Source organism: Syzygium oleosum, unplaced genomic scaffold, assembly GCF_021117445.2.
Source record: "Syzygium oleosum isolate NSW1041296 unplaced genomic scaffold, Sole_v2.1 Sole_v2.01, whole genome shotgun sequence".
Lineage (NCBI taxonomy): Eukaryota > Viridiplantae > Streptophyta > Magnoliopsida > Myrtales > Myrtaceae > Syzygium > Syzygium oleosum.
Window position 1 is genome coordinate 13,380,491 of NW_026607485.1, and position 68,370 is coordinate 13,448,860.

At 40.5% G+C, this 68,370-nt stretch overlaps 3 protein-coding genes across 3 annotated transcripts; all 3 read left to right on the forward strand.

The window, feature by feature from the left end:
* Positions 1–4,971: 4,971 nt before the first annotated feature.
* LOC115693418 (uncharacterized) lies at positions 4,972–6,913 on the forward strand. The gene is made up of 3 exons (XM_030620409.1): positions 4,972–5,539; positions 5,778–6,016; positions 6,137–6,913. The coding sequence occupies exons 1-3, from the start codon at positions 4,972–4,974 to the stop codon at positions 6,911–6,913; spliced, it is 1,584 nt and encodes a 527-aa protein (XP_030476269.1).
* A 26,356-nt stretch (positions 6,914–33,269) lies between these two features.
* LOC115693416 (probable acyl-activating enzyme 16, chloroplastic) lies at positions 33,270–47,206 on the forward strand. The gene is made up of 19 exons (XM_056319757.1): positions 33,270–33,434; positions 34,616–34,807; positions 35,707–35,821; positions 37,356–37,443; positions 38,405–38,620; positions 38,816–38,839; positions 39,374–39,464; positions 40,762–40,911; positions 41,150–41,217; positions 42,221–42,326; positions 43,944–44,102; positions 44,352–44,405; positions 44,486–44,566; positions 44,997–45,134; positions 45,541–45,700; positions 46,050–46,129; positions 46,256–46,401; positions 46,820–46,877; positions 46,965–47,206. Exons 1-19 carry the CDS (start codon positions 33,270–33,272, stop codon positions 47,055–47,057), a joined length of 2,184 nt encoding a protein of 727 aa, XP_056175732.1. The 3' UTR covers positions 47,058–47,206.
* A 2,754-nt stretch (positions 47,207–49,960) lies between these two features.
* Positions 49,961–54,031, forward strand: LOC130134681 (omega-amidase, chloroplastic-like). Its single transcript, XM_056319801.1, has 4 exons — positions 49,961–50,263; positions 53,093–53,209; positions 53,629–53,847; positions 53,964–54,031. The coding sequence occupies exons 1-4, from the start codon at positions 49,961–49,963 to the stop codon at positions 53,982–53,984; spliced, it is 660 nt and encodes a 219-aa protein (XP_056175776.1). The 3' UTR covers positions 53,985–54,031.
* Positions 54,032–68,370: the final 14,339 nt, after the last annotated feature.

A 68,370-nucleotide genomic window follows, 5' to 3' on the forward strand; every position in this document is an offset into this window, starting at 1 on the left:
GATTGGTTGCTTTGCCGGGTGGCGCCGTGCCTCGCCGCGGCATAGCCATGCGCCGCCGATTCTGCCGGCCGCCGCCGCCGCCGCCGCCGCCCCGCGCCCCGGACGCCCGGCCGCCGGACGCCGCCGCCGCCGCCGCCGCCGCCGGATGCCGCCGCCGACCGCCGCCGCCGCCGTCGCCGGCGAAAAATATTTTCCGAAACTTTTTCATATTGGTCGCCGAACACCGGAAAATTCTATTCCGGGAAAACATTTTCCAGGAAAATGACTTCTGGGAAAATATTTTCCAAAAGGAGAATATTTTCCGCCAAACGAACGGAGCCTTAATGGACGTTTTGATCAGTATGGAGAAAGAGAAAGGAGGGGGGGTATATGCTGTTTGATCTCGACGGAACAAAATCCTTAACTGCGCAAATGATTGGTAAGGCGAGGAGAGGAGCGAGCGAAGGAATTACATCCTGAAGCTGCATCCAAAATAGACATTTTGCGCAACAAATGATGCCGTGATGGTATCCTATTCATACTGGGGAAAATTGTCCAAAAAATTTTAAACCTATTGCATTTTTGCCAATTTAGTCATGAACCTTTGAATTTTGCCAATTCAGTCATAAATATTTTTACTTTTTGCCAATTCAGTCAATCCGATCAATTTTAGCCGGCCTATGCTGACATGGCCGCCGGCTGTCCGACCAACACTGACGTGACAATTTTTAAATAATTTTTTTCTTTTTTTCTTTTCTTTCTTTTTTTTTTCTGCCCCTTCTTCCCTCTAGCCGGTCCGGCGACTGACCAGAGGCGCGGCCTCACCGGCCTCTAGCAAAGCTTGCCCCCAACGGTCACTGGCGAGGGTGAGCCTCACCTGCCACTACTTGGGTGAGACCAAGGCCAACCTCGCCATCGTTGGGTTTCACCTTGGCTAGCGACGGCGGGCCGGCCTTGCCTAGCCAAGGTTAGGCCGGGCGAGCTTTGCCCTAGGCCAATGGGGGCGAGTTTCGCTAGAGGCCGGCAAAGTCGACCTTGCCAGCCCGTGACCGACTAGAGGGAAGAAGGGAAAAAAAAAGAAAAGAGAGAAAAGATATAAAAAAGAAAACAATATTAAAAAATTGCAACGTCAGCGTTGGCCGGGCAGTCGGCGCCGGCCTGCGGCCACGTCGGCACTGACCGGTCAAAATTGGCTAGATGGACTGAATTGACAAGAAGTGAAAAGGTTTATGACTGAATTGATAAAATTGTAATAGATTTAGGACTTTTTGGATAATTTTCCTGTTCATACTGTGTAGCGATTCTTGGTAGCTCTGTCGAACTTCTTGGCACCCTCCTGCAATAGTATCCAAGATATCCAGTCGCGCATATATCATGATATGACTGGAAAAGGAAACACCTAAAATTTAAAAAGCGACACAAGTTGCTCCATGGTCGTCGAAACTCACATGAAATACGAACCCCGCTTTTCTTGCTGTAGCCGAGGAACTCCTTCCCCTGCTTCCAAATGCTCATCTGCAGAAGGCCAGGCTAATGCGAGTAATGTCCGAGTGGCGGGGCGAAGCGATTCGCACGCTAATTTGCTGCTTGTCACTAAATGACTGGAACTAGAACTGGCTCGAAGAAGAGTTTAACTGAGCAGCATCGTCCGAGGCATTTCAGTACATAGACTTACATGGTTACTCTCTATGTTTAAATGTGTAATTAACGCTCTATATAAGTATTATCATCTCACAGTCGTCCTAATTAAGTTATTTTGATTATTCTCTATCGTGGTGATTTTACGAGGGAGAAAAGAAGTTCAATGGCGACAATGATTGCAAGAAAGCTTCACTTGATCATCCGATTCGAAGTTGGCTCCAAGAGGATGATTTGCCAAATATGTGGGCTAAGAGGAGACGCGTTACTTCGTTCGTTTGGAATATTTGAAATGCCATAAGTTACAAGAATCGCTTCAAGACCACAGTGTCACCGAGCAAAACTGCGTCAAGCTACTCTGCCTGCGAGAGGATTTCAGCGAGGCTATGGATCAGGCCGAGGCGAAGGGCATGTCACGGAGGAAAAAGTAATGTGGTTACGTGTTTCTGAATTGGCGGATGAATAGCTTTGGATGTTAATCAATCTTTGTTTTGTGTTGTTCATACTCAACTATTGTTTTCGAGCCTCAATTAATGTATATCTTTGAAATCTGGCTTTTCTATGTGAGGAGTAGTTTGATTGAAAGAAACAATCCTTAGTATATATTTTGTCCTAAAGGTTTTTGCATTGACGATAAGGTAAGTTTTGAGGTTCGTCAACGTCCGACGGAAGAAGATTATGATGAAACTTAATATGCTATTTGTGTCGTTAAGTAAATATAGATATAGCAGCAGAAAATCACTAAATTTAACTATGAGATGCATAGATTAATCTCTAAGTGGTTTCTTACTCGCTGCACTTACTTGGGATTGGTCATAACAAAGTAATTTCTGACGAATCCTCTAGTTTCGTCATGAATAGCTTGTCTTTAATTAGATTGGAGAGGTGGACTCAATTCGACTTTTGAAAACTAATTTGTGATATCACCTAATCGCTATTTCAAAAAAGAAAGGACAAAAATATGGTTTATACCACGAAAAATCCCAAACTGGTACACCTGTGATAAATTTACCTCAAACTAATTTTTTGACCACCAAAAACCCCAAACCGGTACACTTGTGACAAGTTTACCCTTAGTTTGTTTCCGTTAAATTTTACTGTCAAATTGCTTTATTAAATGGCACGCGGCAGTTGACTTATGTACCAGTTTTTTGTTTTACCCCCCATTTGTCACATGTGTATCGGTTTATGATTTTTTGTGATATTAATCCAATTTAACGGAAACTAACGGAGGGTAAATTTTTCATAAATTACCAGTTTAGGATTTTTAGTGGTCAAAAAATTAGTTTGGGATAAATTTATCAGAGGTCTACCAGTTTGAGATTTTTTATGGTCAAAAAATTAGTTTGTGGTAAAATTGTCACAGATGTACCAGTTTGGGATTTTTCGTGGTATTATCCCACAAAAATAAAAGGTAAACGCGCTGAGTTCACTCTAAATGAGCCTAAGATGGAGTAAAGCTTTTTGCCAGAGATTAAGTTTTGACGAGGCTATTGTGGCCGCGTATTCGAATTAGTAAGAGATGGGCAACCGTATGCCATGGAATGAGATCCTTTGGGTTAATATAAAAGACATCAAATTCAAATTGCAATATTTAAGCAAGAAAAGTCATAAGTAATTGAACCGCCACTTATTATATATGGTTGATATTCCGGCAAAACAAAATAATCACAATATTTAATTTTTCAAGAAATGAGTAGATCCCCTCAAACAGGCTTAGATCCGACACTTTGTTAGATCCCATAATATTTCTTGTCTTGGAATTCTTGAGACAAAGGTTAGGCTTGCTCTTTTTGATGAAATATCTTCTGGATTATTACCGGGATGGATATGGGCGAATAATTACAGTCATTCCCCTCATGGACGTATATGGATTGGGTGGAACCCCCAGGTTATTGATATTTTAATTCTATCCAAATCGGCTCAAGTCATCCACGGACGTGTCGGCATCCGGGCGCTGAATAAGAGTTGTATCGTTTCGGTTATTTATGCTGAACACACTTTTGCTTCCCGTCGTTCTTTATGGGCAGATCTCATCAGTTCCAGTTCTCTTTTTGAGTTGGATGCTTGGATCGTCGCTGGTGACTTCAATGCTATTCGGGATAATTCAGATAGATTGGGAAGTGCAAATGTGTGGATCCCCGCTTTTGATGAGCTTGATTCATGCTTAAATAGTGCAGGTCTTGACGACCTCCGTTATGTTGGACATAGATTCACCTAGACGACTTCCTCGGGTCCTTCTCGTAAACAAAGAAAGATAGACCGTGTGTTGATAAATGATCAATGGACCAACTCTTTCTCCTTCTTGGAAGCTACCTTCCTGGCCCCCGGCGTTTCTGACCATACACCTATGTTCATCAGAATCGTTCCCGTGAGCTCGGCTAGGAAACCTTTCAAATTTTTCAATTGTTGGATGTCACACCCTGCCTTTCCTTCCATTATCTCACAGGTTTGGGGCTCTTCTAGTGGTGGCACCCCCATGTTCAGAATTTACCAGAAACTGAAGTGCCTCAAAGGCCGGCTCAAACAGCTTAACCGAGCTTCTTTTTCGAATATCTCGAATTGTACAGCTCAGGCCAGGTCTGATCTTTTCTCTACACAGGATGCTCTCTCTTTAGACCCTCTTAATGCTGAATTGGCAAACTTGGAAAAAGAGCAGCTCCAGCGCTTCACGACCCTCCGTCTTCAAGAAGAATCATTTTTCAAGCAAAAGTCCAGAATCAGGTGGCTCAATGACGGTGATAGGAACACTAAGTATTTCCATCACTTTGTCAAAAACAACACCTCCAAAACCGTATCCTTTCGATTACGGATGATGCCGGTACCGTCCTCTCTGACCTAGTCGCGGTTCACAACCACATTGTCTCCTATTATGAGACCTTATACTCGGTTAGCTCTGATACTTTAAGCCCTACCGTGGCTGACATTCGTTCCATGACGGAGCGGGTCCTTAATGAGGAACATATCCTCCTTTTATCTCGGGAGGTCACAGATAGTGAAATCCGCAATTCCATGTTCTCCCTTGCCAAGGGTAAGGCCCCAGGTCCGGATGGGTTCAATGTCGATTTCTTCACAGCTTCTTGGGATGTTGTTAGTCCCTCGATCCTCCTGGCCATCAAGGATATCTTCCATTCTGGCTCGCTACTGAAGGAGACCAATAACACCATCCTCACTCTTATCCCGAAGATACCTAATGCTTCGACTATGAGTGATTTCTGACCTATTGCCTGTTGTAACACAATTTACAAATGCATCACCAAGATTCTGGCAAATAGGATTGCATCTGTTCTGCCCTCCATCATTGGCCCGTCCCAGAATGCCTTTGTTAGGGGACGAAGGATTGGACATAATATCATGCTCGCTCAAGAGCTCTTTGCCGGGTTTCACCATAACCCATATTTACCCAAGTGTGCTATCAAAGTAGACTTCCAGAAAGCTTATGACACGGTGGACTGGATGTTTTTGGAAAAGGTGTTGCAGTCCTTTTCCTTTCCCCAGATGTTCATTAAGATTGTTATGGAGTGTGTTACTTCCCCTAAGTTTTCTATAGCCATCAATGGAGAACTTCATGGTTACTTTACAAGTGGAAGGGGCATCCGACAAGGTGACCCTCTATCCCTCTATCTCTTCACATTGGTGATGGAAGTATTTTCCGGGATCCTTAACTCCAAGGCTAGGCTCCCGGCCTTCAAGTTCTACTGGCGTTGTAAGCCTTCCCGTCTTACTCACTTATTCTTTGCCGATGATGTGCTCGTTTTTGTAGAGGCAAATCTTGCGTCGGCAACCCTCTTGAAAGAAGGCCTTCAATTATTTTTGTCCTGGTCACGGCTTAACCCAAATGCCAACAAAAGTGAATTGTTTTTCTCTGGCGGTTCTGAAGAAGTACGAACCCAAATCCGGCTCTTGTTTGGCTTCAACGAAGGTATCCTTCCCTTTAGATACCTTGGCGTCCCTATCATTGCGTCTAGATTGAGTAAGACAGACTGCATTTCCCTCGTAAATTCTATTACTGCTCGTACTCGTTCTTGGTTGCATCGGTTCCTCTCTTTTGCGGGTCGGCTCCAGCTTATTAAATCAGTTCTTCATGCTACCCATGTCTATGGGGCTTCTGTCTTCCCCTTGCCTCGATCTGTGCTTTCCAGCATTGAATTGATACTTAGGCAATTCCTATGGAAAGGCCCGGATTTGGGTGTTGGCGGGGGCAAAAGTGCCTTGGAATGAAGTTTGCCTTCCTAAGGATGAGGGTGGGTTGGGAATTCGCAGACTCCTTGACTGCAATCGGGCGGCTTTACTCAAGCACATATGGATTCTCTTCACAAATAAAGAATCACTTTGGTGCAAATGGATTCACTCCATTTTCTTGAAGAATAAGAACTTCTGGATTGTGCCCAAGCCAACGGTGTGTTCTTGGGCTTGGAAAAAAATCTTAAATCACCGCCATGAATTCCACCTTCAATTCTTTTGGCGCATTGGCAACGGAGTAAACACCTCATTTTGGTTTGACCATTGGCATGCTAAGGGTCCTCTTTACAATTTTTTTGCGGATAGGGATATCTACCGCTCTGGAATTCCGAGGAATTCCTCGGTGAGTGAGTTCTTCTCCTCCGAATGGCCCCAATCCTCAGTCCTAGACACATTTTGCTCCTGGCTGCTTACTGTTTCTCTTGAATCGGGAGCTAGCGATTGCCTCACTTGGCACGGTCACCCCTCGGGCGAGTTCTCTTCATCCAAGGCATGGGAATTCATAAGGATCAAGGGCCAGAAAGTTAACTGGAGCTCATTCATCTGGGATCCTTCCATTGCCCCCAGGTACGGGTTTCTGTTATGGCTCACCACTCTCAATAGGCTTCCTACGCAGGTGTTTCTGTTGAGGCACAATAGGATTGCGGAAGGGGCTTGTGCCTTCTGCCGCCGTAGATCGGATTCCATCGATCATCTTTTCTTCGGCTGTAACATCACTGGCACCCTTGCCAATTTTTGGGCTTCCAAGTGTAATCTTTCCTGGCGTAATGGATCGTGGCATGACAACCTCCGATGGGCCATTCAGGTCATTGGAGGCCATAGTTTCCATCAGCGCATTGCTCGTTTCTCCCTCAGCGCATTATGCCATATCATTTGGACGGAACGAAATGACATCCTTTTTAGGAGCAAGACATTCTTTTTGCCGGCCATCCGCAACCATCTTAATAAGGCGACGAAAGATAGAGGTTTATCCTTTAAACCCGTCGAAGATAGTCCCCGCAACCGGAGAATCCAAGCCAACTGGGCCATCTCTGCCTCAATCTTTGATTCCTAGTTTCGCTTAGCTGTTGTATAGCTTTCTTTTGGCCGGAGTGGTTGGCCCGTTAATTTCGCTCTTGCGGCTTTCTAGCCTTGTTTAGTCGTACACCTTGTACCCGTTGGAACACCTTCTTTGTTCCCTCGGGTACGAGGTTTTTGAGTACGACTTCCCTTCATTGTAATTGGTGCGTTAAAAGTATATATACATCTTACCTTACCAAAAAAAAACAAAAAAAAAATTCCATATGTTGTAAACAGTAAGCTCCGTGGGAAAATCTTTTTATTGGTTTAGAAATTGAAATACAAGTAAGCTCCGTGGGAGCAAGAAACTTCAGCTTCCCTTAATTTTGATCGCAACAAAATAATTAATGCTCGACATGATTTTAGATGGAATTAGATAATATATATTTTATTAGTATAAAAAAGCACTTAATTTGTAGCCGAGAACCGGCCGGAACTCTCTCAGTGGGTGTAAATTATTCTTTTTCTTTCAAAAATTATATTTTTTTTTTTATACAGAATTATGCATTGGCAATTTATGTACAAAGATCAACACACTATCCGCCTGCACGAAGTCCAATTGATGAAAACCTAAAAAATGACAGGAATTGACATATATGGAGAACACATTAAAATTTTGTGCAATGACGCATTAGCCCGAATAACTCGAATTTGATACATAGGCATCAATTATTGACCCTGATTTTCGTTTAGGATTTAATTACCAGATGAAATTACTTTGTTCAGTTTTATTACTTCTTAACTAAATAAAAAATCCTGCAGGAGAAATTTTCCCATGAAAATGTTTTCCGTAGATCGATTAATTTTCCGTCGTCCAAACATCGGAACAGTCAGGAATCAATTTCCCAAAAACAGTTTTCTTTCAAACTAACGGGCCTAAGTTATGTTAGCATTTGTCTTGGGGATAACACTTCAGTCATATACCATATAAATTAATTTAAGTGTTGGATATTAGAATATATAATTTAACTGAATCAATATTTATTTGAGGATACTCTTTAATTACATTGGTTTCGGATACCACGAAAGACTACATGGGTTTATATATGTACCGTAGATGTACTCTTATAATTTTACTCTTTATATATGTACGTTTTAATCCAATTATAGTTCCTTGCATTGTGATCGCATTAAAGTTCCCAGCAATTCCTGAGAAGAAAAGAAAGTAAAAAGAAGTGTTCAATGGCGAGAATTACAAGAAAGCTTCACTTGATCATCGAAAGGATGAAGCACAGATCGCCAAGATTGGCTCCAAGAGGATGCTTTGCCATGGCATATATGCGGGCGAAGTGGAGGTACGTTACGAGGTTCCTTTGGAGTTCTTGGAATACCAAAGTTTCCAAGATTTGCTTCGAGACGAAATCGTTTCAAGAGTGTGATCGTGTCAAGCTACTTTGCGCACAAGAGGATTTCGATGAGGTTCTCCATCAGGCGAAGGTGGAGCGCGAAGAGGCCAAGCATATGTTGCGGAGGAAAGAGCAATGGATTACGTGCTTCTTAATTAGATGAATTGTTTTAATGCAGATTCAGACTCCAAAAAATAGATTTGATCGATGTTGATTACTTTTTTATTTTTGGTGTTAGTTCCAACTACCTATATTAGTTTTGTAACTAGAGCTATGCGCATCCCTGAAATTAGACTAATGGCAGAGTAGTTTGATTGAAAGAAACAATCGTGACCTGTTTGTTTTTTTATTTTCCAAAGATTTTCGCATCGGTCTCATGCTATTTTTCAAGATTCGACAGTGTTCAAGCAATGACAATTGTTCAAATGAAAATCACTAGTTTAAACCACCAAAAGATTCAAATACCAAAAAGAGAAAATGAAAAAGACGTCCATCTAGTTATGCAATATGGCTTAGATAGGCATCAAAATCTTCCCGAATGTTGACAACCCTCTTTTTGCATGAGATTAAAACACACGCTAACCTAACCATTGGTGAATTGGTAAATGGATCGGATGATAATTTACCGCAATGCTGATTTACTGCGTAATTGTGATATCAAGTTCAGTTTAGCGCAATTATTCGATGTCAGATCAGGAAAAAGTAATTTCTTGAGAATCCCTTTATCCAGAATGTGAATGATCTACCTGAAGTGATGCTTTGCCACAATGGTAAAAAAACTCAATGCGCACGCGAACACATAGTCTAAATACAAATATTATATTTTCGAGAAATTCTTGCACTGATATTTTATTGACTACGTCGCGATCATCGTACTTATATTCAAAGAAAATGAAAAACGATCATCATGTGCCTCGCGATTTATCTGAGATATCTAACCAATCATAGGTTGGATCGAATCAAGAATCAACATCATACATGCGCTGCCATCTTTATTTGGCAAGCATTGTAATTGTATGATAAATGTCGTCCCGTTTTTTGAAGTATTTAAGGGAAGATAAATGGAAGATTTTTATTTAAGGGAAGATAAAAGGAAGATTGCATACATGCATATCGTGGACAGTTATTTAATTAAAATTCTAAATAGAGTACACATAGCAACTATATCTTTTTGTTTAGGCCCGACAGTTATCAACTGAAAAACAACTTCTTCTTTACTAGTTCTTTTAGGAATAGTAGATGTAACATCCCGAATTTCGACTCGTATCCGGGATCAATAATATTGATATTATTCCTCATTTAATTTTAGTAAGTCTCGCCCGAAATTGAGCTCTCTCGGGATATTAACCGATAGGAAATGGCTAATTAGGAAACGGTACGTGGACCAGGGACCCGATCACGATTCGGACACTGATTCCGAGAAATAACGAGGATATATTTTGGGCCAATGTGGGCCGATCCTAGGAGGGTGAAGGATTTAGTTTGGCCAATGACGTATGATTGGATCGCGGGTGATTCCGCACGATCGAGAGTACACGTGGCCAACCAGTCCCGAACTTAACCCGAACGATCGTGACCTCTGGAACTAGTGATGATTCCTCTCTCTCTACGATCGGAACCGTCATGACTCGGATAACCCTAGGTCGATACGCGTAACCCCTAAATAGCCGCCCGTTAGTGAGAGACCCTGAAATTTGAAATCGAGCGAGTTTTGATCACGAAATTGGGCCCGGATTTTGATGTTGATTTTCGATGGTTTAAGAGACTATTTTTGGGAATCTGACGTCAGATTAGGCTGGCCACGCATATTTTGAGTTAGTACGGTTGAAAATTGGAATTTCGGTCCGAGGGTGAAAAATTACGATTTTGCCCCTCGGGACACCGACTTGGATTTTGAGGCCGTATGAGGTTATTTTTCGAAGCCGATGTCATTTTGGGGTGGCCACGCACATTTAGAGTTGTTTCGGTCAAAAATTGGAATTTTGGCTCGGAAGTGAAAAATAATATTATTTTATTTCCAGAACTCGGCAGTCGATTTTCGAGAGCTTAAGAGGCTATTTTCGCGATTCCGACGCCATATTATGTTGGCCACACACATTTGGGGTTGGTACGGTCAAAAAATGGAATTTCGACCCGGGACCGGAAAATGACCATTTTGCCCCTAGGCCTAATTTTGGGATTCCGAATTTTTGAAAAATTATTTTGGGGATATTTTATGGATAATATCAGCCCAATAATGCAGCCTAGTGAATTACCAAAATACCCCTCATTTATTGGATAAGGATTAATGTGGGCCAAGTGTTCAAGGGCGTTTTGGGCATTTTGGAAATGTTGGTCCAATTAGTCAACTTTCTCTCTCTCTCTCTCCTCATTTCCAACCCTCACCGCCGGTTCCCCCACCATTTCCCACGATCAGCCCCTTTCCTCTCTCTCCCTCCCTTGCTCGGCCGTGGACGATCGCCGGAAGCCACCGTGCGCCGCCGCTCGCCGGAAGCCACCGAGCGCCGCCGCGCCACCGACCAACCTCACCACCACCCGACAGCCACTTTCTCTCCTCCCACAGCCGACCATCACCATCACCGTCGCCCTAGCCGTGACCGCCTTGAGCCGCCGTTCGCCGGACCGCCGCCGCCGACCGCCGCTCGCCGGCGATTGGCCGCCCATTCTCCCCGCCGAATCAGCTTAGGATTAAGTGAGTATTAGTCCCTAATCCTTAATTAGGATAATTAAGCATTTCTAGATAGGATTAGTGGGTAATTAGTGGTTAATTAGACTTATTTAGGCTTGATTAGGCTAGATTAATGGCCTATGGTTTATGGATTAGTAATATGACGATTTGAGGAGCCTAATGAAGTCATTTGACGCCATTGAAGGGTCGGAATAGTGGCTGCCATTACTAGAACCGAATTTGGTTCAAGTTGGTTTAATTGGCAATTAATGGTATTATGGTGATTAATGCTTCCCATTGTGCAATTTGTGGTGGAATTGTGTTGATTTGGGTTGGAATTTTGTGATGCCAAGTCGTGTGCTAATTATGGCCTATTGTGATGTGCTCATTTATAGGCCGAGGCCAAATTGAATTTAATAGGGCATTTAAGCATGTTAATATGTTGATTGGGCATATTGTGATTGGTTGTGAACATATCTTGACATGTTTGGAATATGTGCCTATGTGATATTGAATGCTCAATGTACATCATGTGAATGCCCGAGTGCCGAAATTGCATGACCACGCATTTCGTGTGCATAGAATGGGCATGAGAAGAAAAGTGTGCAAGTTTGCGTGCCTGACATGAGCATGTGTGATCACCCTAAATGCTCATATGCGTTTACGCGGGGCTCAGATAAAATTTAGGCAGTGTGCCGTGTGATCACTTATTTGGCCTTCGGGTCGTGCCGTCCTCATGCACTTTGAAGCAGGACGATGCCCGGTTTGTCCGGAAGACGGCATTGGTCCGTAAGGAGATCGGTGTTGCGCCTCATAGACTTTGGAGCAGGCTAGAGACACCGGGCCAGATGCGCTTTGGCGCGGGCCGCGGAGTGTTGTGAGCCTTCAAGCCGTGGCCTTCGGGTCGGTTTATAAATTGCTAAAATGAGACGTGTGCCAGAGTGCATGATTTGAGGAGATTCATAAGCATGACAAATGTATGCCAGAGTATGTGACTAATGTGCGAGCCGGTGATTCGTATGTAAGTCAGGCACTTGAGGTATGAGCATGCGTATGGCGTACGTGTGACTAGTGTGTCGCGTATGTGCCGTGGCTTATATAAAATGCCTAACCTGCAGGGTCAGTTGTATATTCGATCTGGGCCCGAGGGCCTAGGTCAATTGATTGAAATTGTTATGCAGTGTGTGCTTGGTTTTTCCTGTCAGGAGGTGCGTGTTAGCCTAGTTTTGGTTTAGGAGTTTTTACTCGCTGAGCTTGTCTCATTGTTGGATAAACCTACTCTTTTCAGACCCCCGGCCCTGAGGATGGCAGGTGAGCCGACACATATTGGGAGGAGCTCTGGATAGATATGGTGTTTGACCGCAGAACCATGTACCCTCTTTTGATGTTGGTGGTTATTGACCCGTTTTGGCTTTTATAAGTGTTTTTGGTGTAAAACGGATATTGTAAATATTTTACAAAAAAATGTATTGTGTACGTTTCCAGTCTCATTGGTTTTGACTATTATGATATCCTTGGTTGTCTGATTTTTGTACGGGTGTATATATATATTTATATACGTCGCTTTCGCATGTGCTTTGATCTGTGTGCTTTGGACGTTGGGTCGGCGACGCGTCCTAAGACGTCGCAACAAATTCGACCTCTTTGTGGGATGTTCGCGCTTCGCGGGGTACGGGGCGTGACAGTAGACCTATTCAATTTCACTAGTACATACACTTACATCGTTACTCTTGATGTTTATATATATAATTCACACACCAAAAGCAATATCATCTCCCGATCATCCTAATTAAGTTCTTTCCATTAGTCTCTGGCGTGGTGATTTCACGAGGAGAAAAGAAGAGGTTCAATGGCGACAATTATCGCGAGAAAGCTTCACTCGATCATCGAAAAGTTGAAACCCGAAGAGTCAAAGATGGCTCCAAAAGGATGTTTTGCCATATATGTGGGTGAAGAGGAGACGCTTTACGTCGTTAATTTGGAATATTTGAAATGCCAAGAGTCACAAGAATTGGTTCAAGACCACATTGTCTCGGAGCATAACCGCATCAAGTTACTCTGCCCGCAAGAGGATTTCAACGAGGCTATGGATTAGGCCAAGGCTGAACTTGAAGAGGCTAGGCGCATGTCACGTGGGAAAAAGCAATGGGATTACGTTCTTCTTAATTCGGCGGATGAATAGCTTTAAATGTTGGTCAATTTTTTATTTTGTCTTGTTCTAATTCAACTATTAGTTCTGGGACTCGATTTAATGGGTAGTTTGATTGAAATCAACAATCTTTAGTATATATATTGTCCTAAAGATTTATGTGATGATGATAAGGTAATTCAAGGTTCGACAACATCCGACAGAATAAGAAAATTATGAAACTCAATATGCAATTTGCGTGCGTGTGTATATATATATTACAATATATAGCAGTGGAAATCACCAATTTAAACCATGATATGCATACATTAATCTTCAATCGAGTATTCTCACATAATCCTATGGTGTATTTTATGATGTTTAATCTAAGTTTCGATGAGAACGATCATTAACTATTCACTTATTTATTGGGTATCTTAACGACCCGACTATGTATTTTTACAAAAATAATAATAATAATAATAATGATCACTTGCACGGGCGCCTTGATTAAGGTTAAGGCATGGTGTTCAATTTATTAGAAAAGAAATACAAAACAAAACTCAAACCCGAGTAGCTTGGTTTATAGTGAATTTATTTGTGCGATGCGAATTAATGATTAATTCGCCTCATATATGACCAAGACAAGAAAAAAATGTCACGCCCCGCACCCTCCGGCGCGCAACATCCCTCGCAAAGGTATATTCTAAGTGCGACGTCCCAGGACGCGTCGCCAACCCAACGCCCAACACAGAGATTCAGACACATGCGGAAGTATTAAAACACCCGTACAATAAAATAATACATGACCAAGAATAGCCGCACAACAACCAACTTGAACAAATATACACTTGCATTGATATTGGGAAACATATACACTATCCATTTACAGCCCATGCTCAAAAATCAAAAGCGGGTCAATGGCCACTACTAACAAAAAGGGGGTAAGTGGCCCAGGCGGTCAGGGTTACTAAGACTAGAAGGGCTCCGGTCAAAAAGGTACTGGCCCTCTCTATCTAGGGTTAAGCCTAAACCTACGGAACCCAGTCCGAGTCGGATCCCGATGACTCGGAAGAGCTGTCAGACATCTCAACCTCCAAATCCAGGGAATCCTACTCGGACTCGGCCCCATCTGACTCCTCCTCGATCGGCTCGGCCTCGTCCTCCAGCTCCATATCCTGCTCCATGGGCTCCGGCTCCTCGTCCTCTGAATCCATCGGCTCCGGACCTGAACCCCCATCCTCCGGTATACGATCAGGGCTCAGCAACTCCCCATATGGGCACTGAGGGTCAACATCCCCCGAATCGGTAAGCGGAACCTCAAAAGATCGGAGAGGCCCGTAGGTCCCCTCATGGTCCCTGATGCACCACGCTATATATCTATGGACCTGGTCAACCTCCTCGCCCGCGTCAACCCAAACCGTGGAAAGGTATCTAACCCAAAAATCCCCGTTCCCCGCAGGGTACACCGACTCCTCCCGGTCTATCCGGTAAGGAATCCCAAAACGAACAGGCACGGTCGACATCTCAAGGCTGGGGGTCTGAAAAATTGATTTTCAACAACAGTGAGAATAAATCTCAGCGAGTAGGTTCCCTAAACCTAAGCTAAGCTAACATGCACCTCCTGACGAGCACTACGCAACAAGCAGATCAAACATAATTGACTCAGGCCCTCAGGCCCAAATCCAGTACTTACTTGACCCTGCAGGTTAGGCACATTATAAACAATCGCAATATTGCCACAGAATTCAATTACGGCACATATACGCATATCACTTTTAGCCACGACGCATGTCATGCATATGATCATGCTCACACTCATGCTCATGCCTCATCTATGCATTGTCGCACACTTGCATTCTTGCACACTTGCCATTTATCAATTTCTCTTCCGACCTGCGTTAAACGCATCAGGTCCATCACTTCTAGATCGATCTCCAGCCCGCGTAAAACGCATCAGGCTCATGACACCTAACCTGCGTAAAACGCCTCAGGTTGGTCATCTTCCGGTAATCCGAGCATCGTCCCGCGTAACACGCCTCAGGACGGGTTCAATACCCCGCGTTAAACGCATCAGGGTTTTATGTGATCACACATTCACAAACACCAATTGTTATCTGAACCCCGCGTAAAACGCATCAGGGCATTTTAGGTGATCACATGCTCATGCCGTTCGTGCACTCACGCATAATGCACATGATATGCCCATACTCAGTATGCACGCACAGGGCCACAATGTCACACTCGGCATTCGTGAATTCCACACTGGGCACTCAACATGATTTGGTTACATACTCAATTCGCATCTCAATATGTTCATTGAACCAACCAATCCAAATCAGTTACACGTATAGTTTAGCACCCAAATTCACGCAATCAAACAACAAAACTACACATGCCGATTGCCTACCAAACATTTCATAAATTGGCCATGCCAAGCATATCATAGAGCATCACACAATCACATTCAAGCCACATCTAATTTAGCATCCTCGCGGGTGATCACCGTTCCCTAAACCGTTCACCCTACAACTTCGAATGATCAATTATGGTCCGAATCACCCCGATACTAAATCAGCCACAAACAGTCCATCTTAGGCCATCAATTCACTTCTAAATCATCCCATTAGACCACCAAAATCGCCATGAAAATAGCCACCATTTGGCTCACAAATTTCACTCGCCAATTCCACAATTTTTATCCGAATCAATGCGTCCAAGCTCAGCTAGCTTACAGCACCATACGGGCCTCTAAACCTCAATTAAAACATCACGCTAATCCACCAAATGCGCCACAAAATCAGCCCTTAACAGCCTCCACAAGCTAACCCCTAAAATACCCTAATTAACCCCTAAAACTCATCTAGAAACACACATTAGCCTAATTAGGGTTTAGGGTTGTACTCACTTGGATTCCTAAGCTTTAAACAAGGTTGAACACGAGGCGAGGGCGGCTGAACAGCGGCGGGGCAAGCGGCTGCGACGGGTGGCCTTCACGGCGGCGGCACCGGCGGCAACGGCTTGCGGACGGCGTCCACGGTGGGGCTGCCCACGTGGCCAAGAGGGGGAAGGAAGAGAGGGAGAGAGAGACGGCTGAATGGTGGTGGCGAGGCGAGGTGAACGGCGGCACACGGCGGCAGCGGCACCGGCTCCGGCGAGCAGCGGCGGCGTGAGGCCGGGAGGGGAAGAGCTCGCGGGAGAGGGGAGAGAGGAGAGGGGGAGTGACCGGCTGGCTTGGGGTGGGGGAAATGAGGAAGAGAGAGAGACTAGAGGGATATACACATTCTAGATAGTGGGGTGGTTGAACCACTTAGGCACAAAAGACCAAATTGCCCCTAATTCAAGGGTTAGGATTAAATCTAGAATAAACATCTAGGGGCACAATTGACCAACATTTCTAACATTATTGGGCTGAAACAACTAATATAAAACCCTAAAATATTTCCCCAAAATTCGGAACACTAAAAAGGCCTAGGGGCAAAACGGTAATTTTCCGGTCCCGGGTCAAATTTCCAATTTTCGGCTCCACTGATCCCAAATATGAGTGGCCACATAAAAATGACGTCGTCCTTGCAAAAATAGTCGTGTACGCCCACGAAACTCGACACCGAAGTCCGGACTCAATCCCACGATCGATTTCGCTCAATTTGCAGTTTTAGCGTCTCTTACTAACGGGCAGCTGTTTAGGGGTTACGCGTATCGACCTAAGGCTACCCGAGTCGTGTCGGTCTCGATTTCTAAGAGAACGCGGGGATTTATCGCTAGTCCCAAGGGTCACGATCGTTTGGAATAAGTTCGGGATCGTTCGCCGCACGTACTCTCGGTCGTGCGAAATCACCCGCTATCCGATTGTACGTCGTCGGTCAAACCAAATCCGTCACTCTCCTTGGACCGGCCCATGTCGGCACAAAATATTCCCTCGTCGCTTCTCGGAATCGGACTCGATTCACGGTCGAGTTCTTGGGTCCACGCACCGTTTTCCTAGTTAGCCATTCCCTAATGGTCAGTATCCCGAGAATGATCAGTTCCCGGCGAGACTTACTAAAACGAAATGAGAAATAATCATCTATTTTATTAATCCCGGAAGTGGGTCGAATTCAGGACGTTACAAAAAAAATGAAGAATACTCGGCCAAAGTTATAAAAGTCCACCAGAATCTGCATCAGACAGCGTCAAAATCCTCCCACATGTTAACAGCCTCTTTTTGCATGAAATCATACCACATGACAACCCAAGGATATAGTCATTTTGCATCTCAAAAAATGTGGAGTCTCAAGTTCATTTCTTGCTCGGTGCACTCACTTGAGATCGGGTTATAAGAAAGTAATTTCTTATGAATTCTTTAATCTCGTCATGGATGGCCTGTTTTTTATTAGATTGGAGAGATAAACTTAGTATGAAGTGTGAAAACTGATTCATGATATCACTTAATCGCCAATTCAAAAGAAGGGAAAAAAAGGTACGTGCAGGTTTGCTCCAAATTGGCCTAAGATATAATAGAGTTTGTTGCAAGAGAGTAATTACAAGGCTTTCAACAGGGGTAAGAGGTACAATTGTAAAAGTATTTTCTTTGAGAAATTCGGGGATGTTTGTGAGATCAATCAAATTTAAAGATTCAAATTTAGTTTAGTGTGTAAATTATTTTCATCAAACAATTTCTCATGAATTGTCTATTGGTTATTGGCTATTGTGATTTACTTTGAAGGAAACATGGGCAATCACAAAATTTCTTAAACAAAAAAGTTTGAGGTTGCAAAGGAACCTATGTATACCTGAGCAAAATTGCATGTGTTGAATGAATGCAAATTTGACATGTAAAAGATTTTGCGCTTTTATTATGAAATATTTGAATTATTAATTAATATGTAGTAATTATTGACGTATGTATGTGAAAAGAGTAAAATATTTCAAGATTTGACAGTTTTTTTGGTAACAGTCTTCATAAGATAGAAAAGGTTCAAATTTTAAAATTGGAGTATGTGAGATATAAAATAAAAATATTAATTTATGCTTGTCTATTGATATAATATCCATAAAACATATTTTGGGAAAGAAAAAAATGAGATTGTCATCTCTTAAAAGTTTTGAGATCCTCTTTGTATTATATAATATTGTAGATAATGGAAATAAGCAATCCTAAAATACAAATACTATATACTAATAGAATGGATGAAATTGTCACAAATAATAATGAAAATCTATAGACAATTCTTATGGGCTGAAAATATAGAAGGCCCCATATCGCATAAAGTTTCCTGTGAAGCTGTTTGCTTACCAAAAAGAGAGAGAGGACTTGGGCGCTCAATCTAAAATTATGGAACAAAGTTTTACCAAGCCGCATACTTTGAAATCTCATAAATTGTCTGTTTTCTTCCATGTGCAGTAAGTGGGTTCACGATATCAAATGCAGGGGAAACTTGATTATGCGGCTCGAAATCAGGGGTAGTATGACATGGAGTTGACATGGTATTCTTAAACTAAGACTAGCTTTAGCTTAAGCCATATCTAGGCAAAGGTATTATTGCAAAGAGATATACGATAAACTCAGTAGTGTGGGGCTGTGGAATGGTATCAATTGATTTGGACAAAGAGGTGTCAGCAAACACAATTTTATCGACCGGCTAGTTTGCAGAGATAAACTACCAACGGTGGAGATCGTATCATGTTGGATGCCTAAAGTAGAATTCCATTGCAATTTCTATATATGTCTGGTATAGAAAACCGAGAAAATATGTTCTTTTAGTGCACCTAGATTGGAAGCATATGGCGTAATATTTTCACACAATATGGAATTCGACGTTCTCTAGGACGATGGAATGATGAATTCCATTGGATGATCAAGGGTACCAAAGGCAAAGATTTGGCAGTGAGGCTTCTCATGGTATCTTCCTAGAGATCATATATTGCATTCGGATGGAGCGTAACCGGAGACATGTCCAAAACAAGTCAAATGATGTTCTGTTTATCTTGGCTAAATTTTGTAAACTTGGCAGAGAGCGAGCTTCAGACAAATGTAATATTAGCTATAGTATGGAGACTCCCTCACTCCATTTTCTCGCGTCCTTAGCTATATTTTTAATGTTGGGGAATACCCCTAAGCTTTTGTACAAAATCTTGTAAATGCTACTTACCTTTTACACCAAAAAAAAAGAAGATGAAAATCTATATAATACTATAGGTGACTATTTGAAATCTCTTCATATATTTTCTTCTTGCGCTGCATGAGGATTGCACCCAACGAGCAATTTGTCGAAATTCTTATTAATCTTTCTTCAAGTTGTCAACTATTAGTCAATGAAAGAGCTTATGCATATCTTAGACATTTGCGTGGTTTCAAATTCCTTGTAAGAGTAGATCATGACCTCATCTTTTAAACCTAAAAAACTATTTATCCCAAAGGATGCATATACTTACTAGTTATTATAAAACAAATCCTAATTCTACTAGAAACACTACTCACTTTGACAGCAATCTACATCTGCTTAACCTTTTTTAGTCTTCCGCAATCAATCTCTCAAGCCTAGTGAGCTCACCGAAATTTCCCAACAGTCATAAGCAAAAAAAATGCCGAGAAGTTTGAGCTTAGTCGAATGGTTAAATGACTCGAAAATGATAATTTCAAGTATACGTGGATGAAGAGGAGAAGCGATATTTGGTGATGCAGAATCTATTAGTGGTGCGTTTTTGGACCGGTTGGACAAGCAGAAGTCCAAACGGAAGGCGAAATGGTGATGCGATTAGAACCGGCGGACCCGATTGACGACATCAGATTGGGCTCAAATTCGGTCGTTTGAAGCGAAACGGCAGTCTAAACATAACTCACCGCCATTGGCTATGAGTAACGATGAATTTTAGCGATTCGGGATCGTTTACATGGGTTTTTCTATTATTTTAATATTTTTTATGGGTTTTAATTATAAGGGCAATTTTGTAATTTTGATATTTTATGCTTTATAGTCCTAGTAGGGTTTGGTTTAGGAACATATAAGCTTGTTTTAGGGTTCTTTTTGAAAAACAGAACATTATCATCAATATTGAATTTCGGGATTTCTCTCCCTAAGAAGGGTTTTGCTTGAATTACTCGCTGAACGATGCGTCAGGTGGTATCAGAGCCTATGGTGACTAGCGATGGTCTTCGTGACGATGATCAGGAGACTGGAGCCCCAATCCTTGGAGACGACGCGCCGCAACGTTTGGAGCAACGTTTAATGAAACGCTTGGATCAACGAATCAATCAAAGTCTTCGTCGTTTCGAAGAACGATTTGACGAGTTAACAGATCAATTCGAAGGTCTCGGCGTTGATGTGAACCGGAATCAGCGAAACGGCAGAAGACCAGGTGCAGATCTTGCTCGCGGTGATCCTGTTGATAGGCCTGTTCCCGTCCGTAGGCAGAATAACCCTCTGTTTTTAGAGAATTCGGAAGAAGAAGAAAATGATTATTTTGATGAGGAACGTGCTAATTATGGCGGCAAACATCGTCATGGAGGATTTCAAAGAGGATATGATAGGAGAAATAGAAGACGACGTTACGACGACCGTGAAGGTAACGACTTTAAATTGAAAGTCGATATTCGTTATTTTAATGGAAGTCTGGGCATAGAAGAATTTCTATATTGGATTGCTGATATAGATAGATTTTTCGATTATATGGAGACCCCTGGTGAGAAAAGGGTGCGATTAGTAACCTGTAGATTAAAGGGGGGTGCGTCTGCATGGTGAGAGAGATTGCAGAATAAGAGAGAGCGAGAAGGGAAAGAGAGAGTTCGAACTTGGATTAGGATGAGGAAGCTGCTGAAACAGGAGTTCCTTCCACCCGACTATGAACAGATTATGTTCCAACAGTACCAACGTTGCCAGCAGGGCAATCGGACTGTACATGAGTATACGGCCGAATTTATGAGATTGGCGAAGCGGAATAATCTATCGAAGACGGAGGGACAGCAGGTGGCCAGATATCTCGATGATTTGAAACCTTTCATTCGAGATAAAATTGGGGTGCAGTTTTTGTGAAATTTAACTGAAGCGAAGAATATGGCGATGAAGGCAGAATTGATGCAGAAAGACAAGGGAAAAAGAGCATACGAAAATTATCGAGGTAGCAGTTCGAGCAGTTCGATAGAGAAGAGCGGCTTCAACAACCGCAACAACCTGGGGCGAAATCAAGAAGATAAGACATTAGAAAGGCATCCTATGAACGAGCCGAGGGATAAGGGAATGCAAGCACAGAAAACTGCGAACCCTAACCCTTATGCTAAACCAGCCGCGATAAAGTGTTACAGGTGTAATCAACCTGGACACCGATAAAGGGTTGCCGCCTATGCGCAATATTCAGCACCATATAGACTTAATTCCAAGTGCTAGTCTGCCTAATTTACCGCACTATACGATGAGTCATAAAGAGAGCGAGATTATAAAAGAGAAGGTGGAAGAGTTGTTACGAAATGGGCACATTCAGAATAGCATGAGCCCATGTGCTGTTCTGGCCTTGTTGACTCCTAAGAAAGATGAGAGTTGGCGGATTTGTGTAGATAGTAGGGCCATTAATAAAATAACCGTGGGTTACAAGTTTCCAATTCCGAGATTGGATGACATGCTGGATAGGTTGCACGTGCTAAGTGGTTCTCGAAGCTAGATTTGAAGAATGGGTAACATCATATTTGGATTCGGCCTGGAGATGAGTGGAAGACAGCTTTCAAAACAAAGGAGGGGTTGTACGAATGGTTGGCAATGCCTTTCGGGCTTTCCAATGCTCCAAGTACTTTCATGAGGCTTATGAATCAGGTTTTGAAATCTTTTATTGGCAAATTCGTTGTAGTTTATTTTGATAATATCCTGATTTATAGTAAGACTGAGGAGGATCATCTCATGCACTTAAGGGAGGTGTTGATAGCTTTGCAGATTAATAAGCTGTATGTTAATCTTAAGAAGTGCAGTTTTTTTAATTAATAAGCTATTATTCTTAGGGTTTATTATTACTGCTGAAGGAATAGAGGTAGATGAGGTGAAGGTAAGAGCAATCAGAGAGTGGCCGACTCCTAAAATAGTTTCTGACGTTAGGAGTTTTCATGGGTTGGCTACTTTCTATCGGCGATTTATTAAGAATTTCAGTACTAACGCAACCCCGATTACTGAATGTATGAAGAAAGGAAAATTTTTATGGGGAGAGGAAGCAGAGAATAGCTTTGCTATTCTGAAGGAAATGTTATGTATTGCATCTGTTCTTGCCTTACCTGATTTTGATAAACTGTTTGAAGTCAACTGTGATGTTAGTGGAGTGGGTATAAGAGCTGTTTTGTCTCAAGAGCGCAGACCAATTTGCTATTTCAGTGAGAAGCTTAGCGAGGCGAGGCAGAAGTAGAGCACTTATGATAAAGAATTCTATTCTGTCGTAAGGGCTTTGAAGACCTGGGCGCATTATCTAATTGGGAAAGAATTCGTCCTTTATTCTGATCATGAAGTTTTGAAGTATCTAAATAGTCAGAAGAGGATTAGCAAATATATATATGCGCGATGATGTCAATTTTTGCAAAAATTTCCTTTCAGATTATAGCACAAGTCAGGTGTGCATAATATCGTAGTAGATGCATTGAGTAGGAGAGCTGGCTTGTTGATTACATTAAGCCAAGACATCTTGGGGTTCGAGCAGCTGAAAGACTGTTATGCAGATGATGATAACTTGGGCAAATTTGGAAATCATGTGCTGCTGGTCAACCTGTGCAAGAATTTTATGTGTAGGATGGCTATTTGATGCGTAGCAACCAGCTTTGCCTTCCTCGAACATCATTACGAGAGAAGGTAATTCGTGATTTACATGATGATGGATTAGCTGTACACCTGGGTCGTGATAAAACTATTGTTGCAGTCCGGAAGCGATTTTACTGGCCCCAGTTATGTAGAGATGTCAGTAGGTACGTACAAAAGTGTTATATTTGCTAGACTGCTAAAGGGAAATCTAAGAATACAGGTCTGTATATGCCATTACCTGTTCCTGACAATATATGGGAAGATTTGTCCATGGATTTTATGCTTGGTTTGCCACGAACACAAAGAGGTGTGGATTTTGTTTTTGTTATAGTTGACAGATTTTCCAAGATGGCGCACTTCATTCCTTGTAGAAAGACTTCTGATGCAGTAAGTGTGGCCAGGTTATTCTTTAAGGAGGTGGTTCGTTTGCATGGTGTCCCTAAGTCTATTACCTCTGATAGGGACAGCAAATTTCTGAGGCATTTTTGGCGAATTTTGTGGAAACTGTTTGATTCATCTTTGAATTTCATTAGCACAACTCACCCGCAGACTGATGGGCAAACAGAGATGGTTAATAGAACTCTGGGAAACTTGATTCGAAGCATTTGTGGAGATAAACCGAAGCAGTGGGATGTTGCTTTATCACAGGCAGAGTTTACTTATAATAATGCAGTTCATAGTTCTATTGGGAGGTCGCCTTTTTCTGTTATTTATACAAAGGCGCCTCAGCATACTCTGGATTTAGTACGGTTGTCTAAGCAAGTGGATAAGAGTGTAGCAGCAGATCATATGGCTAAACAGATTGTGGAAGTGCATCGTGAAGTCCAACAGAAGCTAGATGAAGCTAATCATAAGTATAAAGCTGCAGCAGATAACCACAGGCGGAAGTAGGTGTTTGCGATAGGTGATCAGGTTATGGTTTTTCTTCGTAAAGAGCAATTACCAATTGGATCTTATAGCAAATTGCAGCAAAAGAAGTATGGGCCTTACACTGTCAGCAAGAAGATCAACGATAATGCTTATGTTATAGACCTTTTACATAGTATGGGCATATCTAACACTTTCAATGTTGCTGATCTATCACCGTTTCATGAGTCCACAAAGCCGTTATATCCAGATCCTGATTTTAACTCGAGGACGAGTTCTTTTCAAGTGGAGGAGAATGATGCAGAATCTATTAGTGGTGCGTTTCTGGACCGGTTAGACAGGCAGAAGTCCAAACGGAAGTCGAAATAGTGATGCGACTAAAATCGGCAGATCCGGTTGACGACACGGATCGGGCTCAAATTTGGTCGTTTGAAACGAAACGACGGTCTGAACACAACTCACCACCTTTGGTCGTGAGTAACGATGGATTTTAGCGATTCGGGATCGTTTACATGGGTTTTCTATTATTTTAATATTTTTATGGGTTTTAATTTTAAGGGCAGTTTTGTAATTTTGATATTTTACGCTTTATAGTCCCAGTAGGGTTTGGTTTAGGGATATATAAGCTTGTTTTAGGGTTCTTTTTGAAAAACAGAACATTATCATCAATATTTAATTTTGGGATTTCTCTCCCTAAGCAAGGTTTTACTTGAATTACTCGCTGAACGCTGCGTCATTTGGTCCTTTTGGCATATTTAGATTGCAAGATCTTCCAAGCTTTGCTTAATAATTTTGGAGACCAAATTCACTCGGACTGTAAGTGCATCAAGCTACCGTGCTCTTGATGATCGGTCGAGAGAGTGATTGATCTGGCCGAAACGCAACATAAAGAGGCTAAGCGTATGTCACCCAAGGAAGTTTTGGGGCCATGCTAGACCTTCGATGAATTTACTTTTTTAGATGTAAATTATAAATGTGAAATTATTGTATATGTAGGGAGTAATTTAGTAGATAGAAAATAATGTTTAGTATTTCCTGTGAAGGTTTTGTAGCTATATTTTGTCCAGATAATTTTTTCTCTTCCTAAAGTTTTCATTTGCTCAACTGAAGTAGAATAACTTCCGTAGGTGATGTTGGTTATATCTTTAGTGCATGGACCGTCTAATTATTCTTTTACGTACACAAATCACTTTCATCGGTGTTAATTTAAGTAGATAGTACTTTCATGGTTTACCAAACTAACTAAGCAAATCAATAGACTTGACTTATGTTAAAAAAAATTAAAGGGAAAGCTAGAGAATTTGCCGAAGTTCAGAATTTATATTTATACAGCTCGTAAACAGGAAAAGGAAAATAAATAGCAAACTTACTTAAACATCATATGATGCAAAGCTTAAAAAAGAACCAACGGCCTAGCTTGTCCCTTAAAAAAAAAATATCTACATCGATTCCTACCTCTACCATATGTATGAAAGAAACCTAGGTTATAATCTTTCGTTCATATAAATTTAGGTTTTTTTTTAAAATTAGTTACAAACTTAGGTTATAATCTTCGGTTATTATATTTATTCACAAATTTTCGTGTTTTAACGTAGGACGACAAGCATATCATACGGTTAATATGATTGGTTGACCCCACTACCTCATTGTTCGACCAACACATAAAATAATTTTCTATAATCCACGCACGTGTCCGTCTTTCAACTACTAGGCAACCGCAAGGAGTTCTCCTATGTGATTATACCCAATCCATTTTAGAGTTAGTAAAGGGCCCAATATATATTTATTGGATGAGATGTAGCTATTCAATGAAAAAACATCTTTAATTATTTTTTTGGTTTAATATAGATTCGGAGTAACAGCAAAAGTTTTGTTGTTGAATAAAAATTATATAATTTTTTTACCTCTTTTTTTCTTTTGGAACGGTAGTCTGTCGTAACATCACTAGTCAAATTTAAAAAAAAAAAAAAGGAGTCAAATCCCGAAGAAGAACACAATACTCTACACTTGCAAGGATTTTAACAAAATCTTTAAAACATCTACAAATACCACAACCTTTTACGATCTTTCCAATTTTCAAACAAAAGCACAATCTTTTAACTTTGAGATAATATCACGAAAAACTCTAAACTGGTACACATGTGATAAATTTATCCCAACTAATTTTTTGACTACAAAAAACTCCAAACTAGTAACCTGCGACAAATTTATCCAATGTTAGTATGCTTAAACCTTTCCATAAAGACAAAGAAGACCCGGATCGTGGGGAGTCGGGAGCCGCTTGGAGTGAAAACCTCGTATGATCGAGACGTCGACTTCATCATGGCAGATCAAGTTAAACGAAAGTGATACCGTGCGCCGAAGCGAGAATATATGATCTGATGGAAGGGTCTTCCGGAGAGTGGAGCAAGTTGGGTGCCCAAGGAATCTCTTTGGCAGTGCAAGAAGCAAATCGATACATTCCATGCTGAAGACGCGATGAGGGTGTCGCCTAATTAGGTGGGGGGAGAATATCACGGCCTAAAGAATTGGATCGCTCTCAAGTAATTCTGAACGAAAGACCGTGTCTAATCCATGAATGAGCGAGCGGACCTCGAGAATTCTAAGTCATAGAATTTTCTTGTATGTTCTAGAATACTCTAAGGGTGAGCAATATTGTAATTGTACCCTCATGTAATAAATGGAGGTAGATGGTAGTTGGGGAGGTGCGATCTTTATCGTTAGATCAAGAAAAGATCTATGGATATGATTGATCCTGTACTTGTATATAAAGGAGTCTCTTCCCCTCATTTGTACATCTCACTCTCACAAGAGCATTAAAATTCCAAAGCTTCTCTCTTTAGAGTTTCTTTCTAAGGATCCTCATTAGTCTCCTTAGTTTCTCTCGGAGTCTCCTCCCCTCATGCTCAATAGCATTGACTCTACACATGATTGCAAAACTTTGCAAAACTTGCATCTTCACAGGATCAACTATAATTACAAAAGGCATGTATGAAACAACTGTTATGATACACTTCATAGCATCATCTACTACCAACAAAACGCATACATGATCAGGACTCGGCTAGGATGATAGTAAATGTCCAAATCTTATCGACTCAAAAAAACTTGCTGGTCGAAGTAAGGAATCGGGATACCGTGTTAAATTGATGATTCAAGTCAAGGAAATAATTTTGCTGGATGAGTTCGATCAGGTATTCAAGGGAAAGGTGCTCGCGGAGGACAGGACACTCGCCTCGCTCCACTTGCTGCAAGAGCCGACATTATATTTGATTTTCCATTCCAAAGATGATGTATCAATTATTGTGGACATGTCCAGTCGCAGAGTCACATAAGGATCTAAATTTTGGTACACTGTGAGTCATGTGAAAGCTTTGGCCATAGCAAAGATGTCTGTGCAGGTCATGAATTTGCATACAGTCTATCAGGGGAAGCAGCTTGAGGATCACAAGACCTTAACTTTGTTGGAAAAATGTTAGATAACACGGAAAAATAAGAATAATTGTTGGAAATCTATTGAAAAAATGAGAAAATAATATCAATGTCTGAGACATGCTAATAATTGTCCTTAAGGATAATTTTGCCCCTCGGAGTATGAAACTCGGTGCGTAAGGCTCTAACGGCTATCCTCCCAAGATACAATAGACATTCTTCTATACTCCGCATTGAATAATAGAAGAAATAAGAACACCGTTGTGTGTATATCCCAGCAAAGAAAGAAAAGATAGATAAAAGAAATAACAAAGGATATTCTTGTTTTGATATGTATATATATTACTTTTCAATTATGCTCAAAGTAACAATTTATAGGTACAAGAAAGAGAGCCGTTAAGAACCGTTATAAAACAATTGGTAATTATTAAAAAGTGACTGTTATATGACCGTTATAAAATAATGGAGGCTTTATGAAGAATTAAATCAAACGTTACAAAGCCGTTATATGTCTGTTGCAAAACCGTTATAAAATGACGACTTTATGGCAATCATAAATTATAATAATTTCAAAACTGCTGAAATATCCAACAAACTTGTTACAGCGTTGCGGATGGCTCTGTCTTACAATTGGTGTCTCCCTATTCTCCATTTCAGATATTTGTCAAGTGCGGGAATGGTAAAACTGTTGCTCTTCAGGTTTGCAGGTCTGACACGGTCAAGGAAGTGAAAAACAAGCTTTTTCATTAGCTGAAGGTGAGTGTGCCGGCCAAATTGCATGATTTTGTGGCTTTATTTTAGTTGATAGAAAATAAATTTAGTATATCTTGTGAAGATTTTGTAGCTATATTTTGTCCAGATAATTTTTTCTCTTCCTCAAGTTTTTATTTACCAACTTGAAATAGAATAATTTCGGCCTAATTCCCTAAAAACCCCCCAACTTTAGGTTAAGTCCCAAATCTGCCCCGAACTTTTTTTTGTCTCAGAAAAAACCCCAAACTTTAGGTCAAGTCCCAAATCTGCCCCGAACTTTTTTTTGTCTCAGAAAAAACCCCAAACTTTAGGTCAAATCCCAAATCTGCCCCGAACTTTTTTTTGTCTTGAAAAAAATCCCAAACTTTAGGTTCAGTCCCAAAACTGCCCCAAATTTTGTTTTATGTAAAAAAAATCACCAAAATTCAATTTATTTTCAAAAATATACCCCCGTGATCCCGTCCCAACTTGACGTGACACTTCCACGTCATAACAAATCAACATCAGCAAAGTAATGGGGCGATAGGAATAGACTGACGTTGCATTTTCACTTCGACGACTATCTCAATTGTTCGACCACCACAAAAAATAGTTTTCAATATAGTCCACGCACATGTCTCTTTTAACTACTGAAGCAGCCCCAAAGAGTTATCCTATTTGATTTTACCCGATCCATTTGAGAATTAGTAAAGGGCCATATATATTTATCGGACTAGATATATATATATATATATATATATATATATATATATATATATATATATATATTAAATGGAAAATAGAAATGCAGAAAATTATTGACATTGTGAGTGTTCTAAAGGATTTTTTGTAGACCTAAGCAAATTCCACACGCACTACCAAATTATTCGGTTATTCTGGAGAAAAAAGCTCCATCTTTAATTATTTAGGGGATGACAACCGCTTATTCAAGTATTAAACCTCAAGTAATTAAGTAAACATTGCCTAAAATTAAATTTGAAATTATCCATGAAAAAATGATAGAAAATATTTTTCCTTAACTACTTTTGGAAACTCTAAATATACTAGGGGTGCGTTTGTTTCGTCGAACATTTTATGATTCAATGGAGATCATTTTCAAGGAAAATCCTTAGTTTTAATTTATTTGGAGGTTAAGGAAAAGTTATTTTCTTTTTGCCAGAAGAGAAAGTCATTTTTCACCAATCTAAGCTTGTTGTTTTTAATTCATGAAAAATATTTTCTGTAAATTGATTAGTGTTGCATCATTTAAACACTGGAAAGTTGGAAACAAGTGTCACATATTAGAATAATGGAATTTATTTAAAATGAGAAAGCATGTCTTCACCTGAAAGGGAAAGAGGATTAATATTGCTCAATCTGAATATTTGGAACAAAGTATTATTAGGATGCATACTGTGGAACCTCATCAATCATTTGTCCTCTTCCCTTTGGAGTATTTGGGTTCACAACACAAAATGCAGAGTCACCCCAATCATGCAGCTCGACATTAGGAGCGGTATGGCTTAGAGTTGGCGATGTCTCCTTAAATTGCAACCTGTTCACCTCGGTTATCTCTAGCCCAAGGTATTGTTGCCAAGATATTTGTGAAGAACTCAGACATGTGGGACCGATTGTGAAGTAATATAACTTAATTTAGACAAACGGCATTAGCAAACACAATTTCATTGGCCAGCTAGTTTGCAAACACAGACCATTGACAACAAAGATCGTAGCCCAATGGTTGACTTCAGTCGATATCCAGTGTAGCTTTTGCAGGGTCGGTATGGAAGAACACACTTGTTCTTCCAATGTGAGTGGATAGGCAACATATGTTGCAATATTCTGGCACAACAAGGGATTAGGCGCTCTCTAGGAGTATAGAATAAGGAACTTCAATGAATGATTAAGGCAACAAAGGGGAAAGATTTGGCGGCACGACTCCTCAAAGTATCTTTCGTAGCAACCATGTATTGCATTTGGATGGAGCACAACCGCAGACGATTTCAAAACAAGTCAACTGACATCCATATCATTTTGGCTAAGGTGCACAAAATTGTAAGAGGTAGAGATTCTTTTTTTCTTTTTTTTTTTTTATCAGTAGATATAGAGCTTCACTCTATCAAAAAATTAGGCATTCCCAGACAAATATTGTATTGGCAAATATATGAAAACTTCCTTCATATGTCATTTTGAATTATTAGCTCTATTTATAATGCTAGGGAACGCCCCTAAGCTGTCGTATTTCATCTGCTTTATAATATTTACTTTTTACACACAAAAAAAAAAGCACGTCATTTATTTGAGAAAACTCTTTAAAATGGTATCGGATGCCATGAAAGACTACATCATGATCATCATATACTTATCTTTAAAATCATCACATGCTCCATAAGTAATTTTACGTAGCTACTTGGGCTGGATAGAAATCCACGTCACACATTGTTTTATTTCTTTTGCAAGCATTGTTCTTCAATGACATTTTTCTTCACGTTTGTCTTGCCATAACAATGAGAGATGAAAGAGCGTATATCCATATCATGGACTGTTAAGCCTATTAGTTGATGAGACGACAGATCACTCTTTACTTCTTACTAGTTCTTCTAGGAATAGTAAACCTAACCCTGGTAACTCTATAATTTTACTTATAAGATGAACAAACAGCGAATGAATTCGATCAGAACAACTTCCAATTCTTACGTAGTCGATTAAGAGCCTCAAAGTCGACAGCAAGTTTTGTAAATTGATAACTATACTGCATAATCGGCAACTTCATACTTGAATGAACAGAATTAAATTGCAGCTAAAATTGGCTTTTGCTTGCATTATTAACAAATGGATTGGTTCAATCGACAAAACATGATTAAGTTTGAGAGCTGATCAATGAAGCTTGATGCTCCCGCATCACTAAGTGTTTTCATAAAAGTAAAAACGATATTAATTTATTCATAGATACTCATAAATCATGCTTCTAATCTTTTAGATAGATAAAATTTTGGGATATATTCACTAGAAGTCATAAAACTTGTCATCAAAGTGCAATAGAGTCCTAAAGCTTGCAAAAAGTGCAATTAAGTCATAAAACTTGTCAAGTTGGTGCAATCGAGTCTTAAAGTTAACAATGTCAATTTGTTAAACGAAAAATGCTGACGTGACATTTTTAAATCAATTTCTCTCTCTTACGTGGCATTTATTATTATTCTTCTTTAAATATTATTTACATTAGATTAAAAAAGTAAAGAAAGCTAAAATTTTATTTAAAAAAATAATAATGGAAAAAAAGAAAAGGAGGCCTCGCCGGTAGGGCGCTACCGTCCCCACCGATCGCCGGAGGCTGCCACCATCGCCCATCGCCGGCCTTGGGCGAGGGTGGCCAACCTTCGCTGGCCCTAGGTGAGGCTCGCCTAGATCTGGGTTGAGGTGCCCAGATCTAAGCAACGTCGGCCCTCGCGGTCGACGACCATCGTCCGCCTCGAGCGAGGTCTTGCCGACCGGCAACCCTCACCAGGCCTGGGCAAGGCGTTGCCAGCCCTCGCCGACTCGAGCGACGGCCGGATTTGTCCAGATCTGGGCGAGCCTCACTCAGTCTTAGCAAGGGTTGTCGAGCCTCACTTGGGGTTGGCGAGCGCCAGCCACTCCGGTGATGGCTGGAAGTTGCCACCGCCGCCCATCGCCGGGCCTAGGTGAGGGTGGCCGACCCTTGCTAGCCCCAGGTGAGGCTCGCCCAGATCTGGGTTGAGGTGCCTAAATCTAGGCAACATTGGCCCTCGCAGCTGGTGACCATCGTCCGCCTCGGGCGAGGTCTTGCCGGCCGGCCCCGGGTGAGGGCCAACGATGCTCGCTAGGCCTCACTAGCCTGAGCGATGGCCGGATTCTCCTAGATTTGGGTGAGCCTTGCTCTAGCTTAGCAAGGGTCGTCGACCCTCACCTGAGGCTAGCAAGCGCTAGCCACTCTAGTGATGGGTGGTAACACCTAAGGGCAAGGCCTCCCCTTTCTTTTTTTTCTTTTTTTTTTTCATTGTTGATTTTGTAAATAAAAATTTAAATTTTTTATTTAATTCAAATAAGATTTGAATGAGAAATAAATAATAAATGCCACGTAAGAGAGAGAAATTGATTTAAATATGCTACGTCAGTATTTTTCGTTAAACAATTTGATGATGTTAACTTTAGGACTCAATTGAACCAAGTTGACAAGTTTTAGGACTTAATTGCACTTTGATGATAAATTTTAGGACTTTTAGTGAATATATCCCTAAAATTTTCGAGCTTTTGTGTTTCGTGCTTTCTTAATTAAATTCAGTTGAATTTGTGTTTTTAGGCTCAGATTATGATCCAAAAATATAGATAAAAACACATAAATTCAACTTTATTTAATAATGAAAACACAAAACACCAAAGCTCGAAAATTTTATCTATTTAAAATATTAGAAAGAACATTTAGATTAATATTATTACTACATATCTATATGAAAATAATTAAATTTAAAATAGTAGGAAGATCAACCCGATACAAACCTAAATGAGGTTATACTCTTACTATTATAGAACATCATAAGCTAAAATATACTTGATGAAGACTATGGTAATTCTCATAAAGACAAAAAAGGTAATAAAAAGATAACATAATTTTTTTGGTTGATTTAGGAAATCGATGGAAATGAAAAGATATTCTATATTCTGGTCAATAATTAAAGGGTTAATACCACCAAGAACCCCATACTGGTACATTTGTGATAAATATACCACAAAATAATTTTTTGACCACTAAAAACCTTAAACTAATACATCTATGACAAATTTACCGTCGGTCAATTTTCGTTAAATTTTACCGTCAAATTGCTAAGTTTGATAGCATGTGACAGTTGACAGGTGTACCGATTTGGGGTTTTACCCTTCGTTTATACCAGTTTGTGATTTTTTGTGGTATTAATCCAATTTAATGGAAATTAACGAAGGGTAAATTTGTCACAAATGTACCAGTTTGGAGTTTTTTACGGTAAAACAATTAGTTTGTGGTATATTTGTTACAAGTGTACTAGTTTGGATTTTTTTGTGATCAAAAAATTAGTTTGGGGTAAATTCGTCACATATGTATCAATTTGGGGTTTTTTGTAGAATTAAAAATTAACCCATAATTAAAATCCCCTTTCATTGGAATCGACCTTCCCGCCAAAGTTGAGAAATAGTGCAAGCCCTGGAAATGGCGAATCAAGCATGATGACATTCAGTTCGAAGACTCCCATGGCCGACGACGGAGACTTCGAGAGATACATTACATGCCCAGACAAACACAAATTCTCTCTCTCGATAGTGGCTTCTTTGTTCGCTTCTCCATGTCAATCTTTTAATAATCTCAATCAGTTTCTTCTTCTTCTTGTTCTTCTTCTTCTTCTTCTTCTTCTTCTTCTTCCTCTTCCTCTTCTGTGAGCACGATGACAACGAACGCTTTGACGTCCAGCTTCACCGCTGCTCCCTGCTATCATGGTTACGGCTTCTCTGGCCGTTTTGGCTTGAACGTAGCAAAGTTCTGCTCTAGAAGATGCTGGGGAGGCCGAACCCTGCTTTTTCCTAGGCGGACGCTTCGAGTTTCTTGCCAGGTAATTTCTTTCAGAGTCTCTGGAAATTTAATCTTCTGGGTATTAATCTGCTCGGTCTCTAGATTCCAATTCTATTCTGATGGCTTAATCATGGAATCTCTTGTTTTGATGGTCTCTGTCATACGGTTACAATGATCAGTCTGCGTTTGAACGTTTTCGTTTGCGCTGGAGATGGCAAGGAGAAGAAAATTGTTGGATTTATGTTGCTCTATTTTTTTAGTCCTTAATTATTGTATAATGATGTTTAAAAATGTTAATTAACTCTGTATATATCTCATGATCAGTGAATGCATGTTGATAGATTCTGAGACCCAACTTCCACTGTACGAGGGAGATGCCATAATAGATGTCATTTTGGTTTCTTCGATTGGTCCTACAGAATAGGCAAACGATGTGAATTTTGTTATAATATATGTTACGTATGCATGTGATGGCATACACATGACAATCTTTGAGGATCTTACTTGTTCATTCAGATGCTCGAACTCTATTGTTTCAGCTCTCTGCTAATTGGATTAGATAAAGAGATATTGACCATAGAAATTCATATTCTCAAATTGTGATGCTGAGACAATTGGCATGCTGAAGACCCAGACTCAATGTAGTTGGATTCTCTGGGGTTGGTTTGGCTTTTGTAGACCTCTGGGAATGGCGTAGACATGCTTACCCTTTTCGTTTGGTGCGATTGGAAATTATTTCCAAGTATTAAGTTTGAGGAAGTTCTCCATATTCAAAATACCCTGTCGCTATTTTTTGTTAAATCCTCAAGACAATGATCTTTCTGCACTGTGTAGAGAGTGATTAAATTAGGAGGATTCTAATATTCTACATAACCCTCGTGCATGTATCCACATTGTGAAATGTGGGTGCAATTGCTGCCACTTGCATATTAGTAAAATGTAGACACGATTCAATGTTTTCAAATTTTTTGCTCAACCACGTAAAGTTTCTAAAAGAAATTCGTGGAGAACCTATTGTTCCACATTCGTTTCATTTTTTCCCCCACATACGAATCCGAATAGACAATTTAATAGTGATGAACATGTAATTTTTCATGTAAAGAATTACTACACTCACTGATTACTTGAATCAATGGAATTCATGGACTTATGTAATTATCAAGTTCGCCCCCATTAGGAAAAATTTCATGATCTGTACCTGATACCCCTGAATTTGTATAGACAGATGAAAAGCTGATAAGGCGATATTCACCATTTCTCGAAGGCACTTTACTGTCGAGTGGTGGTCGCTTAGGATCCGATGATTGGCAAGCTGTTCCTGACATTTGGAGGTCTTCTGCAGAAACGTATGGAGATCAGATTGCACTTGTCGATCCATATCATAACCCACCTTCAAACATCACTTATAATCAGGTAGGTATTTGGATTTTTCACTAAGATGTAATAGATAGAAGTCATCCAATGATGCATTTGAAGTGTTAACATGTCTTTCCTGAAAGCATTGCCAAATAAGCCGAGTGGATACCTTCTACTACATCTATCCATTTAATACTCTCAAACGTGAGTTTGGCATTGGATGACCTTTTATGGCTACTTGCTGGAAATTCTAGAGCTTCTGCATAATTTTTTGTGAAGTACTCTCTAGAGCTAGTCATATAGATTGCGACATTTTTACTGTGTACTCAGTGTGTAAAGTTCTATGTTATCTGAGCAATGCCTTTCGGCAAATTATCAATTTAGTATGGTTGATCATTAATGCGTGTTGTTAACATATTCTTAATTTATTCAGTTATCTCTGACCATCTTTTTCCACTCATATCACAATTTCACTTCTCCCTTTGTAATTTTATCATAGTGCTCTCTCATTTTCTCTCTGTCTCAGCATGTGGGCGCATGCGTGTGTTCCTGTAGACGTATTTATATGCATCAATACACGTAAAACTGCATATATGTCCTGGATGAATAAATTTACAACCCAGATTTTCGACAAACTAAAAGCTCTCCTGTATCCTGAACATGGTTCAGGTATGCATCCCACTCTTCAGTGGAGAAAGGTATATGAACAAAAACTAATCAGGAAGTACGTCAAACTATGCAAATGTGGTGGACTGGGATGTAGCATCAATAGATTCTTTTTGTGGATCTTCCTTTTCATTCAAGTCATTTCACCTTCTCCCAGCCAATCGGAAGTATGGAGAACCCCAGCCGATTATTGATAGTGATTTTTCTTTTTTGGTTCATATGGTGATGTTGAATATGTTGGTTAGATTTCTGAACAGATTCTGATTGGCTTATGTATTGAAAATTTGCAGCTGGAGCAGGAAATCTTGAACTTTTCTGAAGGCCTTAGAGTCATTGGAGTGAAACCAGATGAAAAATTAGCTCTCTATGCTGATAATTCATGCCGTTGGCTGATTGCTGATCAAGGCATGTAATGTGGCAGTCCGACTCTCCTTGTCGGGCAACCATAAATACTAGACAAACGTTCTTAACCTGTGACTGTACATCCCCTGTTTCTAATAGAACTTTTTTTGATCAATGTGTCCAGTTGGATGTATGTTTAACCATTTCCAGAGTTCCATCGGAGTGTTTTTTTTCCTTTCGAGTTAAAGATTCATCTATAAATGCCATGGTATGTCTACGACATTATTTTGTGGCTTAAACAGAAAAATGGTCTTTCTTTTTTCATCAATTCTGAATATGAATAGAGTTAACTGTCCATCAAGTAATGAGTCAACTTATGAAGTGCTTCCCATGCATAGAAAGAGTAAATCTGAGTCTTGTGCTTTGCGATTGTTTCATATGAGACTGAATATCTTCTCTTCTGGATGTGTCTGTGCATTGCTCACTTTATTTCTTGAAGTTTCTTATTTGATGTACCAATTATGCAATTGATTTATGATAACTATTGACTAATGTATCTTTTAGATTCGTTACCAATACTTTTTGCCGTTTCTTTCGCTACATGTTTGGAAGGGTGGCGTGATCTTTTTATTTCTTCACTTTACCAGGGAAAACAAACTTATTGGCAATAAGCCACCCTAATTATTTTGTTATCCATCAGATTGACCTAACTATTTTTTTTTCTGATTTCCTCATATTCCGGGTTATAAGATTAATTATTCATGAGGCTGCTGTATGACTCATGGATTTCCTTTTAGTGCAACCTCTCTACCATGTATTTGCCTGGTGTGTATTGCTCCTTCAACAAAAGTTTTCTGCTCACTGATAACTTTTTGTTTCTGTATTTTCATATATTTTGTTCCTCAACTGTTCAGATATAGTATGCCCATTCATCTTATCCTATTTATTTTGTTTTGCTAAAAAACCTTGTAATTTTCCTCATGTTCTTAGTCTTGATCAACTCCTCATAGATCAAAACTCTTTGCTAATTAGCTAGAGATGTATTATTGCTTTTCAGGGTTACAAAACCTACCTCAATGCCGAAGAATGAATATAAGACAGCTTTTTCGTATAATAACATAAGTAGCTTGCATTTCCTAATAATTGATTTTCTTTATACTATCAATAGCTTATTCTAGAAAGTACTCTACTACCAAATAAAATGAAGCTGTCGTCCTAGGTGGGGTGGTGTCTTGTGCTTCTGGTGTTTTGTGTAGCTTCTTTTTTTAAGTTGTGATGAATAAGGTATTCATGCCCACATTCCCAAAAGATACTCATGAAACAGCATTATCTCAGTCAGATTCTTTCATGCAGCATCTCATTTAAATTGGGTGCTTGATGCCTTGTGCAATCATATGCCTGTTGATTAATCAAACATTGTCCACTTTTCTCACTCCAGACTGTCCAGAAGAGCTTATAACATGTTTTCAATCTACTATACTAATTGTACACTAAGAGGATGGGCCAGGTGTTTGCTCAATCTTCATGTGTATGTCATTCTTTTGCATGGGTAGATGTTCTTCAGGTTTAAACTCATTGTTTATGTTATTCTGGCTAGGTATAATGGCCACGGGAGCTATAAATGTGGTTAGGGGATCGCGGTCATCTGTTGAGGAGCTATTGTTTATATACCAGCATTCTGAGAGGTTAGGAGGACATATTTTTCCATCAGCTTGCATAAAAGCTTTCATTATTCTGTCAAGAGTTATCTGATGTGCTAACTCTTTCACAGTAAACTAGGCCAGCTTTACAGATTGCCCATTAGTTGTATGTGTTTATGTTTTATTTTTCTATATTTTTCTGTTTTAACTCTTCTGCTGTTCGGCCCCATGAGCACAACTATTCAACGGTGCTAACTCTGGTCTGGCTTGTTATCCATTGAGGTATTGTCAAATAAATCAAACTTCACTCACATTTCTTTCAAGTGGAACAGCTTAAGCATTTAAAATCTTGTGCAAAAGATCTCTATGGACGCTGGGAATTGGGTTCTCATAATGAATTTCTTAAAATAAGCAGGACTATACTGCTTTTGTTTATGCTCTTCATGGTATGTCCATTTGCTGATTATCTTAAACATACCAAGATATTCAAGCCATCATGACCACAGCAAGGGAACATGGGATGAGCAGCTCAAGAAAAAATATCAGGAAATTGGTATCCCTGTAGCTAGTGTGCGTGGGTGTGCACTGAATGTGTCTGATAATCAGTCAGTTTTTTCAAAGGCTTGATGTTCCAAGAAGAAATAAAGGAAGAAAATAGTACGTGAATTGCATGCTAATCAGTTTTGACAAATATGACTAGCAAAATCTGTGCTTCAAATGGAGTGGCAATAAATTTGATCAAGTAGTGCTGCCATTCATTTCAATCTCTCTCTAGTATGAATAACTTTGTCAGCACCAATATTTGCATGGCAAAATGAGCCCATCTTGGGCAGATTTCAGCATCTTTGACCAAAGATGATGTAAAAATGCTCGAGTCACTATTGGGTTTTGAGTATGTTTGCCTCACTGTGCGATCATAATTTTAGATGCGGCTCTCTGCTTCTCTTCTTAACTTAATTGAATGAAAGGCTAGGCCACTATTAAATCCTTTTTTTAATTACTACAGTGTTGCTCTCGCCATTGATAGTCCTGAATTGTTCAATCGGATCGCAGAAGTTTTCTGTGATAAGGCATCTATAAGATTTCTTATTCTACTATGGGGGGATAAAACATCCCTTTCTATCGAAGAAACAGAAGACATGCCCATCTTTTGCTACAATGAAATCATAAATCTGGGACAAGACAGCCGTAAATCTTTGCTTGACTCCAAGGACACCTCTAAGTTACTGATGTCTTCACTGTATTCAGTATTTCTGGCAGACCATAGGGTACTTGGAAGTCTCTTTACAGAGAGAATTTACTTTTCTGTCAAAACAAATTACTCAATAATTGGTTGTCTAAGGTTGCTTTAATAATTCTGTGATATTGACAAGATGTTTCAGAATCAGAATTTGTCTGTTCTGCTCAGCTTTTCCAGTCATTTCAAATTAATTAGAGTCAGGTATCAGAAAGCAAATGTATTGAGTTAACTGTAAGTTACACCAAACCATTAAAGCCAGAAACGATTGAGAAGTGGACTACAGTCTGTTTGACATTCTCTTTCAAACTTGTACCATTTTCCCCATATGCAAGTAGCTCACAGTATTGCAGGTATGTCCTACAACTGGTGGGTTATGAACTTTAATGACAGTGGAACCATTTATTCTAACAATGAGGACAAAGGGATAGGTGCAGGAAGAGCTTTCAACAGTGGTTATTACGACCAAGTTGAGCAAGGGCTAAGTCTCACTCAAACATGAGTGAGATTGGTATCTTGAGTTTAGAGAGTATATAGTTTGCTGCACTGTTGCGCACAGGTCTAGCAACATGTGAATATATTGTGAAGGAAAATCTCAGTAATTAAGACCTTGTCGTCAAAAAATAAATTTGAATGCTACATTTTACATAATTTTTATTTTCCTTTCTGAAAGGCTCGGGCAAATTGATAACAAGCTTGTTCAATTGCAGGGAATCAAGGCAACTATGAACTCATCAGCTCTGATGATGTTGCTACGCTTATCTACACCAGTGGGACAACTGGAAACCCAAAGGGCATCATGTTAACGCATAGCAATTTGCTGCATCAGGTTTATTAGTCTCTGAGGCAATTTGTTTCTTCTTTAGGCACCATTAATGTGATATGCTCGATCTTGATGCTATATGAAAAAAGGTCTGCCAACTGCTGCACATTTCTTCTTTGAATTTAGTTATGCAGAAAAAAGTTTAATTCTTACAACACAGCATAATTGTTTGTATCTAAAATACACAATGAAACCCTTGGACTATCTGTCTGGTTCTATCCTAGAAGTAGCAACTTCCTCAATGTAATGGATAGTGTCAAAGCGGTAGTTCCATGTCCATTCATGCATTCTTGTAATTTCCGTACAGGGTAAAATGGAATGCATGTTGGTCAAAGGAATCTGCCACAGCAAATTTATGTTCATGACATTTTGCGTCTCCTATGGTGTTTATAGGTTCCGCTAAAAAATTTGACCTCCTCTGTCTCTCTCTCTCTCTCACACACACGCACATGATAATTCAATTCGAGTTCTTTATTTTCTGTCTCGCTCTATTGTGCTCTCGGGTACATTCTTCTCCTCTGTTTTTCTCCCTTTCATATGATTTTCCCTTTCTTTAGTGATCAGACTGGTCGTTGATTTCTGCAATCAGTTTCATAAGCAAATATTCCGGTTCTCTACCATCTCTTAAGAAGTACTTTCATCGTCCTGGGGATATCTTGATTCTTCTTACAATCCCCATTCTAGAAGATGTCTTCCCTCAGAACATCTTAATTACTTGCACCATGGCACCACTCAGGCCATGTGGTCACTAATCTAATGTTTTTTGTAGATATGCCTCTAGATGAAAAGATCATGGGAAACATTAGCACATGCACTCTTATCAACTACAATAGTTGCTTTGAACTATGTGTGAAGTTTTTTGTACCTCCTTTTTGAGGTTTATGCTATATTGACTAAAGAAAACATTGCTTCATAGAAGTTTATATCTCCTCTTTGTGAAAAGAAAATAGGTTGTATCGCCTCTACCCCCTCACCTCGGATGCTCACATTGGTGGGTTTTGGCTCACATGGCATGCCGATTGGCCCAAAATCAATATAGGCCTGTCAGCCAAGGCAATCTGCCTTCAAGCGCCACAAAAGAGTAGGACAATAGGATCTCCACATGATCTGTCCTTTATGCTTCTGTTTGCTTCCAATCTGTTTGTGCGCCTTGGGATAGCTCCAATGTTGTTTTTTGAGCGTGATGAGGTCGATGAGACTTCAGCAACCTAAGTATGCGTGCACGGCCAACCCATACTACCTATCATTGCAAGGGTAACTTGCACACTGAGGAGGTTCACTTATATAATTTATTATTTTCTAGATAAGAAACTTGTGGGATATTGTGCCTGCTGTACCTGGGGATAGATTTCTGAGTGTGCTTCCGCCATGGCATATCTATGAACGTTCCTGTGAGTACTTCATTTTCACACATGGAATTGAGCAAATGTACACAACTGTGAAGAACCTGAAGGTACTGTTTTCTGGTAGATTTGTATCATTTCTGCTTCCATTGTTTAGACAGGACTGAACAATTCAAAGAATAGATATTCATGTTTTTTTATGCTTGTTTAATCTTTGTAACGTTGGGTTAGTGACACTAGACCCCATATACTGAAGTTCTGGGGTTGAAGTCATTAAGTATCCTGAAAAACTATCTTTTTCTAGGAATTGAATCTTTCGTCTCATTTTCTATTTTACCCTTGTTGTAGGAGGACTTGCAACAATATCAACCTCATTATCTCATCTCTGTCCCTCTAGTTTATGAGACACTCTACAGGTATCTCGTCCATTGAAATGAGTATTTAGGTAGTTCATTAGAATGGGCAGACATTATCTATCATATGAGTGATCGCAGCTTGTAGGTTGCTACACTCTGGAGGAGTATAATAATTATTTTTTCTAGTATCTCCCTACTCACTCGTTTTATAGGATACTAGCAGCGTAGCACGCTTATGGGTTGCAAATAGTGATTCAATTGATAATAAAGAAAGCGAATTCTTGGTTTAGTTATCATCTCCCCACTTCTCCTCCCAAATTGATTGTCGACTTTTAGAAGCAGTCACCAAATCTGGACACTATCTAGGCACAGCAAGCTTCTGCCCATGGTCTCGATTTACGTATCTGGACCCCCACAAGATATAACAGTGGGATGAAGCAATCTGTCTGATAATATGAGTTCATTGAAGCTGCATTGCTCCATAATAATCTTGCTATGAATCTAGCCTCTCATCTCTAACAACATTAAACGTAAAGTTTCCATTACTGAGTAAAAAGGAATGCATGTTGGTCAAAGGAATGTGCCAAAAAAAAGGACATCAGTTATGTGTTAAAGCGTTCTGAGGACTCAAGATGACCTGAATGTCTCTCATTAATGGACATAAACATAACGATGTCGTAATTATACAATTAGAGGTACAAGCATGTCACAGGTTGATTGAAACTTTTAATGCATATATTTATGAAACTCTCAAGGCACATAATCACAGGATATCTTATTTATATGCCCTCCTTATTGTTCTTCGCGGATTACTCCATTTATACGCGAAAAGTAATGGGGTTGAGTACGAATTGGGCTCTTTATCCTGTTTAAACATATTCGAACACATGCTAGACACTGGATCCCGTATTGTCAGATTTGATTTTATCTCTTTTTTCTTGGTTTTCTATGCTACTTATAATGGAATATTAGGCCCCGCCATAATTGGTCATTTCGTATTCATATTAACAAATAAGAAGTCCTTGCATTGTATAATCAACTACGCTTTGCTTTGCTGCCTCAGGGGGATTCTAAAACAGTTATCTACAGGCTCTACTGCTCGCAAGCTTATAGCTCTGACATTTATCAGGATCAGCATGGCATTCATGGATTTCAAGAGGATATACGAGGTCACTTCTTGATCATGTTTTACTGATGGACGTACATTATACAAGTCAAGATCGTAATAATATATTCGTTTCATACGTTGAGCTACATGGATTAATTTAGGGTTGGAAACCATTGGCCTACGTTAAATCCTATCAATTGAAGATTGTTTTTAAAGGATGAAACTGTAACACCTCATTTCTTTCTAGGGACAATGCCAAAAGTTGGTCCTTAAACTCTTAGTCAATGTTCAATTGGGTTCTTGAACTTTAATTTTGGTCCAATTGGTCATTGTACTCTTTCATTCAAAGTAATTTGGTCGTTTAGCTGACATGGCAATCTAATTCGGCCATTGGCCCACGGACGTGGCGTTGACATGTACAGCCGTGTCAGCAAAAACAAAAAATTATAAAAAGTAGGGAACAGCACAGCACTGGGGAGAGGGGGTGCCACTCGTGCCGGAGACCCTCAAAGAAGCCTCGGTGAGAGCAGTCAGCCTTGCTGTGAGCAGGAGAGGGCCTGCTTGGCCTCACCGACCCTTTTCAGCGCAACTGGGGCAGCAGTGTTGCCACTCTCTCTCTCTCTCTCTCTCTCTCTCTCTCTCTCTCTCTCTATTCTATGCTGTTCTCTTTTTTTTCTTTTAATTTTCCCTGACATGTTTGTACACGTCAACTAGCACACGGGTCCCACAATTGAGTTAGATTGCCGTGTCAAATAAAAGTACAAAATTGGTTCGCATTAATGAGTGGAAAGACCAGAATTAGAGTTCAAGAATCAAATTGAACATTTACTAAGAGTTTAGGTTCCGCTTTTAACACTGCACTCTCATTTGTCAGTTCAAGTTTTTATGACAATTGTCAATATTCCCTTATTAATTTAGTATGGTATCAAGAAGATTTTTGGGTTCAATTATCAGGATTCCTATCAGCCCTTGTCTAAAGACAATATCCATGCTTTTGGGAGGGGTTGGTCTGAATATAATGAGCAACAGTTATGCATTCATGTTGCTATCTTTTTATAAGGTTTCGTACTTGTCCCTTGTAATTCCATAATCTCACTATGGACCCAGCTTCTAATAAGGAGATTGCTTTCTTCCGCACTCTTTTCTTTCTAAATGACTCTGATTGTCACTGTCTCTGCACAGATTAACTCCTTTCATAAAACAGCGGTTGTCAGTGTAAGAGATTTTCTGTTAGGACCTATCTTCATGACCTTCAGTTAGAAACTTGTCTGACTTCTGTTGCTTGGAGTTATTGTCTTTTCAAATTTGTGAAGCAAGCTTCCTCTGTAAAGCACATTGTAGCACTTACTATCATGAAAATCCTAGCCTAAAGTCCATTAGTTCAGGTGGCACTGCTAACATCAGATCCTTATGTTCCTACATACTACAAGCGAAAACAATAAAAGGAAAGGCTCACTTAAAAAGCAAGGCCATCTATAGGGGTATTCCTACGCCTTCGCACCTGATTCATTACAATGTAGGAAATAAGTTAGATGACGAAAATTTTTAAATACTTTTATTTAGTCTATGAATTCTTGTTGAAAATGAAAGGAACGAATAAAATTTTTAGTAATCAATATTGAGTGAAAAGAACTGCACTTGAGCTTCAGACTTTCAGTATAAGATGGATTTTTAACAGGGTAGATATCTGACAAGAGATCCAAAGCAACCCTCATTGCTTGCTTCAATATTGGATTGTTCGTGGGCAAGATTTGTTGCTGCTATGTTATGGCCATTGCACATGTTAGCCGAGATGATAGTTTACAGTAAGATTCGTTCAGCCATTGGAATATCAAAGGTACTTCTCTTCCAATCTGGTGTTACAACATCACAGAGTAGCCACCGTAGAGATTACTCTAGCGAGTACTTCTACGGTCTGCTGCAGCACTGTAGGAATGTCATCAAAATAGAGTTATATTGTTTTGTCTTGGTTATTAAGTTTGCTATCTTTCTTCATTCAATCTAAACAAGTGCATTATGTGTCCTATTACGGAAAGGCGCATAACTTTGCAAGTGAATGATCTTTTTTTCCTGGAAATTTTTGCAGGCTGGCATTAGTGGAGGTAGTCGTTTGCCTATGTTCGTGGATAAATTCTTTGAGGTTTGACATTTATTTGGTTAAGATGTTTAAAAACATTTTTTTTTATAGATTTTCTCTCATTTGAAACATGTCTTTCGCAGACTATTGGTGTGAAAATACAAGATGGGTTCGGTATGACAGAAAGTTCACCAGTTGCTGCTTGTCGAAGACCTACCTGCATTGTAAGACAGACGTCTGTTTAAAGTGAGATTCGTGATTTGCTTTCATTTAGTTAAAACAATACTAAGTGATTTTCCGTGACAAACAACAAATTTGGACTTTGAATGTTTGCTACTACAGTACCACCTTCAGTTGATTTGTTCATTGTATCTTTTTGTAGCAACTTCATTCTTATTATTTTTTCCCATGGTCCACCTTTAGTCTTGACGGAAGCTTCGCCTTAAATGGTGCCTTTCCATGCTTTGCATCTATCTAGAGGCGCTTGGAGAAGGAAGAAATAGATAATAGGAAATAGAAGAAGATTGGATGGTACGATAGGAGTACCTATTACCATAAGAGTATTTAAGAACATGTATCAAACCTTCAATGACTTGAGCAACTGGAATGAGATTTTGTGCATGTATGATTTACTAATAAGTTTGATCGTTGAAGGTTCTTGGCTCGAGTGGACATCCAATTCGATATACCGAACTCAAAATTGTAGATCCTGAAACTGATGAGACTCTCCCTCCCAGTGCAAAAGGAATTATCAAAGTGAGGGGGCCACAAGTAATGAAGGGTTATCACAAGGTAAGACCCCCTTTTGACAAGATAGAGAAAGTCATCTAGATGTCCCGTGAAACAAAGTCTCATAATCTCATGGAGAATGCAACATGTTTTGGAATAGGCAGCCACTTCTTTAGGATAAATGTATAATTCACATTTGGAACTTTGTAGGCCACCAGAGTACAGGTTTGGACGAAAACTACACATGCTTTCTCACTGAAAAACAGCGTAGATTCTAGAAATATTTCGTTTATATCAAGGAACAGGGTTGATGACTTTGCTTTGGCCAATGCACAGCTGCTCAAATAGACGGGTCTTTATCATATTTCACCAAGAAACTTTTTTTCCTTGAATCTCCAGGACCTTTTGTTTGATAATCATCCTTGTAGTATATAATTTGACCAATTCTGTGTCGTTGATTTTGGATTAGAATCCTTTAGCTACAAGTCAAAGCTTGGATGAGAGCGGCTGGCTCAACACCGGTGATATCGGTTGGATTGCACCTAACCATTCTTCAGGGCGAAGCCGTCATTGCGGAGGCGCAATTGTTTTTGAAGGCCGTGCTAAGGACACTATAGTCCTTTCCACAGGTATCGTGCTAATTGGGCAAATACTCACTGATATCATCTATGACATGGACATGTCTTGTGCAAATAGTTATTATCCACTTCACCACTGTCTCGGTTATAACTCCTGCTTTAATATTTATGGTTGTGTGATTGTTAGGGTGATGGAAACCAACTTTTAAATCCTCAGTGGCATCCTATGTAGGTTTTGACCTAAATGTTTTTGGTAATCTGAGAGCTTGATGGCTTGATGGTTTTGGCACACGGGTTGTTGCATAAACTTGCTTTTTGAAACTGAATCTATATCATTCCATTCAGTTATTTATTCAGCATGCCCGTCCCATGCTAATCGAAGTAATTTCTGGAAAAATAGGTGAAAATGTTGAACCCTCAGAGCTTGAAGAAGCTGCAATGAGGAGTAGCCTGATTCAACAAATTGTTGTTATTGGGCAGGTGATAATAAAGCTTTATACTTCATATCTTTTTCTTTTCTTCTGTTATTATTCTATAATCTGTTGGTCTTTTTCTCACTTTTCGTTTACAATGTCACTTTGCTGGGGAAAAATCTATCAAATACAGGATCAACGACGTCTAGGAGCAATAATTGTACCAAACAAAGATGAGGTCCTACTGGCTGCAAAAGAGATGTCTATAGTAGATGCCAATGCCTCTGAACTTAGTAAAGAAGATTTGGCCAGTCTACTACATGAAGAATTGAGAACCTGGTAAGGCATCTTTATTACTTTAAATATAATATAATCATATGAGAGAATTCACATGATTTTGAGGGCGATCGTTATCTGGAAAGTTGAATTAAGCACATCCAACAATAGGAAATTGATTCTGCAATTTCTGTAAATATGTTTTAGCGCAAGTAATTGATCTTGGCTAACATGACTTTTAGACTACTTCCAACTATGTCTTTCTTGACTGATTATTTCTTCAAGTAGTCCTAGAATAAAGAAGGATTTATCTTGATCTTAGGGTACATTACTTTACGTTACCTTGTTTAGTGAACTTGCACCTCATGTATCTTGTCTTGTTTCTTTTGCATGGTGGTGCGCCTGTTGCATCTGTTATCACAAGAGGGGTTGTTCTTCTTTCAAGAGAATCACTTGAGATATTGTGTGTTTTTTTACACAGGACTTCGGAGTGCACATTCCAAATTGGACCAATTCTCGTCGTGGATGAGCCGTTGACGGTAACTTTTGAATTCCAGGAAATCTATAGACGCTTTTCTTCTACTGATGTGGATGCTTGCTTATCCAAGACCGCTCTCTGTTTCCAGATTGATAGTGGTCTGATGACTCCAACGATGAAAATTAGAAGGGACAGGGTTGTGGCTCTCTATAAAGATCAGATATCGGAGCTATACAACTGATGTTTGTCTTGGATGTCACCCCTCTCAATTCAGCACTTCATTGTCTATCATGGTTGCTTTAGCAACATAAACCTGGGTAGAATTATTGAATTGCGCAGGCTTAAGATGCCTTACTCAGAAGGTTTCTGCAGATAATACAACTTAATGATTCACATGAGAAATAGACAAAACTAACACCTTCACCTTACATGCACAAGAAAGTGGTTTTTTGAAAATGCCTTGAAAGTTGAGTAGTGCAGATTACATGGGACAAATTAGATACCCAATGAATGACTGAACTGCTTGATTTGACACTGAAGGAAATTGATAGTACAGTAGTTGTTCTAAAAATGAAAAAGACGATTAGATTATAACATGAGTGAGTTATTATATTAAACCAATAAGTCTATCTTTGTTGTTATTCGTTAATTGTTTTACGAAAAGAAATCTCATCGACAATTTGAATCTACATCTCGAAGGAATTAAGGATAAATAAAAATGGAGATCTCCATCATTTTGATGTTGTCACAATCCACAAAGAAGAAATCTCCATACTCCAAGATTGCAACGAACACGTAGGTGAAAAATAAGAGCTAAGGAAGGTGAAACGACTCTGGTCCAAAATAAGGGCCTTCACGCCCTTGCCTGCGGCGCCATGGCCATTGCAGCCTCCTGACCGCGAGCGAGGGCGCGAAGGCCCTCGTCTAGGGCCTTTGCAGCCTTTCCGGCCACGGTCGAGGGTCGCAACCCTCGCCGGCCAAAATGAAATGAGAAAAATAATGAAAAATTGTTCACATCAACGTTGGCCGTGGCACGTAAGACAACTGGTGTCCACATCAGCAATTTCCGGCTAAAATTGGCCAGAAAAACTCAATTGGTAAATTTTGAAAAGACTTAGGACTAAAATTGGTACAATTGAAAGGTTTAAGACTAAAAGTGCATTAGGTTTAGGATTTTTTTTGGAACCCTAAAAACCTATGTATCCCAAGATCCATATACTTACTAGTTATTGTCGGAAACCAAATCCTAATTCTACTGTAAAACCTACTTACATTATAGGAAACCAAATCCATATACTTACACAAGATGAAATACAATTCGCCTTTTCTATATATTTTTCTGCAATCAATCTCTCTAGCCTTGTGAGCTTACTGAAATTTCCCTACTTTCAAAAAGGAAAAAAAATGCTGAAAAGTTTGAGATTAGTCGAGTGGCTAACGATGGCTCGAAACGGATACTTTGGAGTAATATGTGGATGAAGAAGAGAAATGTCATTCGGTCTCTTTGGCATATTTAGATTGCAAGAATTTCCAAGCTTTGCTTATATAATTTTAAAGATCAAATCCATTCGGAGTATAGGCACATCAAGCTACCGCGCTTGCAATGGTTGCTCGAGAGAGTGATCGATTTGGTCGAGGCAGAACGTAAAGAGGCTAAGTGCACATCAGACAAGAAAGGTTTTAGGACCATCCTAGAACTTCGATAAATTTATTTTTTGGTGGATGTTGAATCTGAATACAACTACTGATATTTTTCTTTTTCATTCCTTTCTTTTTGTTTAATTTATTCTATATATGTGGAAATTTTGTGATATGTAATGACTAATTTAGTCAATAGAAAATATATTTAGTATTTCTTTTGAAGGTTTTGTAGCTATATTTTGTCCACATAAATTTTTCTCTTCCTAAAGTTTTTATGAGCCCACCTGAAATCGAATAATTTCCGTAGGTAACGTTGGTAATTAGTATTGGGTTTTTCTTTAGTACACTGCGGTCTCATTATTCTTTTACGTGCACAACTCACTTTCATTAGCATTGATTTAAGTAGATAGCACTTTTAGGAATTACCGAACTAATTATCCAAATCAATAGACGTGACTTATGTTTAAAAAAGATTTTAAAAAAAAAAGCTATAGAATTTGCTGAAGTTCAGAAATTATATTTCAATATGGAAACACTATGTATCCTTAACCATCATATGATACAACGCTTTAAAAAATAACGAATGGCCTAGCTTGTCCCTTGAGAAAAAATTTCTACATCGATTCCTCCCCTACCATATGAATGAAAGAAACTAGATAATTTTAAGCTATTATTATCTTTCCTTCACATAACTTTAGGTTTTTTTAGTATTAGTAATAAACCTAGGTTACAATCTTCAATTAATTTATTTATCCATAAAATTTCGTGTTTAAAATTGGACAACAAGCATATCAGACGGGCAATGTGATTAATCGATCCCACTACCTCAGTCGTTCGACCAACACATCAAATAGTTTCCTATAATCCACGCACATTTCCATCTTTTAACTACTGAAGCAACCGCAAGGAGTTCTGGAATTTGATTTTACCCGAATAAAAGAATTTAACACGAGTGTCGCACATTAGGATAACAGAATTTCTTCAAAACGAGAAGGCATGTGTTTAACTTAAATCAACATTTATTTGAAAAAACTCTTTACAATGGTATTGGATACCACGAAAGACTACATCACAATCATCATATACTTATCTTTAAAATTAAAATTATCAAATGCTCCACGAGTAATCTAACCCTGGCAACTTGGGTTGGATCAGATCAAGAATTCCACGTCACACATTATTTTATTTCTTTCGCAAGCATTGTTCTTCTATGACATTTTTCTTCACGTTTTTCTATCCATATCATGGACCGTTATTTATTTCAAATTCTGGATAGGATATATATCAACCATGTCTTCTTAAGCGTATCAGTAGATGAGACGATAGATTACTCTTTAAATCTTCTTACTAGTTCTTCTAGGAAAAGTAAACCTAACCCTGGCAGTACTCTTCCAATTTACGTTTTAATCCCATCAGTCTCTTGCATTGTGATCGCACTAAAGTTCCCAGCAACTCCTGAGAAAGCAATTCCTGAGAAGAAAAGAAAACAAAAAGAAGTGTTCAATGGCGATAATTACAAGAAAGCTTCACTTTATCATCGAAAGGTTGAAGCACAAATCGCCAAAACTGGCTCCAAGAGGATGCTTTGCCGTATATGTGGGCGAAGATGAGGTACGTTACGAGGTTCGTTTGGAATTTTTGAAATGCCAAAGTTTCCAAGATTTGCTTCGAGAGGAGCTTGTTTCGGGGTGTGATCGTGTCAAGCTACTTTGCTCGGAAGAGGATTTCGATGAGGTTCTCTATCGGGCGAAGGCGGAGTGCAAAGAGGCCAAGCGTATATGGCGGAGGAAAAAGCAATGGGATTACGTGCTTCTTAATTAGATGAATTGTCTTAGAGCAGATGAAGAATCCAAATAGCTTCAGTGGCAGTCGATGTTAATTAACTATTTTCTTTTATTTTGGTATTAGTTCCTAACTACCTATGTTTATATGTTTGATTAAAAGGAACAATCATAATCTGTTTCGTATCAACGATTTTCACAGCGATATTGACATCGCTCGAGCATTGACAATTGATTAGAATGAAAATCACTAATTTAGACAAAGCGTACATTAACTTAAAACTCAAATCAAGTATGCTCATATGATCCAACAGTTTCACCCTAAATTAAATCGATGAACACAGCAATTAATTACGCACTGCAACTAAAACGAACAGACTACGCTTTTTTTTTTTAAACACAAAAAAGGTTAAGGTATGGTATTCAAAGAATCAGACTACTCAAACCCTAGTAGGTTGGTTTATGGTGAATTTATTTGTGTGATGCAAACTAATGATTAATTGGCCTCATGTATGACCAAGGCAAGAAAAAAAATTGAATAATAATCAGCCAAAGTTATCAAAGTCCGCAAGCATCTGGATCATATAGACTTCAAATTCTGCCCACATGTCAACAACCTCTTTTTGCATGAAATTGGACCACATACTAATCCAAGGAGATGGTCATGCTGCATCTCCAGAAGTGTGGAGTCTCAAGTTCGTTTCTTTTTTGGTACACACTTGGGGTTGGGTCATGAGAAAGTAATTGCTGATAAATCATCTAATCTCATCGTGGATGGCCGATCTTTAACTAGATTGGAGAGGTAAACTTAGTCTATTATGAGAAAACTTATTCGTGATATTACCTTATCGTTATTTCAAAAGAAAGAAAAAAAAAGGTACATACGCTGAGTTTGGTCCAAATGGGCCTATAATAGACTATAATTTGTTGCCTGAGAGTAATTTCAAGGCTTAAAACAGGGTCAAAGGGTACAGCTGTAACAGTTTTTTCTTTACACTTGAGGCATATATTCTGGTAATCCATTGGTGCAGAACACCATCAAATCCGGGGATGTACATGAGATCAATCGAATTTGAAGATTCAAATTCAATTTAGTGTGTTAATTATATTCATCAAACAGTTTCTCATGAATTGGCCATTGGTTATTGGCCATCGTGATTTATTTTGAAGGAAACATGGACAATCACGAAATTAATTGCATGTGTTGCGTGTATGCAAATATGACTTGTAAGAAGATTTGGCGGTTTTTTTATCAAATATTTGAATTATTAATTAATATGTAGAAATTATTGACATATGTACATTAAAAGAGTAAAATATTTCAAGATTTGAATTTTTTTTTTCAAGTAACGTTATTTACAAGAAAGAAAAGGTTCAAATGTTAATATCGGAGTATGAGAGATTTAAAATAAAAATATCAATTTACGCTTGTTCATTGAAATAATATCCACAAAATTTCTTTGGGAAAGAAAAAAAAAAGAGATTGTGATCCCTTAAAAATTGACCCTCTTTGCATAATATAATAATATAGATAATGGAAATAAGCAATCCTAAAATACAAATATTATGGAATAATATAATGACTAAAGTTGTCAATAATATAAATGAAAATCTATATAATAGGTGACAGTTTGAACTCTCTTTATTTATTTTGGTGCACTGCATGAGGATAGCACCCAAGGAAGAATTTGTCGAATTTCCCATTAATCTTTCTTCAACTTGTTAACTATTAGTCAATGAAAGAGCTTATGCATATGCTAGACATTTGCACGGTTTCAAATTCCTAGTAAGAGTAGATCATGACCTCATCTTTTAAAACTTAAAAAACTAATCCCAAGATGCATATACTTATGAGTTATTATAGGAAAAAAAATCCTAATTCGACTAGAAATTACGTTTATTAGTCTTGCACAATCATGCTCTCAAGCCTAGTGAGCTCACCGAAATTTCCCGACATTCATAAGTGAAAGAAAAAATTGCTGAAAAGTTTGAGATTAGTCGAGCAGTTTAGGATCCTTCCAGAAGGATACTTTTGAGTATATGTGGATGAAGAGGAGAAGCGTTATTGGGTCCCTTTGGCATATTTAGATTGCGAGATCTTTCAAACTTTGCTCAATAATTTTGGAGACCAAGTTCACCGTGCTCCCGATGGTTGTTCAGGAGAGTGATCGATCTGGCCGAAGCACAACGAAAAGAGGCTAAGCATACGTCATATATGAAAGGTTTGGGGACCATGCTAGAACTTCGATGAATTTATTTCTCTATAGATATTAGGGGTGAGCACGGTTCTAGGGTAGAACCGGGAACCGAAAAACCAAACCAGCGGGTAAGGTTCGATTCCCGGTTCTAGGGTGGGCGGTTCCGATTCTCGGTTCCAATTTTTTAGGAACTGCCGGTTCCGGTTCCAGTTCCCGGTTCCAGAACCGGAAACCGGAACCGACGCTCTTCCTAGTAAAAAATAAAAACCCCAACTTTTCTTCACAAATTTCTCTCTCTCGGTTGCTCCTCCGTTGCACCCTCTCTCCCACTCCCCGCACCCACGACTCGACGAGACCCTCTCGCCTCTCCTCGCTCCGTTCGGCGTCCGCCTCGGCTCTTCCTCTGTCTTCATCAACCGCGGTCCGGCTCATCCACGGCGGATTTCCGATTCTGGGTTTTTTTGGTGACCAATCGAGCGGCCTGTGGCTGGAGGCGCAAGAAGGGAGCGAGCAAGGACAAGAGTAAGTGTCAGTTGACGCCCGCGCTCCCTCTGCCCACTCCTCCCCTCGCCAAGGCATGGGCTCGAACCCCTCGACTTCGATCATCGATGCGACCTCGATATTTGACGTCTTTTCTTTGGGTGGTGTGGTTTCAGTTTCAGATCGGGCTATGCCAACTTTCGATGACGGCGGATAAAGAGAGGAACATTGCCCATGCTAGTGACGCGATTCGGGAGGCCGTGGACAAGGGCGCTCAGCTTGTTCTCTTGCCCGTGAGTCTCTCTGCATTAGGTAGACTTAGCAGATGTTTAGGCAAATGTAGCCCATGTTGAATGAAAAAGGTCATTGAGCATTTCGTGTAGCTGCGGAAAGTTTGGATGTGCCTCCTGATTGCAAAATGGGAAATTTATGGCTTACAAGAACTTTGTATACCTTATCAAATGCCCTTTTGTGAAGGCGTGCACTAGAAGAAAGAATGGATAAAAGCATCTTGAGCGGGCACGTGTCTGTTTCATCAGTTTTGGGTGACTTTCTGTGGCTAAGTTCTTATTGATGCTTATGTAATTGCTATGTTTTTATACTGCAAGCTTTGGCTTCCAGGAAAATCAGCCATATTTGCAGCCTGCACCGTTCTATAAAAGGAGGGAAAAATCACCCAGCTTGCCTCATGGTTTTGTTGACTCTGTGCCAGGAAATATGGAACAGTCCCTATTCAAATGATAGCTTCCCTGTTTATGCTGAGGACATTGATGGAGGTTCATCTCCTTCAACTGCTATGTTATCTGAAGCTGCTAAGGCCTTGAAGGTTACCATAGTGGGCAGTTCAATCCTAGAAAGATGTGGTGATCGATTGTACAACGCTTGCTGTGTTTTTGGTTCCATTGGAGTGCTGAAAGCCAAGCACCGCAAGGTAACTTTTCTTTCCTTAAGTAACTATGTATGGAACATTTAGTTGCTTGAGTCTTCTGGTCTATCTATTGTTTGAGTTGTTTTCTTTTCTTTTCTTTTCTTTTTGGCTCTATGCAGACGTTGGACGTATTGGTATAGGCATCTGTTATGATATTCGGTTTCAGGAATTGGCAATGATTTATGCTTGCAAGAGGTAGGTTTCGTTTCCTCTTCGTCTATTTTGCATTTCCTACAATGTTGATCGCATCTTGGTGTGGGGCTACCACCGGCCCGATCTATGCGGTTCAAAGTAAGAAGATTTCGACGAGAAACATGTATGTCTTAAGTGGTGGACCTTTGGATTGTTTTCCTTTGATTTATTTTCGTTTTATCCCTTCCAATGATTTTTAAGTTGAACATCAGCAAAGTAAGCCTTGCACAAAGGGGGCTTAGCTGTATAAATGCTTTTACGACATTGCGATATGTCCTCTATTGCTTTTTGTATAGAAGATATCTCTTTGCAATATTGAGTCCTAATTAGCTAGTTTTTGCCTCCTCCACTATTATATTGTTTTAAGTTTCTTTCCTCGATTAACGAGGTTTGCTATTGGTGTTGCTAATTGGCCTTTTATTGACAATATCATTCTACTAAATATGTTTGCACTGATCCATTGATAATAAAGTTATATGATGCTGAACTCTTGGTGTTTTCTATTCTGCATAAATGGATCTAGGTTGTTAGATAATATCCCTTTTCTACTAAGCGAAATATTATTTTTTAATAACTAGTCATTGTTGCGTTTATTTTCGTTTTGTTTAATTAAAAACGAAATTAAAAAAAAGAACCTGTTGGAACCTGGAACCGACCCTGGAACCTGTGACAGGGTAGGTTCCAGGTTTCACGTTCTGACGGGTAGGTTCCAGGTTCCAAAAATTGAGGAACCTGTACCTGAGGGTAGGTTCCAAGTTCCAAGCGGAACCGAACCGGAACCTGGAACCGCTCACCCCTAATAGATATAGAATCTGAATACGATTATGAATATTTTCCTTTTGATTCCTTTCTTTATGTTTAAGTTATTTTACGCATGTGGGAATCTTGGATATGTAAGGAGTAATGCAGGCGATAGAAAATAATATTTAGTATTTCTTGTGAAGGTTTAGCACCATTTTTTTTTTATTTTTGTGTTCTATTCCAATATGAAAACATTGTATATCATTAATCATCATATGATACGATAGCATAGCTTAAATAATATACAACGGCCAAACTAGATCATTTCATGTCATTATTATCTTTTCTTTATATTAGCAAACCTAGGTTTCGTTATTTGTATAATCTTGTAGGTTATCAAATTTAACCATAAAATTTCAAGTCTTACATCTTATGAACAAAATTATTTATAATCACATCCACAAACGAGAAAAGAGAGAAGAAATGGCAAATCACAAAAGAATCATTCTGAAATCCACTGCCAATGTAAAAATACCATACAGATTCACCGTTAGAGAAGCGACATGTGTGACTGAAGTTAATTTCTTAAACAAATACATTCGCATGCCAATCATCCAATAGTAAGATAGTGTTTGTTTTGCACGAATGGTTCGAAAAACATTTTCCTAAAAACGATCTCCCTTGCACCGCTTCAAAGAATTAGTTAATAAAAAATGTCATTGTCGCGACCGACCTCCCGCTCTTTTTTATCGAATATGCAAAAAGAGGGGGGTTCGCCTGGTACGTGCTAAGTCTAGGTTCGGGACTTAACTCGGGCTCTCCCAAGCCCATACCATATCGCGACTTAGGGTTTAAGTATTTAACATGCAAGTGGTTTATACCAAGAAGTCGCCACTAATCGATTTGGGGTGGGTCGATTAGAAACCCAAATAAGGTGATGGGAGAATCACCCTATTCCTACGAACCAGAAATTCACTGAATTCGGGGACTTGGTTACACCAGTTAGATAACTAATGCCCTTTCGGTACCTTTTTATCCTGTTCATTTCATGAAAACATTTGTCAGGCAATTTGGATTGGTTTTAGGACCTTTCTCCTAACATGTGAGATGATCAAGCGAGTGCATAATCAGAAACAATCAGCAGTCAGGAACACAACAATTCATGCAGCCTAAGGTTCTAACCTTAACTAAGTCAGATGACATTCAAAACACAACTCAGGCGATTGTATTAAAAACATGCATAATAATACAACGATAATAAAAATAACATGCCAAATATTACCGCGCAATCTCAGACTTGTCTAATTTAAACAAGACAAAAATATGCATAATAATACTACAATAAATTAAACATTTAGAATATATCACACAAATTAAAAAAAATTTGAAAATTTTTTTTAAAAAAAATAAAAATAAAATAAATAAATACGGAAGAAAAAGAAGAAAAAAAAAAGAAAATTTAATTTTTTAAATTTTTTTTAAAAAAATTTTAAAATTTTTTAATTAAATTTTTTTAAAAACATATAATATAATAATAACCGGGTCGGGTCGGGTCGGTCAGGTCCGACCCGGGTCAACGGACCCGACCCAGGGCGTTGACCCGGTTCGGGTCAATTGATCCGGATCGGGTAGGAACCGACCCGGGTCAACGGATCTAACCCGGGGCGTTGACCCGGGTCGGATCAGCTGATCCGGGTCGGTCGAAACCGACCCGGGTCAATAGATCCGACCCAGGCGTTGACCCGGGTTGGGTCAACCATGCGTGCATAAACACGCGGGGACGCCGGCGGAGCCAAAATTGGCCTTCCGCCGGCCGACCCAGACCGGCGCAGGCCCCGAATCCGACCTCTAGGACCGTCCCCGAGCTTCCTCTGCCGTCCACTTACCGTCCGACGTCCGGCTCGCCGGCCGGCGGCCAAAAAACAAATCAGCCTCTTTGAGGCATTTCATCAAACAGGCGGGGGGTGCTGCAAAAAACAGGGAACTCCGACCTGCTTCGGGACTCCGGCTCACTCAGGCAGCTACAGATCGATCCCGACAGCGACTAAGGACTGGGAGGAGGGTCGGTATGGGCCGGGATTCGCGCCTAACGGCCGGTACGAATCCCAGCCGACCAGTGCACAAAAACAGAGTAAAAACAGGGCCGGGACTGCTCACCGATCGGCGGTGCGTCTGGGAGGTTTCCGGCTGGTCTGCGGGCACCTGCGAGACGACTGGCCTTCTCCTCACGGCCAGTATGCTCTCGGTCTGTTCTTTCTCTCTCTCGGTTTTCTCTCTTAATCCCTCTCTCTCTCTGTTTCTCTCTTTGTCACTCATAATGGCCGACCGGGGCCTCTCTCTTCCTCTCTGGTTTTATAGTGGCCGAGAGCCACTGCTTCTGCCCCCCCACGTCGGCTGACGACGGCCTGCACCGGCCTACTCTGGCCCGCGACTTTCGCAGCCACTTAGGCCGGTGCAGAGGGGGGGCCGATTCAGTGCAACGCAGAAGAGACGGGGAGAGGAGAGAGAGAGAGAGAGAGAGAGAGCCCGGGAAATGGGGAAGACGGGACTGGCCTTAATGGCCAATCCCTGTGGCGTGCTGCCCCGGCCCTACTCTGGCCGGACGGGGCGGCCGCGCTCTGCCGTTCGTTGTGGCGACGTCAGAAACAGAGGAGCATAGGGGCAGAGAATGAGACAGCCGGCTGGGGAAGAAGGAAGGAGAAGGGAGCTGGGCCGGGCCAGGCCCAGCTCGCGTGAGGGGAAGAAAAGGAAGAGAAAAAAGGGGGCGGGCTAGTCATGGCCACGGGCCGGTTTCGGCCCGGAACCGGCCCGGTCAAACCCGGGCCCGGCCCGTTGACCGGGCCCGCGGTTTGGAACCGAAATCGGCCCGTGCCCTACGGGCCCGGTTCCGGTTCCAGAAATTTTTGAATCGGCCCGGAACCGTCGGTTCCGGGCCCGGTTCCAAAAAAAAAAAAAAAGAAGAAGAAAAGCTGCGCACGACTGCCGCAGTGCAGCCATTCGCTGTGCTGCGCCCGTTGCCGTGGCGCCCGGCAACAGTGCAAAATTTAAAAAAAAAATTCGCCTCGGGCGGTGCTCGCACGCTCGCAGCCCCGTCAGGCAAATTTTTTTAAAAAAAAAAAAAACCCCGCGAGCGGGGCTCGCACGCCGCGAGCCCGCTGCGGCGTGGCGCTTTGCGCCTTGCGGCCCGTTGCCAAGGCACCTTTCTCGCCTCGGCAACGGCCAAGGCCAACGCCCAAACGGGCAAAAATTTATAAAAAAAAGAAAAGATAACCGTTGCAAAATTGCAACGGTTATCTTTTCTTTTTTTTAATCCTAAATTTTCTTCTCATTTTTTTCTTATAAATTCTCTCAAATTCTCTCAATACTCACAATTCTCTCAAATTCTCTTAAATTCTCTCAATTTTTTCAATCCACGCAATTCTTTCTTAATTCTCCCAATTAATCCGCTCAATTCTCTCAATCCACTCAAAAAATGGTAAGTGGAAGTCGAGTGCCAACTGGCAAAGGTAAGAATATCATGACGGAATCCCATCATTCTTTTGATCCTCGTGAATATGCAGATTTTCAAGATGATGAAATCAACATTTTTCCCGATGTGGAACGCGTCCCGACACAAGAAAGTTTTCATCCTCCTGCCGAAATATCTACAACAAAGGAAGTGGAACGGGAATTTACATCTGATATTTGGAATCACTTCACGAAAATGGAAAGGTTTGATATTGGTCAAAAAAGGTATGATATAATTTGTAAATATTGTGGAAAAATATATAAATATACAGGTGGACAAGGATATGGAACATTTAAACGACATCTTAGGAGCAAATATCCAACCGAAACGGGAATCGATATCGGGCAACAACAAATTTCCGTGTACGTCAATCCTAACACTTCCCCTTTATTTCGTTTTAATGAAAAAACTTATAAGGAAGAATTAGGCAAATTTATTTCCGTTGAGCATTTAGCATTTAATTTTGGAGAAAGATTTGGTTTTAATGAATTTGTACAAAAAGCATGTGCTCCACAAGTAAAACGTGTTCCTAGAAATTCAACTAAACGAGTAATTAAAGATCTTTACAAAAATGGAAAAAAAGATTTACAAAACTTTTTTATGCAATTTAATGGATGCGTGCATATAGGTAGTGATATTTGGAGTGATCATTGGCAAAATCATTTTTACATGGGCATAACATGTCATTGGATAGATGACGAGTGGAGTATTCAAAAAAGAGTTATTGCATTTAGAGTTTTCGATGATGAGCATACGGCAAATAATATTTATAGAATAATTAGGCAAGTTTTAGAAGAATATTATTTGCTTAACAAAATTTTTTCAATTGGTTTTGATAATGTCGCAGCAAATACCGCTTCAATTGCCGATTTAGAAAATATTTGTAAACCCGCTTTTGGCGGAAAATTTTTTCACGTTAGATGTGCTTGTCATGTTTTAAATTTATATGTACAAGATGGTTTGAAAACTCTTGATATTTTTCTTCAACCAATAAAAACGGCGATTCAATTTTTATGGAAACATCCCCAAAAAAATGAAAGAATGGGGTAGATTTTGTAGAGAAAATGGCAAAAAGCCAAAAAGATTTCCAAGAGATGTTCCAACTCGTTGGAATTCTACTTTCCACTTGCTTAGTGAATCTTTAGCATATAAAGATTTATTATGTGTATTCATTTCTAATAATATACCTCAGATTAATTTATACCCACAAGAGTGGGATATTTGCCAAAAAATTTTAGATGTTTTAAAGGTTTTTAATGATGCAACTTATACTTTGTCCGGTATTTATTATCCTACTACACATTTATTTTTAGTAGAGTGTACTAATATTGTCGGAATTTTTTATGAATATGAAAATGATGTTGAATTACAACATACTATAGTTGCAATGAAAATGAAGTGGCTACATTATTATAGCGAAATACCCATTATTTATTTAGTTGCTTGTGTTTTTTATCCGCGTTGCAAATCGGATGGCTTAAATGACTTTTTGCGTACGTATTATCAATGTTTACATTATGATGCGATAAATGTTACAATCATAGTACGTGAGGTTAAAAACGTAGTAATAGAATTATATAATGAATTTTATACTAAATATAATTTAGGTGATATTAGATCTTCTCAATCTACGGAGATACAAAATGACAGTACAGGTAAAATTAGTAGAGGGTACCAACTTTTATTACATAGACAAAAAAAAACAAAAGGGAGTAATAGGAAATATTTCTGAATTAGAGATTTATCTAACCGTTTCATTTGAGTTTACTGAATCCGAAGGTGGTACAGATTTTTTAATTTTGGATTGGTGGAAGAGGCATGCAAGCCAATACCCAATCCTTTCTCTTATTGCAAAACAGATTTTTTCAACCCCTTGTTCCACAGTTGCGGTCGAACAAGCATTCAGTGCTGGAGGTAATATTTTGGACGAACATCGTTCAAGATTAGCTCCAGAATCAGTAGAGATTCAAACTTGTGTTGTTGATTGGACGAAGGCTCAATACCGGCAACAAGAGATAGATCGGAATAATGAATCCGAATTCTTTAACGACGGAGATACTACCGCTACCGGTACCGATACCGGTACTGGAACGGGTAGTGACGATTGAGGGTAAAAGAACTATTGGAGTTGGCAAATATTTCGGGAACCCTTGTTTCTCATACCGGATACGCCCACGTGAGCTTAGGGAAACCGAAGTATAATCCGACCTCTGGTCCCTTGCGCACGGAATGCTTAGGTTTTGGGATCATTTTAGGGCATATATATTGTGCTCCTTTTTTTTATAGATCGTTGTAACGAATTGTAATGTGCTTAATGATAATTTATTAAGTTCAAGCCCTCTCTTTCTCTCTTGTCTTTTTGTCCCCAAATTTGATTACAATTTACATTTTAATTACAATTTATATTGAATAATGTTCCGTCACCGGAACAGTAATTTTTTAATTTTTTTATTATTTTCTTTTCTGTTTTTCCTTTTCTATTTTTTTTCTTTTCCTTTTCTTTTTTTTTTCTTTTCTTCCTCCGCCGGCCATAGCCAGGGCCGGCGGAGGTCGCCGGCTTCAGGCGAGGCAGCCCTCGCCGGCGTCGGGCGAGGGTCGCCCTCCCCTGGGCTGGGCGAGGCCGGCCTCGCTAGATCGGGCGAGGGCTCGACCTCGCCGACGTCGGGCGAGGCCGGCCTCGCCAGTTGCAAGCGAGGTCGAGCCTCGCTGGCGTCGGGCGAGGCCGGCCTCGCCCAGTTGCAGGTGAGGTCGGCCTCGCCCGGACGCCGGCAAGGTCGAGCCTCGCCAGATCTGGCGAGGGTTCGACCTCGCCGGCCTCAGGGGAGGCCGGCCTCGCCAGTTGCCGGCGAGGTCGAGCCTCGCCAGATCTGGCGAGGGTTCGACCTTGCCGGCCTCGCCAGTTACCGGCGAGGTCGAGCCTCGCCGGCGTCGGGCGAGGCCGGCCTCGCCAGTTGCAGGCGAGATCGGCCTCGCCCGACGCCGGCGAGGTCGAACCCTCGCCCGATCTGGCGAGGCCGGCCTCGCCCAGCCTAGGCGAGGGCGGCCTCGCCTGAGGCCGGCGACCTCCGCCGGCCCCGGCTATGGCCGGCGGAGGAAGAAAAGAAAAAAAAAAGAAAAGGAAAAGAAAAAGAAAAAAAACAGAAAAGAAAAATTATGAACCGGCCCGAAACCGGTTCCGAACCAACCTGTTCCGAACCTGAACTGGAACCGGAACCGGCCGGTTCCGGTTCATACTTGGCCACGAACCGGAACCGCAGGTTCAGAACCGGTCGGTTCCGAACCGTGGCCATGACTAGCGGGCTGGGCCCGCGTGGGGGGAGAAAGAAAAAATAGAAAAAGGGCTTGGGCCCGTGCGGGGGAAGGAAAAAAGAAAAGAAGAAAAGGGCCGGGACGGCCCGGCCCAACTCGAATTTTTTTTTTTTTAACATTCTAATGGACCCTATTAATATATAAAATGTACCTAATTTCTATATGCAATGCATTTAAACTGAAATATTTTTGTTTTATGAATTAAAGAAAATTAACTCCTAAATTTTGTGCAATTAATTTTGGACAAATTAAAATAGGTGTCAACAGCCGCCCCTCTTTGAAGGTGAGCTCGCAGAGATTAGGCTCGCAGAGGTTACGTTCAAAGATAAAATGACACCTAAATTTGGCCCATGCATGCTCAATAAATGCTATTTTTGGCAAGACTGGAGTCTCATTTTTATGATGCGATAAAATGACGCGTGCTAAAGCAAATAGAAACATACCTGGGGTTACTTACCTTGCCGAAGGGTAGAGTAATTCCAGATAGTTGATATTGTGTGTCGAGGACCCGAACCTGTCTTCGGTCGTCTTGACGGGAGAAATGGTTTGTCTAGGACTCGAACCTATCTTCGGTCGCCTTGACGGGGATTGCTTTTGTCTAGGACTCGAACCTTTCTTCGGTCGCCTTGACTGGGGAAATCGCTTGCTTAGGACCCGAACCTATCTTCGGTCGCCTTGACTGGATTTCGTTTGTCTAGGACCCGAACCTTTCTTCGGTCGCCTTGACTGGATTTTGCTTTGACAAAGTACCTGGGGGTCCTCACCCGAGGATTTGATGGTTTGCCTGGTGGGTCCTCGCCAGCAGGTCTTAAAAAGGCTCAAACGATGAGCACATGGGGGTCCTCGCCCGAGGATTTGTTGGTTTGCCTGGTGGATCCTCGCCAGCAAGTCTTGAAAAGGCTCAAACGATGAGCACCTGGGGGTCGTCGCCCGAGGATTTGTTGGTTTGCCTGGTGGATCCTCGCCAGCAGGTCTTGAAAAGGCTCAAACGATGAACACCTGGGGGTCGTCGCCCGAGGATTTGTTGGTTTGCCTGGTGGGTCCTCGCCAGCAGGTCTTGAAAAGGCTCAAACGATGAGCACCTGGGGGTCCTCGCCCGAGGATTTGATGGTTTGCCTGGTGGATCCTCGCTAGCAGGTCTTGAAAAGGCTCAAACAATGAGCACCTGGGGGTCCTCGCCCGAGGATTTGATGGTTTGCTTGGTGGATCCTCGCCAGCAGGTCTTGAAAATACTCAAACAATGAGCACCTGGGGGTCGTCGCCCGAGGATTTGTTGGTTTGCCTGGTGGGTCCTCGCCAGCAGGTCTTGAAAAGGCTCAAACGATGAGCACCTGGGGGTCCTCGCCCGAGGATTTGATGGTTTACCTGGTGGGTCCTCGCTAGCAGGTCTTGAAAAGGCTCAAACAATGAGCACCTGGGGGTCCTCGCCCGAGGATTTGATGGTTTGCTTGGTGGATCCTCGCCAGCAAGTCTTGAAAATACTCAAACAATGAGCACCCGGGGGTCCTCGCCCGAGGATTTGATGTGAACAGAGGGGATCAGTCCCATGCTCAGGAGAGGTACCATAACAATCGTAGGTACATGATGAACAGAGGGGTTCAGTCCAATATTCAGTTGGTGAACAGAGGGGTCAATCCAATGTTCAAAGGGTACCATAACAATCGTAGGTACGTGGATTTTTGGAAACGGGCATGGGTAGAATATACTTACTTGGGCACGTTCCTGCCTCTTAAGGGCATGTCTCCTGTCAGACAAGTTTTTCTTTGTGCAAACACATACACATTCATTGGAGAAATAGACAATTGAGACTATTCTAGAATATCGTATGAAATATCTTGACCAGCAAGTCAAGATGGTTTTCTTTTTCAAAGGAACACCTGGTTTACCCCCTGGGTAGTTTGAAAAGAATTCATGATAAAATACCTAGGGTTTCTTACCCGGAGGTTTGATGCATCATCTGTTGAATACCCGACCTTTTTCGGGGCATCTCTCTTGGGATGATAATGGGGGCTTCTCCAGCACCCGGACTTTCGTGTTCTATCACTGGGGGATTAAAACTCTGAGCTGTCAAAGACGATTAACGCAAACATGCATGCATTCATCAAGGATAGACAAGCTAGGTTATTCCAGAATGTGTATTTGAAAGTTCATGCATGATGATTTTGCCATGTTTGCATCACCAAACATCCACCGAGGGTAATTATCAATCAAGACAATTTTTTGCTCGCAAGGTGGACTTCTCGAGATGTTGAACGGGGGACCTTCAGTCAGAAAGGACTTTCCACTCACTCTCATTGAAAAGGGTTGTTTGTCCCGTCCATTAATGCGGGAACGTCGAAAACACTCAATCTGACCGCTATCATATCAACAAGGGTTTGAGTCTTTTCGCAAGCGGTACGACGCTGCCAATCTAAGAGGTCTTCTTCAGGATCGTAATGTAGGCTTGGTCAATGGCTTAACAAAGGAGACTGTCCGAGTCAAGGCTATGAAAGAAAATATTCTGCAATCATCTCCAGGTTTACAAGTCAAGGACCCTGCAAAACGAGATAGAAGTAATCTTCCTCGCACTTCCTCGAGCGTTGTTTATAAACATTTGAAATTCCACGTTAATTCAAGTGTCCTAGTCAGAAGAGACTTCATGAGGGATGTAACGTGGACTTGGTTTACAGGTTGAGGAACGAAATGATCATTGGGCTCAAAAAATGTGTGTGAGGGTGAGGATTGGTGATCATCTTGGTATTGTCACCGATCTTTTCTCCACCGTTAGGATCCTTCTGGAAAACTCCCTGGGTAATCCCGTGCTTTGACTTCTTAGACAGCTTTTTCTTGAGGAGCTTATGCATCAAGCATTTTCCTGGATACCATTCGATCTCTGTCTCAATTGCTTTCTCCAGAATAGGTTCGTCTTCATCTATCATGTAGCAGATCTTTATCAAGACAGAGTTCCTAAAGAAGATCTCAAGTTTAAACCCTTTGGGGTCATCTATTCTGCACCACTTAATATCTTTGAGATATTTGAGAGTGCCTTCATCATGCTCAGAGATCTCCTCAGCTAAAACTTCATTATTTTTCATAGCAGTTACCTAGAAATTAGGGACTCATTTCTCTTCATCATTTTCATCATTTTTCTTCTCCTTTTCTTTTTCTTTGTTTTTTATTCATGGGCATTGGCCTTGCTTTTACCAGGCACACTGCTTTTTCATGCTCCTAGTTTTCAGCATTTTTTGCTGCTCTTTTGGTGTTATTAGGACTAGCCTAAACAAGTTTGAACAGAACAATGTTATTAGGCTCTTGGAGTCTTCATCTTCATTCGGTACTTTGGACCATGATGCTCAAACTGTGGTGACTTTTGCCTTGCCTCGGTGCGAGGGATGATCACCAACTGGGTTCGTACGAAATGAAATTGCCGGCTCAATTGGGCTAGCAAGGGATATAAGTGTATGGGATAGAAGAAGAATTGCTCTTCGTCATCCTAGGGCACTTAAATTATCGTGAGAGTTCATCTGCAATGATAACACTCAAAGATTAATGCAAGTGAGAGCAAGAAAATTTCTATTCATTTTTTTCACCTTGTGCGAGCTATTGCGGCTGATGATCATAGAAAATTTTAGATATTATAAACTTCTCATCCTTCTTGTCTTGCTCAGCTCCTAGGTGAAAATATCACTGTTATCAATGACATGTTGGCATTTTGGACAGGCTTTAGTTTGCTGCTCCTCTTTTGATAAAACCTTCTTAGCCTCGACCGTCCTGCCGTCGATGGTGTGCTTGCCTTAGAGAACTCTGTCGAGGACCGCCGGATCCGTAAAGACGACGAGGCCGAAGCCACGGGAGTGGTGATCGACAGGGAGGGACGCTCCTCTTGCTCCCTCTGAATTTGAATTCTCCCTGTGATGCTGGTTTACCTCAAGCTGCCCCATTGTGGGGTGGTTCTTAACAGGGGTGATTTAAAGAAACCTCTGAGTGTATGGGCTCAAAAATAGTCAAGTAAAGGATCAGGGGTAGTGTATGGGGCAGAGAAATGAACTGCCTCTCGTCATTTTGGCTACCGTACCTTATGCGAGAAATCTCTTTACCTTGTAGAAATGAAACCTTTTCGCTCATCTTGCAAGAGTTTGGTACGTGAGAATGTGTATAGACTAAGGATTGCCTCTCATCATCCTGACATACCTCGTTCAATACACCGGAGCAGTTCGACACCATTCGTCGAATTGTCAAAATTTTCACAGGGAATTGGTGAATTAAACAGGTAAAATTACCATGCGAAATTCTTCCAAAAGACATGTGATGTACTTGAAGGAAGGTTAAGCATTCATTTGCTTTAACATGTTTTCTCTTTCTCTGCTTCTTTGTATTCTTATGAAAAAAGTTCTAGGAAAAGAAATACCTACCTGTGTTGTAACAGTGAGGCAAACCTGCAAGGTAATAAGGAAGACCGTGTTAATGAGAGGCACTTTGAGGGATAGAAATTGGGAACGATACAACATTACCCTTCGTGACTCCCTTCATTTGAGATTAAACTGACAGCTCCTTGAGTTTTCTCGGATGTTGATAATTCCCTTCTGACAAAAACCAGAGCTTATGTTAGAAATGAGAAGATTGAGGGTAAACTAAGAACGATACAAATTACCCTTCTTTCATTTTGCCTCCAAAGCTAGCAGAGTCTTTTCTCCTCTTTACTTTGTTTCAGCATTCTCTGTCTCAGTCTGCTCCTCCATACTCTTGGTCTCGAAACTCGAATGAAATCCTCTATAATTAGGGGTGCTCCCAAATGGAGAGTTCTATTGTCAGCGCATGCCGTGTCAATGCGGTTCCAGCATGTTGAGGAGTTTCTCGTAAATGCTCTGATTCCTGACTGCACAGGGCATGTACAATTGCTTGCATGGGGATCTTCGCGGCAAAGCTATTCTCTGCTTTAAAGGTCTTTGACGGACATGGGCGTGACTACCATCGAGACTTCCGTGGTTGCCAGGATCGGCTTTCATGCAATTTTGTCATGTGCGAAACCCTTTCCGGTTAGACTTGCTACCATGAGTGTTGTTTACTCAATTTTGTCCTATGTAAAAGGAAAAGATATGTCATTTCTATACTAAAGTGAATGAACTTTAGGAACGAAATACACCCTTTTTGCTAGACTGAGGGATTGCATGCCCCCTAGTCTACTCTCCCGATTAAGCATTCCTTCGTCGTGTTTCATTCGAGAAGTCCTAACATTGGTGCTCTATCCGGCTTGCTAGTACGTCAGAGTCTAGCATATTCCCCAGTTCATTATCTGCAAAAGAAAAGGGATATATTGTCATTTTCAAAATTTGTTAAGGAATAAGACATACATTTTTCTTTCAAAAGGGGTAATCTTTTCTTGATCTGCCCCCGACTTTTGCGAAATGATGTTTCGTTCATCATGGAATCAAGGAATGCTCAGCATTCTCTTTGACTCTCTGGGGCTGATGTCACCCACTGGTAGTAATGAGATTTGCCCCATGTTTCATTTGAAGATTGGATGATCTTCGCTCGGACTGCCCCTGTCAAATGAGTGGGTCTGCTAGCATCATCAGGGTCTGATGTGCTCTTCAGTTTGTGTCATTTTCAAGTGTCCCCTTAGTAATAATAAATCAAAAAGGAGTATGCTCTGAGACACGAAGTGAGCGAGTTAGAAAAACAAACAGGGCTATGAGCATGCATGCTTTTCCACCACCATTCTTTTTTTGACCTTCTGAAAAATGATAAAATGTTTGTTTTATTTTCAAAAGCTTAGAAACGAGGAAGCACGAGGAAGCCCGGGCCTCAGAACACTTTCCTTTACATGGCTGGATATCATCAACGGGCCGGTTTGGTATACTACCTCATGCCCTCAAAACATTATTTATTTACAATACATGGATTTACAACCTCAAAAGAAAGAGAGTTCAAAAAGACATTTCATTCAGCAGAAATGACGATAAAAAGCAAAATACAAGGATAGCCCATTTTCCAGGGATTCATGCAGAAGAGAGGAGAGGAATTTTGCTCAAGCGAGCTTGCACCCATTCCTTCCACCGGTCTAGAATGAGAAAGTCTTGGTGTCCAACAGGTTTTGAATTCGGTGCTTAAGATTATAGCACCTATTAGTTGAATGCCCCACCTCGCCCATGTGATAATCACACTTTTCAGACGGATTGTAGTTTGAAAAGCCCTCAGGATTAGGTCGCTTTGGTTCAGTGGAGAGCAGCCCCCTTCTTCCGGAGTATTGCCAGCATCTGAGACGGAGGTCCTAGGAGGGGAGTGAACTGTCTCCGGTTGTTTCGCTTTTGTGATGGAGGGATACTGGGTTTGTATTATTCATGTTGCATGAACTTTGGGCATAGGGTGCTCAATTCCTTAGGATCAGGGGACTCGTGGACATTGTCAACTATGACATCTTTACCCTTTTGGTTGACACTGGAGGGCTCCATTTGAATCATCGCCCCTGGTCTTGGATAGCAAAACGGAGTCATGGTGAGTTGGTCTAAGCGGACAGACAAATATTCCACTTGTTTCGAGAGTTGTTGAAGAAAGGCAAAGACTTGCTTCATTTCGATCTCCATGTCCGCCACACGAGTTGTCATATCTTTTTCAGCCATTTTTACTTGGCGGGTTGGTATAATTCGTAATTACCTGTTAAAAAAATGGCAACGAATGAGTATAAAATCTCATAAATGATCAGTCCATGACTTAGTCTAGTATTGCATCTGTCTATCACGTATTTTCTTTATTTGCAAAAAAATATCAGAAGCAAAAAAGGTTTTTATTTATATATT

What these genes read in the sequence shown, in the direction of transcription:
- LOC115693418 (XM_030620409.1), top strand. Translation starts at nt 4,972, where the DNA reads ATGCTCGCTCAAGAGCTCTTTGCCGGGTTTCACCATAACCCATATTTA. An exon ending in CTTGTTTGGCTTCAACGAAG is followed by an intron (nt 5,540 to 5,777) that starts GTATCCTTCCCT and finishes ATTGATACTTAG; the next exon opens with GCAATTCCTATGGAAAGGCC. An exon ending in GGATTGTGCCCAAGCCAACG is followed by an intron (nt 6,017 to 6,136) that starts GTGTGTTCTTGG and finishes TGGCATGCTAAG; the next exon opens with GGTCCTCTTTACAATTTTTT.
- LOC115693416 (XM_056319757.1), top strand. Translation starts at nt 33,270, where the DNA reads ATGACAACGAACGCTTTGACGTCCAGCTTCACCGCTGCTCCCTGCTAT. An exon ending in GTTTATGAGACACTCTACAG is followed by an intron (nt 41,218 to 42,220) that starts GTATCTCGTCCA and finishes TTGCTGCCTCAG; the next exon opens with GGGGATTCTAAAACAGTTAT. An exon ending in ATTTCAAGAGGATATACGAG is followed by an intron (nt 42,327 to 43,943) that starts GTCACTTCTTGA and finishes GATTTTTAACAG; the next exon opens with GGTAGATATCTGACAAGAGA.
- LOC130134681 (XM_056319801.1), top strand. Translation starts at nt 49,961, where the DNA reads ATGGCGATAATTACAAGAAAGCTTCACTTTATCATCGAAAGGTTGAAG. An exon ending in CTCAGCTTGTTCTCTTGCCC is followed by an intron (nt 53,210 to 53,628) that starts GTGAGTCTCTCT and finishes ACTCTGTGCCAG; the next exon opens with GAAATATGGAACAGTCCCTA. An exon ending in TGAAAGCCAAGCACCGCAAG is followed by an intron (nt 53,848 to 53,963) that starts GTAACTTTTCTT and finishes GGCTCTATGCAG; the next exon opens with ACGTTGGACGTATTGGTATA.